Source organism: Vipera berus (assembly GCF_964194415.1).
Source record: "Vipera berus genome assembly, chromosome: 1".
NCBI classification, from domain to species: Eukaryota; Metazoa; Chordata; class Lepidosauria; order Squamata; family Viperidae; genus Vipera; species Vipera berus.
Window position 1 is genome coordinate 68788654 of NC_138202.1, and position 55352 is coordinate 68844005.

Below are 55352 nucleotides of genomic sequence, written 5' to 3' on the forward strand. Positions count from 1 at the left end.
CTACGGAAGCCCAGAAGCATTAGAGAATGCCTTATTCAAAAGACTACAAAACTTTCCAAAGATAGGCAACAATGACAATTACAAGCTTCAGAAACTAAGTGATCTCCTCATGGAAATAGAATTGGCAAAAAAGACCCACATCTACTTGGTCTAAGCCACCTGGATTCCTCCCATGGTGTCAATCCAGTGTTGTCCAAACTGCCATACGGCCTGCAGAATGGATGCAACCTGTCCAGTTGAGTAATCAAACGTCTCCCCCAATGTATTTCTGGGGACTTTTGCCTGTAGTAGTGCAGGGCGTAGAATGCTGGCAGAGTAAAAAAAATCTGCCAATCTGTGATGCCAGTCACCTGTGACAATGCGCTTGAGTGATTCCTTTCTTGTCCTCACCATGCGTTCAGCTTGACCATTAGAAGATGGATGAAAAGGCGCAGATGTTGCATGTCTGATGAGATTAGCTCTAAGGAAGGCCTGAAATTCAGAAGCAGTGAATTGGGCCCCATTGTCTGAAACTAAGACATCTGGCAACCCATGTGTGGCAAAGAGTTTTCTCAGCACCTGGATGGTCCTAGCAGTAGTCATGTTAGGAACTGGAATTACTTCCAGCCATTTTGAGTGGCTATCCACTACTATAAGGAAGAGCTGTCCCTGAAAGAGCCCAGTGTAGTCTATGTGAACCCTAGATCAGGAAGTGTGCGTTTCCTCCCACCTATGAATTGGATCCTGTGGCATTTCAGGCCTAGATTGCTGGCATGTATAACAACCATGGACTTGAGCCTCAATGGCCTTATCAAGGCCAGGCCACCAGAGGTACCTTCTAGCTAAAGCTTTTATTCTGACAATGCCTGGATGGCCTTCATGTAATGATTGTAAAACCCTGTCTGTTAGGGAAGTGGGAATTATGACTCTTTTCCCCCATAAAATGCACCCTTTGTGGGCAGATAATTCATGCCTCCTGACAAAATAGCTCTGAAATTCTGAGCCAGGACTTTTATCCAACCAGCCTGTTTATACCCATAACAACACTCTACTAAGTATTTTATCTGTGGCAGTTTCAGCAGCAATGTCCCCTGCATTGAGGGGAAATTCAGGTATGTCCTGTATGGACAATATTCTAGCAGCTGGAGCCAGATCTGGATCCATTAGTGGCAGTGGTAGTCTGCTGAGGCCATCAGCATGGTTCATTTCCTTGGCCGGTTTGTAAATTAATTTAAAATTGTATGCAGATAGGAAAATAGACCATCTCAGCATTGTTGGAGATAGTATGTGGGGGGGGGGTTGTTTGTCTGTTGTGAAAAGTCCCAACAGAGTTTTGTGGTCAGTGTATACAGTGAAATCCCTGTCATATAAATAGTCTTGGAATTTTTTTATTCCAGCTACGATGGCCAGGGCCTCTTTGTCAATCTGAGCATAGTTGTGCTCAGCAGAGGACAATGTCCTTGAGTAAAATGCTATAGGAACCTGTTTCCCATTTTTTCCTATGTGACTTAAAACTACCCCACCACATAGGGAGATGTATCACATGCAAGACATACAGATTTAGACTCTTTGTAGTGAGTTACAGTGGGCTTTACTGACAATAGTGCTTTTAAGTCCTGGAAACTTTTTTCATTAAGTTAGTCCATTTCCATGGAGCTTTCTTATCTAGAAGCCTGTGGAGGGGCTCTGCTATTGCTGCCTTATGAGGTAGAAATGTGTGATAGAAGTTTAGGAGGCCGAAGAATGCTTGTATCTCTCCTTTTGAGTTGGGCCTAGGAGCCATTTTAATGGCCTTCACTTTAGAATCAGCGGGGTGAATGCCGTTAGCATCAATTCGGAAACCCAGGAATTCTGTTGAAGAAACCCCAATACTACACTTGTTCTTTTTTAATTTGAGGCCTGCTTTGCGAAGTCTCTGCAAGACAGCCCTGAGCCTATTGGCCAACACTTCTGGGGATTCCCCTGCAATAAGAACATCATCAAAATAAGGGCAGACACCCTGAATGCCCTTGAGTGTACGCTCCATGATTCCCTGAAAAATACCCGGTGCAACACTGACTCCAAACTGTAAGTGTTTAACGTTGAAAGCCCCCCTGTGAGTCACGATTGTTTGAGCCGTGGCTGTGGCCTCATCAACCAGCAATTGCTGATAGGCGTGTGCTAAATCAAGTTTAGCAAAAATAGTACCCCCTTTCAGGGAGGCTAAAATATGGTTGGCCACTGGAACCAGGTAAGCGTGTTGCTTCAGGGCTTTATTTAGAGTGCATTTATAGTCAGCACAAATGCTAACTTCCTCGTTGGCTTTAAGTGGGGTGACTATAGGAGTTTCCCACTCCCCACCATCAACAGGCTGTAACACGCCCTGTTCTACAAGCTTATCGATTTTGGAATCAATTTTATGTTTTAAGGCAAAGGGGACCCTACGAGGCTTAACCCTGATTGGAACTACGTTGGGATCTAACTTAAATAAGATAGGTGGGCCTGTGTATGTGCCTAGGGTTGAATCAAAAACATCTGCATATTCCTCGCATACTGACGCAAGGTCTGCAGTTTGTGTCTGGTTTATGCCAGTAATCTGAATACCTAAGGCATCAAACCAATTGAGTCCAATAAGACTCGTTCACTGGCCCCCTACTACTATTACATCCAGGTGCCCCAAAAACCCTTTAAACTTTGCCCGCCAGGTTTCCAGGTGCTGCACCAGCCTCGGGCCCATGGGAGGGGCGGAGGAGTGGCAGTAATCATCAGGGAGTCCCTTAGCCCGCGAGAGACCACCGTCCCTCAGATAGTCGGGTGTGAGTCTCTCCTTCTGAGATACGGCCCGGGGGCGCAGTTGGGCCTGCTGCTGGTGTACCTACCACCTAATCGTGCAGCGGCAGCCCTGCCCAAGCTACTCGATGTCCTCTCAGGGTTGGTGGTTGAATTCCCAAAACTCATGGTCTTGGGCGACTTTAACCTACCGTCCCTGGGAGGATCGTCCGAACTAGCTCGGGAGTTCATGGCTTCCATGGCGGCCATGGACCTGTCGCAAATAATTTCTGGACCGACTCATGAGGGAGGCCACACCCCCGACTTGGTGTTCTTGTCTGGACGGTGGCGTGATGATATCGGTGGGGGCGCCACGACCGTTACGCCCCTGTCATGGACCGATCATCACCTCCTACGGCTAGACTTCCCCTTTGCCACCCCCCGCCGTGGGTGCACGGTGCCAACCAGATGGTACCGCCCTAGGCGCCTAATGGACCCTGATAGGTTCCAGGCAGCGCTTGGGGACCCACATGCACTCCCTGCTCACAGCTCGGCGGATGCCTTAGTGGAAGCCTGGGAAAAGGCAGCCACGGAGGCTCTGGACCGAGTTGTACCCCTGCGGCCTCTGACCCGGCGCAGATCCCAGTGAGCCCCATGGTTCACCGTGGAGCTCCGGAAGATGAAGCATCGGAGACGGGGACTAGAGAGCCGTTGGAGATCCAGTCGATCCGAATCCGACCGATTGCGACTAAGAATCCTCACCAGGTCTTATCTTGCAGCGATAAGGGTGGCAAAATCCAACTACTTTTCCACCCTCATCGCGTCCGCAGATAATCGCCCGGCTGCCTTGTTCAGAGTGACTCGCTCCCTACTGAACCAAGAGGTGAGGGAGGAACCCTTGCAGGGTCGAGCCGAGGAATTCGGTCAATATCTGTTGGATAAAATCTCTTGGATTCGAACCGGCCTGGACTCCAACTGGGCAGAGTTGGAGGAACAGGACATGGACAGTCTTGTCGACGTCATCTGGGAGGAATTTGATCCTGTGACTCCAAAGGAAGTGGACAGGATTATGAGGAGGTTGAGCTCCTCCACATGCTTACTGGACCCGTGCCCTTCCTGGCTGGCTTATGCGGCTCGAGAGGGGACACGAGGCTGGTTTCTGGCGGTCATCTCTGCTTCTCTGAGTGAGGGTCACTTCCCCACCGCCTTGAAGGAGGCGGTGGTGAGACCTCTCCTCAAGAAGCCCACCTTGGACCCAACCTCATTGAATAACTTTCGTCCAGTCTCCAATCTTCGCTTCCTTGCGAAGGTTGTTGAGAGCGTGGTGGCGCATCAACTTCCTCAGGTCCTGGATGAAGCGGTTTATCTAGACCCGTGCCAATCGGGCTTCAGGCCGGGCTACAGCACGGAGACGGCATTGGTCGCTCTGATGAATGATCTCTGGAGAGCCCGGGACAGGGGCCATTCCTCTGTCCTAGTCTTATTAGACCTTTCGGCGGCTTTCGATACCATCGACCATGGTATCTTGCTGCGGCGCCTCAGGGGCCTGGGAGTGGGAGGCACGGTTCTGCGGTGGTTCTCCTCCTTTCTCCAGGGTCGCTCGCAGTCGGTGCTGGCAGGGGGACAGAGGTCGACCCCGAGGCCTCTCGTTTGCGGAGTCCCTCAGGGGTCGGTCCTCTCGCCTCTCCTGTTCAACATCTACATGAAACCGCTGGGTGAGATCATTCGTAGCTTTGGAGTAGGGTACCATCAGTATGCTGATGACACCCAGCTTTTCATCTCAACTCCAAACAGCATCAGTGATGCCCTTGACGTGATGTCCCGCTGCCTGAAAGCGGTCCGGGAATGGATGGGGAGGAACAGGCTTCAACTCAACCCGGACAAGACTGAATGGCTGTACGTACCGGCAAGCCAGGATACTCAGATCATTCCACCCCTTAACATCGGGGATGAGTTATTACCCCCTGTTGATAGGGCCCGCAACCTGGGTGTCCTCCTAGACTCGCAGCTATCCCTGGAAGATCACATAGGAGCTGTGACCAAGGGGGCCTTCTCCCGGGTTCGACTGGTGCGCCAACTACGACCTTATCTGGACCTGGATGCCTTACGTACAGTCACCTCTCGCCTAGACTACTGTAACGCTCTCTACATGGGGCTGCCCTTGAGATCCACTCGGAAGCTTCAACTGGTGCAAAGTGCAGTGGCACGGACACTTTTGGGGGCCTCCCGATACTCCCATATCACACTTCTCCTCTGTGAGCTGCACTGGCTTCCGGTTGCCTTCCGAGTGAAATTCAAGGTGCTAACAATGACATACAAAGCCCTACATGGCATGGGTCCGGACTACCTACGGGAGCACCTTCTGCCAACGTCAACACCCCTCCGTCCTGTGCGCTCCCACAGAGAGGGCCTCCTCAAGGTGCCACCGCTCAAGGAATGTTGGCTGGTGGCCCCCAGGGGGAGGGCATTCTCAGTGGGTGCGCCAGCCCTCTGGAACTGCTTGCCAACCGAAATCCGGATGGCCCCCGACCTCCGCACCTTCCGGCACGATTTAAAAACTTACCTGTTCCAGCAGTCCGGCCTGGCCTGATAGCTCTTGGGGTCTCAGTTGTTTTTACTATTGTTTTTCACTATTGTTCAATCTGTATGCCTACCTTACTCTGTACACCGCCCCGAGTCCCTTGGGAGAAGGGCGCTTTATAAAAATAAATAAATAAATAAATAAATAAATAAACAAAGTGGCTTCTCCCATGACTTTAACGTGAGCATTTTGAAAATCTGTTAGGATTATATCTGAGGGTCTTAGTTTGGCCCAATTGTTATTGCACCTACACACGAAGTTAACAGTGTCTTGAGAAATAATTGAAACTGCAGAGCCAGAGTCCAATTCCATCTTACATGGAACTCCTTGTAGCTCTATCATGAGCTTAAGTTTGGGTTTAAGGGGGCGTCAAGCCCCAGTGCGGCATACGCTTCTATGGCATCTGAAAAGAACCACACTAACTGGACCCTGGGCCCCAGTACCTCTGCTAGTCGGTTCTTCCGACTGGTGTTTGGGTGACCGGTCTCTCTGGCAGGCTCTGCAAACCACTGCTATGTGGCCTGTCCTTCCGCAAGCTCTGCACGTGGCTGATTGAAATCTGCAGTTGGCGTGAAAATGGTTGCTGCTGCACCCCTTACATCTCGGTAAGAGAACTGCCTTGTAATTGTCCTCTCACTGCTGTCTGTTTCAGTGTTGCGTGTTGGGCTGCTTTCTTTGGTGCATTTTGCATCGTCACGGTGGACCGTTTCTTCAAATTTTGTCAATTTGGCGGGCTGCACTGTTTGACCGGTGCCCCCGGCAGCTTCGTCAGCCATCACCTCATCTTGTGCTTCAGAAAACATTAAATTTGGCCTAGCAAAGAGTCTCTGCTAAAGCGTTCTGTCCCATAGGCTGCAGATGAGCCGGTCTTGTACTCTCTCTTCTAAATTTGAAAATTTGCAAAGGCGTGCAGCCTGCCTCAGGCCCGCTATGAGCTCGGAAGCTGATTCACCTGGTTGCTGCAATCTTTGGTCAAACTTGAACCGCTAAGCCATTTCAGACATCTTGGGCTGGAAATGCCCGGTTAGCTTCTTTTTGAGGTCTGCGTAGGAGACTGCTTCAATCGGTGTCGGCACGAAAAGGTTCTCAGCCAAATGAAAGGTTGCTGGGCTTCACACGCAGAGTAGCGTTGCAGCCTTCAGTCCTTCTTCCGCGATCTGATTGGCCCTGAGGTAGTTTTCTACTTGTGATAGATATGATGGCCATTCCTCTGGGTGTTTCACATCAAATTCTCTCAGTTTCCCGACCTTCGGCATTCTTTTGCTGGTTTCTGCATTCTTCCAGATCCTGCTTCTAGGCTCAGGGAATGAGTCCAGTGAGCATGAGGTCGCTAGCAAGAGGGGGGGAATGCTTTGAGAGGGGGGGAATGCCTTTTCCCTCCGGCGTGTGCTGCTTTTCCCTCGTAGACTTCAACTCTTAATTAGTGAAGCAGGATCCCACTCTCGTTGCCACTGTTAAATAGTGGGTTCTTTGGTGCAGGAATGAAGACGCAAAGCTGAGTACAAGGTAACTCATAGTTTATTTCGTGCAGGAACTGTACTGGGGAAAAAGGCTGCAACTATCTGCAATATATAGTCTAGCCCCTAGGTGGCAGCCAATAGGTTTGAATCAACCATTGCTGCCTGGAGATAGCCAATTGCAGCACAGGAGACTTGTAGTCTGGGTTGCTGGAGAGCCGTTAGCTGCTCCAGCAACCCACGTGGTATACTTTAAGAGCCCAGTACATAACACGGAAGACTCAATGATCAGTGCCATTACTCTTTCCTGTCTAACACTAGTTCAACTTCCCCTGCTCCCATCCATAATAGAGTCACTACAAATAGAAGAGGCCATTTTTCTTTCTTGAGGGCAACTGAGATAAAGAATTCATTAAATAGTTTGTTGCTTTCTTGAAGAAGTGAGACACATTGTGAGGTATATGAAAGGCTCTGATTATTTTATTCTGTCTTCCCTGTGAAACAGCTCAAAGAAACCACATCTGACTGGAAACAGCTGCTTTGCTTCTGTAGTAATCATGGGGAAATATATTTGGTGCATGTTCATGTATCCTCAGATGATGGGGGGGGGACCCTGGAAGTGGCCTGCTGAGCATTAAACCTGCTGGGTAATGAAACATCTGCAAGAAAACAACCAAGCTCAGAGAGTGCCCTTCAACTGTGCTGGAAATGGAATTAAAACACCAACAAAATTGAATTGGTAAGAAAAGAGTTTTATTCTGCAGAAAATAGAAAAGCAGTTTGCAAAGCGTGTTGGATCCTGGTGAGAGACTTCACCAGGAATTTCTAAACCAGAGACCACATGCAAGCATTCAAATGCATAATATTATATACAGTTCTATCACGATGCCCTGTTCCCTCCCCTTCTGTCCCATTTGATAGTTTACAATCTGTCCGAGATGCCTAGTCAGAATACATTATCCCTCCCTTTGTTTGATTACATCAATTCAAATTTCTCCCCATCCTTTTGTCCTGTTTACTGTTCCCCCTTTAAGGATCAATCGTTAAGCTTAAGTGTTTCCTATAGCCAAGCTTCCTGGAATTCAGTGCCTATGTCAGTGATGTCGAACCTTTTAGAGACCCAAAACCTTTTAGAGACCTTTTACTGCCCAAACCGCAACCCAAACCCCACTTATTTATTGCAAAGTGCTAGGGGCACATCAGCATTATGGTGACCGCAGGGGAGGGCAGGGAGGTGCCTCTGAGTGCCACCTCTGGCACACAAAAATCAGGGGCACAAAAATGGGCCACCGTGCTGCAAGGTGCTGATACAAGGCACTGCACTACGCAAGAACAGGGCAGGTCTAGGGAGTATCATGCAGGCACTAGCCCTGCCCCATTTGCAGTGTGTGCATGCTCGCAGCCCCATGCATGCACACATGCATGTAAAATGCTTCCCCCTCCCTTTTCTTCCAGTCCACCAATCAGCAATGGTTGGTGACCTCTGCTCTACCATCTCTACTTGAGCTTGTTAGTCAGCTGCTTCGCCTCCTTTGTGCTGGGTGCGGCTCCTGCTCTGGGCGGCGGTGGCGGCCTGATGGATCTGCTGCTGCCAGCAGTGGCATGCGTGCCAACAGAAAGGGCTCTGAGTGCTGCCTCTGACACGTGTGCCATAGGTTCGCCACCACTGGCCTATAAGCTTTGCGCAATGTTGGAAGAATGAACGAATACCTTCAGAAGAAGAACTAATAAAAAAAAATACTGGAATGCGCGGAGATGGACAGATTAACTATGAGGCTGAAAGACAAAGAAGAAACAGAATACTACCAAAGCTGGAATCTATTCTACAAATGGCTAGAAGAGAGAGCCAAAGAGTAGGATTTGATTATGTATTAGCGTTTTATGAACCCAGGTCACACACTGTTTGAAAAACTAACATATGTATGTAAGAGGGGGAAAAACAATAAAAAGCTTATTATAAGAAAGAGCACAGTAGTGTAATAATGATATTTCAAAATAAGGAAATTGATCAGATGGATTCTTGTTTGTAGAAGTCTGAGACATTGACTTGCAGCACCAGCTATTCCCGAAAAAACATTAGGAAAGGAGGACCTCAGGCAGTTTCTTGTTGGGGTCAAAATGGGATTGGCTTAGATTCCTGAATTCTCATCATATGCGCATCTATACTCCATCTCACATTCTTTATACACAGTCACACAGAGAAGTTGATTATTTCTTAAGGATTTTTTTTCCGTTTCACTGCCCTATCCAGTGCCTGCAGGATCAGATGTTGGTTATTTAGAATATTGTATTCACTCAGTTCTATCAGCTGATCATATTCTTCCTCAGTGAATGTCATTGAGTATGTTGAGTATGGACTGCTCTTACTGGAGATGTCAACATTACCGTATTTCATTTCTGACTCAGAGCGTTTGACACCTAAAAAGGGGGAGGAATTGAAATGTTAATGTCCAAACCAAAACTTACTATATATATATACTTACTACAAATAATTCTTTTCTATAGGTATCAAATGGACATATAAGGAAAGTCTAAGTTGTCTTCAACTTAGACTTTCCTTATATGTCCATTTGATACCTATAGAAAAGAATTACCGTATATACTTGAGTATAAGCCGACTTGAGTATAAGCCGAGACCCCTAATTTTACCCCAAAAAACTGGAAAAAGTTATTGACTCGAGTATAAGCCGGAGTATAAGTATAAGCTTGGCCCCTTCTTAGCAACATATCTATATTCTGTGCCACGACGAGCTGCTCGTTGACTCCGCCGGCGACTGTTTCTTGCCGCCTCTCAGCTGATGGAGCTGCGCAACCACCGGCAGCCGTCTCCAGCCTTCTCCCAGCCATCCCTGCCGGCACGTATGCTCTGTGGCCGTTCATGGCCCCCCCATTCACCCCCGACCGTGGGTGCAGCCGCGGGTCCGGCGTTCGCCCGCCGACCAGCTGATGGGCGCGGGCGTGGCCGGGCTGTCCCCAGAGCCAGGCGGGTTCCACCGGCGTTGGCCCGCCGAACAGCTAATGGGCGCGGGCGTGGCCAGGCTGTCTCCGGAGCCGGGCGGGTTCCACCGGCTGGGCTCCCCACGGCTGCCTCAGCAGTTGGCGCAGCCGCAGGTCCGGCGTTTGCCCACCAAACAGCTGATGGGCGCGGGCGTGGCCGGGCTGTCCCCAGAGCCAGGCGGGTTCCACCGGCGTTGGGCGTTCGCCCGCCGAACAGCTGATGGGCGCGGGTGTGGCTGGGCTGTCTCCGGAGCCGGGCGGGTTCCACCGGCGTTGTTCGCCTGCCGAACAGCTGACGGGCGCGGGCGTGGCCGGGCTGTCCCCAGAGCCGGGCGGGATCCACCGGCATTGGGCGTTCGCCCGCCAAACAGCTGATGGGCGTGGGCGTGGCCGGGCTGTCTCCGGAGCCGGGCGGGTTCCACCGGCGTTCAGCGTTCGCCCGCCGAACAGCTGATGGGCGCGGGCGTGGCCGGGCTGTCCCCAGAGCCGGGCGGGATCCACCGGCATTGGGTGTTCGCCTGCCGAACAGCTGACGGGCGCGGGCGTGGCCGGGCTGTCCCCAGAGCCGGGCGGGATCCACCGGCATTGGGTGTTTGCCCGCCGAACAGCTGACGGGCGCGGGCGTGGCCGGGCTGTCCCCAGAGCCGGGCGGGATCCACCGGCGTTGGGTGTTCGCCCGCCGAACAGCTGATGGGTGCGGGCGTGGCCGGGCTGTCTCCGGAGCCGGGCGGGTTCCACCAGCGTTGTTCGCCCGCCGAACAGCTGACGGGCGCGGGCGTGGCCGGGCTGTCCCCAGAGCCGGGCGGGTTCCACCGGCTGGGCTTCCCACAGCTGCCTCAGCAGTTGGTGCGGCCGCCGGCGTTTGCCCGCCAAACAGCTGATGGGCGCGGGCGTGGCCGGGCTGTCTCCTGAGCTGGGCGGGTTCCACCGGCGTTCAGCATTCGCCCGCCGAACAGCTGATGGGCGCGGGCGTGGCCGGGCTGTCCCCGGAGCTGGGCGGGATCCACCGGCATTGGGTGTTCGCCCGCCGAACAGCTGACAGGCGCGGGCGTGGCCGGGCTGTCCCCGAAGCCGGGCGGGATCCACCGGCATTGGGTGTTCGCCCGCCGAACAGCTGATGGGCGCGGGCGTGGCCGGGCTGTCCCCAGAGCCGGGCAGGATCCACCGGCGTTCGGTGTTCGCCCGCCGAACAGCTGATGGGCGCGGGCGTGGCCGGGCTGTCCCCAGAGCCGGGTGGGTTCCACCGGCTGGGCTCCCCACGGCTGCCTTAGCAGTTGGCGCAGCCGCGGGTCCAGCGTTTGCCCACCAAACAGCTGATGGGCGCGGGCGTGGCTGGGCTGTCCCCAGAGCCGGGCGGGATCCACCGGCATTGGGTGTTTGCCCGCCGAACAGCTGACGGGCGTGGGCGTGGCCGGGCTGTCCCCAGAGCCGGGCGGGATCCACCGGCGTTCGGTGTTCGCCCGCCGAACAGCTGATGTGCGCGGGCGTGGCCGGGCTGTCCCCAGAGGTAAACTTCGTGACCCACCCAGCCCATGCATAAAACAGAAATGAAAAGTCTTAAAAAAGTTTTGCGCGGTTAAATAAACAGCATTTGCATATTGTTTCTCCACGGAGCACCGACAAAATTCGCTCGAATTAAGGAACGTGGGGAGCTAAAGAATCGGGCTATAGGGAATGTCTGGCATGACGGGCAACCCTGGGAAACACGAGGACTGTAGTGCAGTGGCGTAGCGTGGGGGGTGCAGGGGGGGGCCGGCCGCACCGGGCGCAACATCTGGGGGGGCGCGACCGGCGGGCTAGGGCAAGGCTGCGCCGACACAGAAACGCTTCTCTCTCCGGGTGGGGGAAGGCTCAGTGGCTCCCTGGGTCTATATACGCCTCTGTATGCGCACGCCGCCTCGCGCTCCCGCAAACGAGAAAGAAAGAACGGCAGCGTCTGCGAGCCTCGCCAGCGGCGGCGTTCCTCGGTGTGGGCGTGCCTGCGTCTTTGGGTGTGAGGCTTTCGGAGAGGCTGCCTTTGGCTCCTGGTACTTGCACCCGGTGTAAAACAACAAGTCTGTGAAAGCGGGCGAGAATTTATTTCTTTTAAACCGGCTGCAAGTACCAGGAGCCAAAGGCAGCCTCTCCGAAAGCCTCACACCCAAAGATGCAGGCACGCCCACACCGAGGAACGCCGCCGCTGCCGTTCTTTCTTTCTCGTTCGCGGGAGCGCGAGGCGGCGTGCGCATACAGAGGCGTATATAGACCCAGGGAGCCGCCGAGCCTTCCCCCACCCGGAGAGAGAAGCGTTTCTGTGTCGGCGCAGGCACAGATACCCCTCGCTCGCGAGCAGTCTTGCCCTAGCCCGCCGGTCGCGCCCCCCCCAGATGTTGCGCCCGGTGCGGCCGGCCCCCCCCTGCACCCCCCCCGCTACGCCACTGCACTACAGTCCTCGTGTTTCCCAGGGTTGCCCGTCATGCCAGACATTCCCTATAGCCCGATTCTTTAGCTCCCCAAGTTCCTTAATTCGAGCGAATTTTGTCGGTGCTCCGTGGAGAAACAATATGCAAATGCTGTTTATTTAACCGCGCAAAACTTTTTTAAGAGTTTTCATTTCTGTTTTATGTATGGGCTGGGTGGGTCACGAAGTTTACCTCTGGGGACAGCCCGGCCACGCCCGCGCCCATCAGCTGTTCGGCGGGCGAACGCCGAACGCCGGTGGAAGGCGCCCGGCTCTGGGGACAGCCCGGCCACGCCCACGGCCGTCAGCTGTTCGGCGGGCGAACAACGCCGGTGGAACCCGCCCGGCTCCGGAGACAGCCCGGCCATGCCCGCGCCCATCAGCTGTTCGGCGGGCGAATGCCGGACCCGCGGGCGCGCCAACTGCTGAGGCAGCCGTGGGGAGCCCAGCCGGTGGAACCCGCCCGGCTCTGGGGACAGCCCGGCCACGCCTGCGCCCATCAGCTGTTCGGCGGGCGAATGGCGAACGCCGGAGGATCCCGCCCGGCTCTGGGGACAGCCCGGCCACGCCCGTGCCCATCAGCTGTTCGGCGGGCGAACGCCGGACCCGCGGCCGCGCCAACTGCTGAGGCAGCCGTGGGGAGCCCAGCCGGTGGAACCCGCCCGGCTCCGGAGACAGCCCGGCCACGCCCACGCCCATCAGCTGTTTGGCGGGCGAACGCCCAACGCCGGTGGATCCCGCCCGGCTCTGGGGACAGCCCGGCCACGCCCGCGCCCGTCAGCTGTTCGGCGGGCGAACAACGCCGGTGGAACCCGCCCGGCTCCGGAGACAGCCCGGCCACGCCCGCGCCCATCAGCTGTTTGGCAGGCAAACGCCGGCGGCCGCACCAACTGCTGAGGCAGCCGTGGGAAGCCCAGCCGGTGGAACCCGCCCGGCTCTGGAGACAGCCCGGCCACGCCCGCGCCCATCAGCTGTTCGGCGGGCGAACGCCGAACGCCGGTGGAAGGCACCCGGCTCTGGGGACAGCCCGGCCACGCCCGCGCCCATCAGCTGTTTGGCGGGCAAACGCCGGACCCGCGGCCGTGCCAACTGCTGAGGCAGCCGTGGGAAGCCCAGCCGGTGGAACCCGCTCGGCTCCGGAGACAGCCCAGCCACGCCCGCGCCCATCAGCTGTTTGGCGGGCGAACGCTGAACGCCGGTGGAACCCGCCGGCTCCGGAGACAGCCCGGCCACGCCCGCGCCCATCAGCTGTTCGGCGGGCAAACGCCGAACGCCGGTGGAAGGTGCCCGGCTCTGGAGACAGCCCGGCCACGCCCGCGCCCATCAGCTGTTCGGCGGGCGAACGCCGGACCCGCGGCCCGTGCGGAGCCCAGCCCTCCCTTCTCTCAGCAGCCTGTTCCGAACGAAGGGACAGTTCTTTTTTTTTGTTGACTGGAGTATAAGCCAAAGTGGAGTTTTCAGCCCAAAAAAGTGGGCTGAAGAATTCGGCTTATACTCAAGTATATACGGTATTTGTAGTTAAGGTTGAACTGTGGAGTCCTTGGTGCTTTCTGAGCTTGGTTGCTTTCTTGCAGACATTTCAATACTAAACCTGGTAATATCATCAGTGTTTGTAGGGAATGGGTAGCTACTAGCACTGATGTTACCTAGTTTGGTAATGAAACATCTACAAAAACAAACAAAATAAACTATCTCAGAAAGAACCAAGGGCCGAAAGTTCACTTGAGTATGCAAGCACTCTTGAAACTGAGAAGAGGCAGGTCTGTATACAATGACAATACTGCCTGTGTTTTCTGATAAAAAATTGTTTTAATGGATTTCATTTAAATGAGATTATCATCAGTGTCTATTAGGGATGTAGATCAAAGTACTGCATTCACTTGTAACAGCAATTTGAAGCTGTTCTATTTTAGACCTTTACTGATTATTATGAATATACATGAGAATTGTTTTTTTTTTCAAAATAGTGTTTTGAAAACATGATGTATGTATGTATTTTGTTAGATAGATAGATAGATAGATAGATAGATAGATAGATAGATAGATAGATGATAGATAGATAGACAGACAGACAGATAGACAGAGAGACAGACAGATAAATGATAGAGATGTCTTCCAGTGTGCAGTTACATTTGGATATTTCAGAAGGATTTAGGATTTTGGTTTTTAGAAGACTTTTTGGAAAAGAAAAGAACGTGATCTAAAATAGAGGTTCTGCGTACCTTTCTCCACCCCATTTCTCTTTGTGTTACCTTTGATCTCATTCATATTCCAACTAGTCTCAAGGTGCTGGGGTTAGAATGTTGAATTATGGGTCTAAGTCACGGGTCGGCAACCCGCAGCTCCAGAGCCGAATGCGGCTCTTTCAGCCGTCTCCTGCGGCTTCCAGTGCAGTCCAAAAGAAAAAAAAAAGTGGGACTAAAAAAGTTCAACCAATCAATTCAAACTTCTCATGGGGAAAAAAACTTGCGAAGCTTGAATTGATTGGTTGTTCTTTGGTTTGTGGGACTTCCCACAAGCTGTTTGTGGGACTGCCCACAAACCTCTTTTCTTCCTTGGACTGCACATGGCGGCAGCGGAGGAAGAGACAGGAGGACTGCTGAAAGGTGAGTGGTTCGGTCAGATGGGGCGTGCCGGGGAGGGGGAGTTCTCTCTCTCTCTCTCTCTCTCTCTCTCTCTCTGTGTGCGCACGCACATGCACACACCTTCAAATCAGTTCATTTCCAAGGTTTCTTCCCAGTGAGGAGGGTCCGCTAGAAAGAGGGGATTTAGCAGCTTAGTTGGTCAGCCCACAAGCTTTCTCTTACCAGTTTTGCTGGATGAGGAAAGACGCAATCCCCTTTCCCGATCTGTACCCTCCCTAATACCCATTGGGCACCACTCTGTCCATTATTTATTTATTTATTTATTTATTTATTTATTTATTTATTTATTTATTTATTTATTTATATTCCATTTATATCCCGCCCTTCTCCGAAGACTCAGGGCGGCTTACAAGCTTAGCAGTAGCCTTCATTCTATGTATAAAGGTAAAGGTAAAGGTTCCCCCGCACATGCGTGCTAGTCGTTTCCGACTCTAGGGGCCGGTGCTCATCTCCGTTTCAAAGCCGAAGAGCCAGCGCTTGTCCGAGGACGTCTCCGTGGTCATGTGGCCGGCATGACTAGACGCCAAAGGCGCACGGAACGCTGTTACCTTCCCACCGTAGTGGTCCCTATTTTTCTACTTGCATTTTTACGTGCTTTCGAACTGCTAGGTTGGCAGAAGCTGGGACGAGTAACAGGCGCTCACTCTGTTACGCGGCACTCGGGATTCGACCCGCCAAACTGCCGACCTTCCGATCGACAAGCTCAGCGTCCTAACCCACTGAGCCACCGCGTCCCTCATTCTATGTATATGCCTGCTTATTAGGGCTTTCACACACACCCCAAGCGGCATTATTACAAAGTCAGCTTAATTGCCCCCAACAATCTGGGTCCTCATTTTACCTACCTCGGAAGGATGGAAGGCTGAGTCAACCTTGAGCCTGGTGGGATGCGAACCTGCACTAATTGCAGGCAGCTGGTGTTACTTAAGGAGGCATTAGCCCACAGAAGGAAAGAAACCAAAAGCCACCCCTTTCACGTTCCTCCTTCCAAGCAGGGAACCTTTTGGGGGAGGAAAGGGTGAAGCAAACGCACCCCTCCCCCAACCATTCCTTGCAGAAGAAACTAAGATTGATCAGCCACATTTATTAGGAAGTGGCTCCTCTATTCTGGAGAGCCAGCAGGGTCCCTGCTTCGCTTTTCCTACATCAGCAGGGCTGGCACTCCCTTAGCCTGGAAAAAGAAGAGTAAAAAACTCAAAAAGATGGTTGGTGACTTGGGGGGAAGGTGGTGTCGGAAGAAAGGGATAAAAGGAAAGCTTTTATTTCGCTCTCTCATTCACTCACATGTTCCTCGCAAAACTTCTCTTGCTCTCATTCACTCACATTTTGCTCTAAAAAGCCTCTTTCACACTCTCATTCACTCACACTTTGCTCGAAAATGCTTCAGTCTCGCTCTCATTCACTTGAAAGGCCAGCCGTGCTGCCTCCATTGACTTCCACGGAGACGCTTGGCAATGAAGGGGCCGATTGAAATTGCTCCCACTAGTGCTGCTACTGCTAACTTTTTCACTTGCTGCTTGGTTCCGATGAAACCGGAGAATCCCCGGATGCCACTGCTAGGAGTGGAGAAGGCTGCCTGGGTTCGGCCGTAGCGGAAGCCAACAACAGTAGTGGTGGAGGCGGCGGCAAGAGAGACGCTGGAGGTCGGCCACATCTCCATCAGCCTCCGCCTCCCCCGCAGAAACAAATCCCCATGCAGGCCCCCATGGCAGCAGTGAGCCCCAAGGACCGGGCAATCGCTCTGCCACTGGCTGCTGCTGTTGGGGCAACCTAGTGCACTCGCCAAGACGCTGGAGCCGAGTACTGCCTGCCAGGTGCCCTGCTGACGCCGCCTTCCTGTTTCTTCTGCCCAGCAGGCAGGCATAGCTACTCCTCCACCAAAGCCGTGCAGCGCGGGGTCTCTGCCGGGCCTGGAGCACCTCCAGGATCTCTGCAAGGGCACTAAGCTGCCTCAACAGCAGCCACCACTGCTGCCGCCAACCTTCCTGTTTCTTCCACTCCTGCCGCCAAAGACACCAAAATGTGAGTGAATGAGAGAGCGAGAGAGAAGCTTTTGCAAACAAAACGTGAGTGAATGAGAGCGAGAGAGAAGCTTTTTGAAGCAAAGGCGAGTGAATGAGAGTGGAGGCGGCAGGGCGGCTGCATGTCTCGCCTTAGGCTCCACTCTTCTGTCAAGCCTATTGTTCTGCGCATGCGTTCGCATGGGCGTGCATTTTTTGCGGCTCCCAGTTTTTCCTTTTGTGAGGGAACCGATTCCGAGTGGCTCTTTCACTGTTTCAGGTTGCCGACCCCTGGTCTAAGTCAACATCAGTAACACATCTGGGGACACTATATTGCAAAATATGGTATTTTATGTAGCATTTTTTTTACATCACTCTGTAAACCATTGTGTACTACATTACGCAATGTAGTGTGTACATTAATAATCTTGCTTTGCTACATTAATGATAAAAAATAATTATATATTGAAATACCTGGGGCTTTGTAGTATCGAAAAGTATCATTCACTTGTGGAAAGAACAATAATATTGGTGCTGCTGGATTCTCAGCATCTTCAAATAAATAGCATTCCTTCAGATGTTTGTCATCATCCTTCAGGACAACTTTGGGAAATGGGATTCCTTGATCTGCATAGTACTTGCATGATTGCTCCAGGGGCTAGATTAAATAAATAAATAAATAAATAAATAAATAAATAAATAAATAAATAAATAAATAAATAAATAAATAAATAAATAAATAAATGAATAAATAAATAAATAAATAAATAAATAATAAACAAACAAACAAACAAGCAAACAAACAAATAAAATAGTGCATGCATGAGATACTAAATCTGACTTTAGAAAAGCCTGAGGAACATGAGACATTATTGTTGATGGATGCTGGACAATTGAGAAAGTCAAAGAATACTTAAAGGCATCAGTATGCTTTATTGATTTTAGAAATGCCTTTGATTGTATCAATCATGTCAAGCTGTGGAAAGTGCTCAAAAGAATAGGAATCCAAGAGTATCTCATTGTTTTCATGGGAAACTTATATAGAAGCCAGGAAGCCGCAGTATTGACAAGACATGGTGAAGGATTGGCTCCAAGTTTGGGAAGGAAGTATGACAAAGCTGTATAGTCTCCCCTTTTTATTCAACCTATATGCTGAATATATATTAAGGGAAGATGGATTAGAAGAAGATGAGTGTGGTATAAAATTGGAGGAAGAAACATCAATAACCTGTGTTATGGTGAGGATTATTATAAGTGAAAATCTGCAAGCTCCAATAATAAATGTCAAGAAGCTCAGTGAAAAAAAGTGGAACTAAAATTAGATATAAAGAATACCAGCTAATGACAATAGGTTGAACAACATGCCCTGAAACTGATAATGAAGATATCAAAGTGTTAGATAGCTTCTGCCTTTTAGGATCAACCATCAACAGTAAAGGAACAAGGAGGCAATAAATATGCAGTCAGGAACGCTTTGGAAAATATATTCAAATGCCATGTGGGGTCTATATCTACAAAGATTAGAATTGTGCAAGCAATCCCTCTATGGAAGCAAATTTGGGCTTTGAAGAAGCAGGATAGAAAGAGTATTGATACTTTTGAAATTTAGTGTTGGAAAAGACTCCTGAGAATCCCGTGGACAACCAAGAAAACAAACACATGGATCATCAAACAAATCAACCCAGAGTTCTCACTCATGGCATTAATTAGCAGGCTCAAATCCTACTTAGGACCGTTTAAAGACTTTCAGTGGAAGGGTCTAATACTGGGGAAGATAGAAGGAAACAAAAGAAAAAGTTTGACCAGCAGCAAGGTGGATAGATTCAGTTCCATGGATGCTCTGTTGAAAGATGCGGAACGCCTGAAAGATCAGGCTAGGGACAGATTGTCATTGAGAACATTTGCCTTTGTGGTCACTATGAGTTGACAATGACAAGACATTAACATTAAGATTGAAATGAAGTAGTTTGTCCACAACAGAACAGAACCTCTGGGAAAGATATTAAAACAAAATAAGGTAAATTACCAAACTTTTTTCCCCTGATGAACAATCTAGATGGTGAACCTTTTAGAGACCGAGTGCCCAAACTGCAACCCAAAACCCATTTATGTATCATTGGGTGCTGGGTGGGCATGGCCCTTTGGGTGGGCATGGCCAGCTGGGCGAGCGTGGCTGCAGTGGTGGCTGCAGTGGTGGCTGCAGACTGGGTGGGACTGAAAAGTTCAATCAATCAATTACAACTTAACGACTTAAATAAAGCAAATGTTTTAGATACTTAAATGTGACTGAATCTAAGAAAAGTATAAAAAAATGTTTTGAATCAAAGTTAAGGGATTAGATGACTAGACCTATTGAATGGAATGTTTAAAGATTAAAGATTAAATATATTCTTAACTATGATTAAAAAGAATAAGAAATTGAGGAAATAAATATATATTAACCTAGGAGGGATATATATTTTAAACAGTATGTTATTTCTTATGTTTTTTTGCTCTTTCTTTCTTTTCTTCTTTTCTTCTTTTTCTTTTTTTCCTTCTCCCTTTTCATTGTTTAATCTACTTCTTAAGAAATGTAAAAGTGTGAGATGGCTTACATGGAAAAAATAGAATTAAATCTGTCAATGTAACTGTAATTAATCGTTGAGAAAATTTTCACTAGTAAGAATATCTAGAATTTGGTGAGAGAAATAAACTAAAATAAGGATTGTAACAGGATATATGACAAGGCAACCAAAATGACTGAAAAGAAAAGAAATATTATACTAATATGATTATTTTGTTAGGAATATATTGGAAAAAATGATACACTCAATTATTATTTATCAAAACAATAAGAATTGTATTGACTCAATGTCTGCAAAAAAGATATTTTGGGGAAAGAGGAAATCAAGTAAAAGTAATATATGGAATATAGATTAAGAAATTAATTTTTAAGGATTGTTTTACAAATGTAACCCAGACAATACACTGTTTACCAATTATTGAGTGATTTATGTTTTGTTAAAAACATCAATAAAATATATTACAAATAAAGAGAATGTTTATGAAATGTTGTACCATTGGTGCATGACTCAAGAAAAATTGTGTAGAATATGTAAAGATTCTTCAAATTTATGCTGAAAATATGAACAAAAGGGGCTTTGTGTCATATTTGGTGGACTTGTAAAATAGGCCAGAAATGTTTATATTCAAGTACATATAATGGCACAATTTTTTTTAGCTATCAACATTCAGTTGAAACTTGAACTTTTGTTGCTGGGATTAATGGACAGTCAATTAGAAAAGAACCATGAAAGATTATTTTTATATGGGATTAATTTCTGAATGGGATTAATTTGTGATTTATGGGTTTGAAGATTAGAAAGGGCAGTTTATGGAAAGAAGGAAATTATAATGTCACTTTAGACAGAGGATAAGATATAAATGCATGACCCCTGTCGAACAGATCCTAAACTGCTTTTTCCTAATCTTTTTTTTTCTTTTTCTATTTTATTTCTTACATTCACCATTCTTCCCTATTTTCTGTTTCTTTTCTAGTATTTCTATTGTTTATAGCTTGTTGAAAAAAATCTTCAATAAAAGTTATGTTGAAATAAGTCAATGAAAACAGAGAATCCATATTAAAAAAAAATAGGATGAAAAACAACAGCATAAAAGCAATTCTCACCAAAGACTGTGATCCTGCACTGTAATTTAAATGTAGGATAACATCCACCTTTCTTTCTGGTCTCAGCAGAGGAGCAGAGCTAGAATTGACGAAGAATCCAGTATCTTCCAGAGACAAATATTCTTCTGTTTGGGTTAACTGATTGGGTGAAGAGTCCAGTACAGTGTCTTAAAAAAATAAGAGGAAGCCCAAATTCTTGTAATGTGGGATGGTTTGAAATTGCCCAAAGAAATCTCTGCCCCCAGCCCCAAAAATGCATGCAACCAACTTGCCACAAATGAAAAGTTGGTTTTGATTAGATTTTCAAGCAGCCTTTATGTGCTGAATTGCTGAAATTGGCTGCTTGAAATTGAAAAGGCATGCAGTTGTTTAAATAACAATTTGGATTTTATGCTCTGTGGTTCATGAGCCTCACGGTGTTTGTGCGTTTGGGGGATAACTAAACCCAAAATACTTTAAAGTTGGAAAAACAGGTAGAGTGAACTGAAAATATATATGTTGATCATGATGAAAAGCACAGTCATGCTATGGCCTATTTAATCTATGCAGGTACCGTATTTTCTGGCGTATAAGACGACTGGGCGTATAAGACGACCCCCGACTTTTGAGAAGATTTTCAAGATTTTTCGTCTTATACGCCGGAAAATACTTACATGCCAGTTGCCAACTGTCCGACACAAGCCTGATTCAGACCCGTCTGATGCAGATGATGCAAAGCCCTGCCGGCTCCCGCCCGACACCGGGCGGCTCCACCGGTGCCGCCTCGAGAGCGAAGGGCATGAAGCGCCTGCCACGGCTCCCCGAGCACTCCTTAGCAGCCGGGGAGCGCGCGCGTGTGCAGGACTGCCCTGCCGGCTCCTGCCCGACGCCGGACGGCTCCGCAGATGCCAGCTCAAGAGGGAAGAGCGTGAGGCACCTGCCACGGCTCCCCGAGGACTCCTTAGGAGCCGGGGAGCGTGCGCGTGCGCAGGACTGCCCTGCCGGCTCCCGCCAGATGCCAGCCTGCCCTGCTTCCTCCACAGTGAGAGGGGAGGGTGTGCCTTCCCGGGCTCGCTGACTTGCAGTCAAGCCGGAGCCGAAAGGGGCTTTTCCTTTCACCCACCCTTTGGAATAGACACAAGAGCTCCCGGGGTCTGGCATTTGCAAGGGGGAGGGGAAGGGGCTGAGAGGCTCTTGGGGGTGGGAAGGGAGAGTCACGTTGGAGGGGGGACTGGACTAAGGAGGCTTGAAGTTGCTTTGCAAGAACGGGAGCGCTCGATTGATTTATGCACTATTTTCCAGCGTATAAGACGACCCCCCAACTTTTGAGATGATTTTCATGGGTTAAAAAGTCATCTTATATGCCGGAAAATGCGGTAGTCCTTGACTTACGACCACAATTGAAAGCTTCACCTACACAAAAATTGTGATTTCTTGTCAACAGTGCAGAAGTGCTGTGCTATTGCCTTCTTTCTGAACATTTATTTTCATCTTCCCAATTAGCCAGTGGCTTTTTTTTTTTAGAAAAAGTACTAACTGGGCCCAGCCCTGCTTAATTTTTAGACATCGTGGAAGTTCAGCTAATTTACTGAATCTATTCTTGTATTAAAATACTCATTTAAAAAAACCAATGAAATTACCTTGCCATCTAGAGAAGTTTTCATTCTCAAGGTATTTATTGTCTAGCTGGAGACTTTTGATGAAATTGTGGTATCGGGCAACTGATAAGCGATCTGTTAGGAGATCTCTAAAAGCATTGGATAGTGGTCCAGCTGAGGTGTAGAGTTCTGTCTTCCGCTCACGTGGTTCAATAGGTAAATGAGGCTCTTCATCTATAGATGAGAAATTATAATCAATGAAACACGTTATTTGTCTATATTTGGCTTAGATTTTTAATCCTTTGCAAAAGTAAAGAAAGTCTTTGACCTACAAAGATTTATTTAGTGAATGTTCAAAGTTACAATGGCACAAAAAAAGTGATTTATGATCCACCTTTCACACTTACAATACTTGCAGCATCCCCGTGGGATGATCAAAATTCAGATGCTTGGCAATTGGTTCATATTTATGACGGTTGCAATGATGTGATCGTCTTTAGTGCCCTTCTGACAAGCAAAGTCAATGGGGAAGCCAGATTCACTCAACAACCATGTTACTAACTTAACAACTGCAGTGATTCACTTAACCACTGTGGCAAGAAAATGGGACAAAACTCACTTAACAATTGTCTTTCTTAGCAACAGAAATGTTGGGCTCAATTGTGGCCATAAATCGAGGACTACTGTATTTTGTGTAAACAATTTAACCATCAAAAAGAAAAAAAAAACAATGTTATGGTAGCACCAATTCTAAAAAGAGCCTTGTTCAACTATTTGATTTATCTAAATATGCAGTAAATTATAAAAAAAAAACCAATCATAAACATCCATATGCTAACAACCATAAACTCTGAAATCTGTCACTCTCTAGCTCATATAGGGTAACTACAAACACTATTACTATTAAGTATACGAAAAAAAGAAAAAAAGAAAAAGAAAGGAAGACTTATTCAAATGCTACATGAAAATTTTTAGTCCCGTATTTGTTCTGGATATACTCAATCCATTTTCTCCATTCCATGATATAACGTTCTTGCGAGTGATCTTTCAAATAAGCCGAGATCTTTGCCATCTCTGCTAAGTCAGAAACCTTTAAAGTCCATTCTTCTATAGTCGGCAATTCCTCCTTCTTCCAATATTGACCTATTAAGAGTCTTGCTGCCGTAATTAAATTCAACATCAGCTTAATGTCCACAATTGTCTTTCTTAGCAACAGAAATGTTGGGCTCAATTGTGGCCATAAATCGAGGACTACTGTATTTTGTGTAAACAATTTAACTATCAAAAAGAAAAAAAACAATGTTATGGTAGCACCAATTCTAAAAAGAGCCTTGTTCAACTATTTGATTTATCTAAATATGCAGTAAATTATATTTCATAGGAACTGAAAATTCCTTTATAGATGCAATATTTTATCATTTCTGAGTTTTTTTCCTGCATTGTTTACATACAGTTTAAAAACATTAGTAACATGCTTATTGTGTTCAATCAATCAGCAATTGATAAGAGATGGTATTAAGAAACAAATGTGGGTATTTGATCCAGGATCAGTTAGGGTTAATATCTGGGATGATTTGGAATTGAAGCCATGGTAAATCTTCTATGAGTTGATTACAATAACAGTTTGTTAACAGAGGACTTTGGAATTTCAAGTTTGTCTTTATTTTATTATTATTAATAATTTGTAATTATTTCTATACTTTTATATATGATGCTTATTGTTTTTCTTGTTAACTATTTTGTTATTAATATAGTATATAGATGACAGGCTAAGAATTTGGAAACAAATTTAGTAGTTTCAAATCTTTTTGGTTTGTTTCGCAAGAGATGAGAAATTAACACTATTGTATTACATTAATCAGCATTCAACTGGGGAGGATATTATGGGTATGTGTGTTAGTCTTTTGTTTTCTTGTTTTAAAACTCTTTTCCTTTTTAATGTCTTGTTTGTTGTGTTTTTGATTCTTTTCTTTTAAAAAAAAGCATTTTGGCATTTTGTATTTTAACTTTGAATAAACCAAATATTATACCAAAAAACAACAACCCATGTGCTATTAGGTAAAGGTAAAGGTTCCCCCGCACATGCGTGCTAGTCGTTTCCGACTCTAGGGGCCGGTGCTCATCTCCGTTTCAAAGCCGAAGAGCCAGCGCTTGTCCGAGGACGTCTCCGTGGTCATGTGGCCGGCATGACTAGACGCCAAAGGCGCACGGAACGCTGTTACCTTCCCACCGGAGTGGTCCCTATTTTTCTACTTGCATTTTTACGTGCTTTCGAACTGCTAGGTTGGCAGAAGCTGGGACGAGTAACAGGCGCTCACTCTGTTACGCGGCACTCGGGATTCGACCCGCCAAACTGCCGACCTTCTGATCGACAAGCTCAGCGTCCTAACCCACTGAGCCACCGCGTCCCTCATGTGCTATTACATCAGCTATAAAAGTATTATGCAGTGCATAGTTGGTTAATTTTATGTTATAGTGAGTTAGATTTACATGTTTAATTTTCCTCTAGGGAGTATCATACTGTGCTGCCATCAAGTGGTCATTTTGGGAACTACAACATATTAATCTGTTCAGTCAATCCCTTCCATTTTGTGATGTATTTCCTCCTTCTTGTTAATCTTGAATATTGTATCACTTTCTGGACACCATTACATGTGGTCTGCTCTCATGGTAGGACCATTACTGTCTTCGACCTTGAAATACTGTCCATTTCATCATCTGCCACATCCTGTTGTCTGCTGTAAACCTCCTGCATGCAATAAGATCTTCGTGGATGAGAAAAGGTATTTTGTGAGTTCAGCTATCTGATAAAGACTGTCAGCGGTGATTATATCTACTTATACAGGCCAGGCACAGGGGTCTCAGCAAGGGGATATATCACTATGCAGCAGTTGGAGTCAGACTAACCCAACTGTTGTGTACTGGGTTTCTTGCAAGTAGGAGGCGAGATGAGAGAGTTCAAACAGGAACATTGTTTTATTGGATAACAGGAACTGAACTAGAAATCAAGGCTTCTACGCAGCTACTTATACTGCTGGCTACTAGGTGGCAGCCACTAGGTTTGAAGGAACCTATTGCTGCCCTAGAGCCAACCAATGATCATCCTGGAGACTGCATGTCTGGGAAGCCAGCAACCCTTACCAGACTCCCTGATTAAGCAATCTCAAGCAGCATTCAAAGACACATGGAAACAGTTCAAGTAAATAGGCCCGATACATTACACCAACCATTAGTAACAAGAGATAAGAGTGGTATGAGAACAACGTACCAATGTTCACTATTTGGTCTTGAGTCCATTTGTGCCAAAAGTCTTCAGAACTGTGACTTATATTCCAGAAATACAGCAGATTACAGGAAAATATGCTGCTCCACATGCCTAGCCAGAAGAATTAACATAAATGATTTTTGTCTCCTTCCCCATCTCAGTAATCATTAAGTAAATCTAGGAGGCAGAATCAGTAGAATCCAATTATTTTCTCTCCTTAATTCTGTATGTGGTTTACTGATATTTTCTTAATCTACAGTACCACTACATATTTCTTCCAGCTACCGCTACGATCATCGTTGTTGTTGATGGTGGTGTTTTATCTTGGTTCTTTAGAACGGTTCTTTAGAACTCAAAAACTCACACTCTATTTTGTGGCTTTGAACCACTCATTAATATGAACGTGAAAAATTCCTGAGACCAACTTGCTTTATTTTAAGACTCAGTTAAGCAGTTGTATAATGATTATTATTAACTTTACAATCAACAATCTACTTTTTTGTATTAAGAGAACAAGTACACTATTTGAATAGAGTGCACTTGGATGGAATTATAGTACATTCAGATTTTTTTAAAAAAAATAAATTTGTTAGTTTACTATAAAGTACAAACCTGTCATTTATTACCTTGCAAATAACAGATCCGAGTCTCTGGTAGCTTTTTCATTAGATGCCCCATAAAGAATTCACTACCAAAATCTTCAGTCCGAACAAAAGCTCCATATTTTAGTATTCCCACTTCATAAGGTGTGAATTCCAACCATTCTGTAAAAAGAATTATAGCCACACAAATGAAAGCAAGATCCCTCAGTGCATTCTCTCCAGCATTAGGCAAGATCAGGCACATAACAACAGGAGGTTTTTCTCTTTACTTTTCTGTATTCTTCCTTCCCTTCTTTGTTAGTATTGTTTATTCTCTTTTAATTATAGGGTGTTTTTTTTAAAAAAAATAAGTGTTTAAATGATATGGCATGCACCAGCTTTGTTCTTAATTGATGTTATTTGTATTGGTTCAAAAATTCAATCTAAAAAGTAAGAAAAACTCAGAGCCATAGGTTGGATGTGGAGTTTGAAAAAAAACACCTGACATCAGTGACAAACCTGTTTTATTGTTTGCCAACAGTATGGGTGTGTACACACAGTCATCAGGATAGAGACATGACAGATTTCAATGTAATAACACAAATAATTGTGTGGTCTTGCATATCCATTTGGGCATATGGAAGGGACATGGCCCAGCTGCTATTTATTCAGTTAAAAATGTAAAGATTAATAACATGATGACATATTTCATTTGGTTCTAAAAATGGGATGCCCCAAATGCAAAAACAGTCTCATCACTGAGAATTTACTGAGCAATTTTGCACCAGCTGCTGTTTCTTAGCCTGGAGTTTCTTCTGGAATTTGAAATTAAATGGATTAAACTAGTACAGTTGGCTCCAGCTGAAGATTTCAGACTAGTAGACTACTGTAATCTTGTGTATTATTATAAAATTATAATATCTATGTCTAATTATCAGTATATGAATATTTATCCTACTTGTCATTGATTATTTGTTGGATTTATATATCACCAGAGCCATGGTGGCTTGTAAACAAAAATTAAAAGGTCCACAGTGTAACAGTAAAACCATAAACAAGCAATAAAATATTAAATTGAATCATTAAAATGCCCATTACCACACTGTCTTTGGATTTGATATACTATATGACATTTGCATCCAAGGGCCACGAGGTGGCTTTCAATCTGAGATTACTAATGTGCATTTCATTTTCCCTCCCTGTTTCATAAATTATCAAGAAATCTATATCTAGCTAATCAAAGATCTCTTGGCATTGCCTCTTTGAATTTGGTATTACCTTTGAAATCCATAGTGCTGTACTTCTCCTTTACATTGATGGCAGTGTAAATAGGGAAAGGATTCTGTCCCTCGTTCACTGCTTTCTGTTGATCAGAAAGTTTATGGTTGTCTTTCTGTATTTTAAAAGGAAATATAAATCCAGTTAATGAAAGAAAATAAGATATTTTTTGTAATAAAAGTATATATAACCTGTTCTGAAATTGTGTTATGTTGCAAATGTTGACATCCACATACAGTAGTGCCCAAAATTTGGGAAAAGTGTACAGTAGAAATGCCACCTTTGGTTAAGTTTCCACTAATTTTTCTTGTAATTTCTTTATAACTGTAGCCTTGTTCACTTAATAATACTAGTTTACATCGCTTTCTGGGCGACCAGTCAACTCTTTGCACCATTACTTTAATTTTATTACGTTTTACAAGCTCACTAAATGAAAGAACACAAAAAACCCAACCAACTTGATAGCGGTCACATAACACACTGACAAATGTCCTCCTCTCAGCTTCAATACATGACATCAATAACTGAATCCTACTGTGATCTGATTGGCTCATTGACAAAACAAGATGACACCTGATTGGCTCTCTAAACACTCATGCTCATTGGCTACAATCAGATGAAGGAAAGCTACCTGATATCAACCTAAGCAAGTTTTGCTTCCTTTTTCTGGTTATTTAGCTATAAATTTTCATACAATACAGTACAGATAATTGAACAAACTATGTCGCATTACATTCTTGATTAAATTATCTTTCCATTGATATATATTTTTACGGTACTACTCCTAAAAAAAGTGGTGTTATTAGCCATCAAACCTCGAAAATACACTTTTCCCAAAAGGTTTCCACAATTTTGGCCATTACTGTATCAGTTAGGTTTCCAAGAGAAGTGCCACGGGAATACCCTGCAATCTTATTCTTCAAAGCATAGGATGGGACTTCCAGGTGAGAGAAAGGTGAACCAGATGTCACTGGAGAAGGGGAGATGACAATTTGGGCTTGTGCTTCAGACAGGAGCTCTTTCAAGGAGACATCAGGACAGCAGTGAACCCATGGGTCTGAATGCTGGGAAACGGAGGAAGCTATCAAGCTCTCAACCCTGGTGGAGCAATTAAGCAATGAAGGATACTAGATTAATCTGATTCTTCTTTCTATCTATTTCTGGATTTCTAATTATGTTAAAGTTACAAGAGGTCTTTCAAGCAACAAGTTTAGAAAATTACCTGGTGTAGTTTAGAAATCTTCACTGCAATATAGAGGGGGGAAAAAGTAATTACCCACTTAAAGAATATACAACAAATAGCAAAAAGCTAAATAATAATTTAATTCAAGAAAGATATAAATGCATTAAGAGACCAGATTATTTTTGGAATATTAGGATTTTTGCTAAATTTTGAAATAAACAAATTAGTATCTTCATGGGAACGTAACTTATTTAATCTATCGGGAAAGAGATGATTGGTTTGAAATTTGAATAAATAAATAAATAATAAATAAATGGTTAAAATTATAATGAAGTAGATTTCGTTTGTACATCAGAAAATCTTCCCTAATGGTAAGAACTGTTTAGCGATGGATCAGACTGTCTGGTGGACCTTCTGTGCCTGGAAGTATTTAAAAAGAAACTGGATATCCACCTGTCAAATACTGTAATAAATCAATTCTGCACCGAACAAGGTCTGGATTTTATGTTCTCCAAGGTACTCTGCAATCCTTATAGTCTACTCTATGATTCTAGGAAAAGCAAATATTATTTATACCAGCGGTGTCAAACTCAATTTCATTGAGGGCCACATCAGCATTGCAGTTGTCCTCAGGGGGCAAGGTGGGCATGGCCTGGGTGGGCGTGGCCTACTGGGTGGGCGTGGCTAGAGTGCGTGTGGCCTACTAGGTGGGCGTGGCCAGCTCTACATTGTTCACATCAAGGGTGCCTATGGGGGCCTGGGCAGGAGTGGGACAGATCTGAGGGTCTCTAGCAGAAGGAGGGTCTCTGGGCCAGGGCCAAGGCAGTGGGGGCCGCTCCCTCACTGTTTCCAGGATGGCTTCGTGGGCCACATGAAACCACTTCGCGGGCTGGATCTGGCCCCTGGGCCTTGTGTTTGACATGTCTGATCTATACCATCCAGCTGAACATTGATCTGCTTGCAGGAGAAAAAAACATGGGCAAAGCTCCTTAGGATTCAGAGTCATACAGAATCTGCCCAAGAACCAATAGTTTAAAATCATAATATTAAAAAGGTACTCTACCTCATCATTTAACATATATTCAATAAGGAGACTCCACAGATCTATGCAGGAAGTTTTTTGTCCTTCTTGTTTCCGATCTTGCAATTGTCTTTTGTAATATTCCAAACGCTCCATGGAGAAACCATTCAGTTTGCTCTTAATTACGTGACTTTTAGCTTCATGAATTTGCTCATCTAGATTCTTTCTTGACCAGTGTGCATCTTTGTACAACTTTGCCATGGTCCTAGGAAAAAGAATACAAGAATATAAACAAAATCTGGTTGGATTAAATATCACATATCCTTCCTTTAAGTTACCCACTAAAGCAATAGCTCCCCTGTTATACTATAATTATATTACAAAGAAAGAAATCCATGTTAGATTCAGCCAGCAGAGCCAGTGTAGTCAGGAATTATTGGAATTGTAGTCCAACATATACTGTAGGTGGTCCTTCACTAATAATAATAATAATAATAATAATAATAATAATAATAATAATAATAATAATAACAACAACAACAACAACAACAACATAATCATCATCATCATCATCATCATCATCATCATCATCATTATGTTTAATGATTTTTCAAAGTCATGACAGTCCTGAAAAAAGTTACTTATATGACCAATCCACACATGACCATTGCAGCATTCCCCGTTCCCCCCCCCTTCAGGTCACTTGATCAGAATTTGAATGCTTGGCACTCAATACTGGCATGTATTTATGATGGTGGCAACATCCCAGAGTCACTTGATCACTATTTGCAACTTTCCCAGGGTGCTTTTGGCAAGCAAACTCAATGGGGACGCCAAATTCACTTAATAACAGCATCAAAAAGGTCAAAAAATTGGGTGAGGCTCACTTAACAAACATATCACTTAGCGATGGAAGTTCTGTTGTAAGTTCAGGACTACCTGAGGTATTTATCAACATGGAACTTCTATTTAATTCTTACAATTAATTGCAGGCAGTAATTAAATCAAAAAAGGATTTTTCTCAATATACATTTCAATCTCCCCAAATCCCCTTGCCACATTATACCTTTTAGACCTCAAGTGGATTTCTCTTTTTAATGCAAATAAAATTAAACCAAAAGCAGGTTCTTTAAAAATAAAAGCAGCAAGTCACAGACTTATTTCTCAAGTAGGTCAGTAATTTCATGCCCTATCCAAGTAATTAAAGAGCACAGACACTGAGCAAATTGTATTTTTCTAGCATCAAATATGCCTTAATGCCCTTACCAGGTTGTGCCAGACAATCCAGTCAGGTATGTAGCACAGTCTAGGAGATTGAGCTTCTGAAGACCTCTAAGACTTCCAAAGCATGCAGTCAGTGACCGCATACTGCCCCCTGTTGTCATGATGGCAACTACCGGGACCTCAAAAAATAAACAAGCAAGTAACTCTCAGTTTTGAAAAGAGACAACGAAATTCAGGATTTAGAATAGGGCTTCTTCTGTACCTTCCCATGTTTCCCTTTACAAATACTCTTTGCTGCTGCTACTGTCTGGAGGTGGGAGGAGAGGATGTTGTGTCCATTAAATAAGACACTCCAGGGGACTCCATATGGGCATCATTTTACCATTTATGCAATGATGTGTGTGTGTGTGTGTGTGTGTGTGTGTGTGTGTGTGTACACACACATACATATACACAAAATATGAAACATTATGGCAACAACGGTGCTTTTTTCATGAGGCAGCTGGACTTTCTTGTTTTTCTTTGAAGATGTTTTGCTTCTCATCCAAGAAGCTTCTTCAGCTCTGACTGGATGATGGGGAATGGCATGATTTATACTCCTTGCAGATATCTTGAAGAAATGTCTTCAAAGAAAAACAAGAAAGTCCAGTTGCCTAGTGAAAAAAAGGACCTTTGGGACAATCATGACCTGGATGACTGAGAATCTCCATAGACATTCTAGCAGCAGTATTTATAGTATTCTAAATCAGTTTATTAATTGATTTTCCTTGTTTATTTTTGGCATTCTTATTGACCCAGAAAAAGAGCTGATTAAATCAAGCGATGATTGAATCTTTTCCTTTAAGCTATAAGTGTTATAATTAAGTTTGCATAGTGCAGATTAGTTTTTGTGTGTTTGCTGATTTGTTTGTATAATTTAAAACAAGTACAGTATTTCATTCTTATGTTTGCTTGTGAGTTTAAAGCAGGGGTGTCAAACTCACAATGTCATGTGATGTGTCGCGATGTATCGCGGCTTTTTTTCCATTGCCGGCCATGGGGTGGGCACAGTTTTGGCATGACGCATCCGGCCCACGGGCCGGCAGTTTGACACCCCTGGTTTAAAGGATTTCCTTTCTATTATTGCTTGTCGGTTTTTCCCCCTCCCCTCTCCTGAGTTTCTGTCAGCTATTAGCAACTCAATATGTGATTTTTTACACTATATTTGTAATACAATTTGTACAAATTTATAGATCCTTCCCATAATATGTATACATATAGATACTTATGTAGGCCTTGGCGTATTCGGGTCTTTTCCCATGTAAGCCAACCACCCAGGATGTTGCAACACAGAACTCAGGATATCACTACACTAGAGCTCAGGATGTCATCACACAGCCCATTATCCAGGTCGTTACAACACAAGACTAATGGGTACACAGCCAACACCTCAGCCACACAGGATGTTACAAAACAGCCGACTAATCCACAAACAATAACCCCATCGACCAATCAACATGTAACAACACAGCCAACCAACCCACTTACAGCAACAAAGCCAGCACCCCATACCCACCCACCAATATTTATAGAGAGACGGCAGCTCTGATCACGCTTTGCTCACACAAGCACGAAGCCGAAGACACAAGCCTGAAGATGATGAGTGGGACCTCGTCGAAACATTGCCAAGACACCCTCAATCTTACATGGGAAAAGACCCGAATATGCCAAGACCTACATACCTGTACCTGTGAAAATTTATGAAAACATAGATACATATACATATAGATATGTATACATATATACAGACATTTGTTTAAATTACTAACAAAGAATTTAGGGAGGCTGATATGCATTTCGGACTCATTAGTCCTCATCAGTCAGTCATACCCTTCTGAGATTCGAACATATACAGACATATATGTACATACATACATAAATACCAACAGACAAACATACTGTATATCTTTATGAAGGCAGTTGTCTTAAATTCAGACTCCTCTTCCTTTTGGGAAAACATGATAGCACCCAACAATTTCTTAATAACTTATTGGATCCATTCCTTTACTGGTTTATTGAAATAGTAGCTGCATAAGCAATCTCAGAGTTTTCCCAGCTCACCCCAAAGACTTGACAGGCAATTTCTGTGAGGGGTGACATGATAGCAGTGTTCCAATATCTCAGGGGCTGCCACAAAGAAGAGGGAGTCAAGCTATTCTCCAAAGTACCTGAAAGCAGGACAAGAAGCAATGGATGGAAACTAGTCAAGGAGAGAAGCAACCTAGAACTAAGGAGAAACTTCCTGACAGTTAGAACAATTAACCAGTGGAACAACCTGCCTCCAGAGGTGGTGAATGCTCCAACACTGGAGGTTTTTAAGAAGAGACTGGACAGCCATTTGCCTGAAATGGTATAGGGTTTCCTGCCTGAGCAGTGGGTTGGACTAGAAGACCTCCAAGGTCCCTTCCAACATTATTATTAATGTTATTATTATTATTATTATTATTATTATTATTATTATTATTATTATTATTATTATTATTATTATTATTATTATTATTATCCAGTTATTTGATTATATTACAAAAAATATCTCTCTTCTGCAATGTCTTATCTACAGTGTTTGTGACATATTCATATAAATACTATTCTATACTACTGTATTCTATACTACTGTAGTATAATGTAATTTATAGTTTGTTATGCAAACATATATAATTATATGTTTATTATATCTTTACAAATTATAAAATTATTTACATTATATATGATTTATATTACATTATATAGTATACACTACACTATAGCAATATAATGCACTAAAGTTTATTTCTTTATTTATATATCACATTTATATTCTGCCATTTCAGGATGACTCGTCAGCTGTAGTAAAATGTAATTCTATTCTTTTAACTACTGGATGGGAAGATGTGTGAAAAGGGCACATGGTATTAACTCATGACTTATATTATGTTAAGATGTGTCCTACTGAATTATATTTGCATATCAGAAATGTTTGCATTATTAATATATCAAAAACAGAGAAGCTAATATACAATAGTGGGACAAGTCAACACTATTACGTAGGGCATATACAACCAAAATGAAGCTATTAAAACTTTGGCTAGCAGCCATCTAAAAGGTTTGTAGAATTACCTGGCTGATTAATATCTTTAGTATAAAATATTTGCTTATGATAAATAGGTTAGGAATGTGAACTATTCAGAGGTGCTAAACGTGTCTGTAATTTACAGTTTAAATATGTAAAAGTATCTCATTTTAAGAAAGAAGCAGCAGGTTCAGCATATAATAATGCAGCATAAATAACATTCATAATTCAGCATAACTAACACAATTCAGCATAACTAACATATCCAAACAAAAATAGCCTTGCAACCAAAAAAGTATGCCTTTAAATTTAGTCCTAGTTATTAAAAATGGATCTTTCCACATAGACTAACTATTTATGAAAAATTTATGTAACTATGGAATTAAACTTTTGGCATCCATCATTTTTAATAAGTCTCTTTGAGTTCTACAGGGAAGTTTCCTTAAACAATGATGGCAAATGAGAAACACAAGCCTATTGAAAAATTACCCACACTAACTAAATGCTCCACTACCAAAGTAACTACGAAATACTTCATCAAAATGTATCTGACACTCAATCCTCTACAGCACAACCAACACAAGCTATGAAAAAGAATAACACTGCCATATATCAAAACATCTCAGAAACAACTAACAGATGCATCACTGTAGCATACAAATTAACTAAATCCCTCCAAAGGATCTTAAGTAAACCAAGAGTCTGAGCACCAGCTAGCAGTGAGAAGACATGATGAAAATTCCTTATTTCACAACATATGGACAGACCTAACCATAGATTCAACTAGGAAACTGTGAGCATCCTAGATCAAGCTAAATCCAGAAAAAGCTAGGGAAGTCCTGGCAGCTTGGCATTCATCAACAGATAAGCAGGTAAACAACATTTACACACCGGCTCCATGGGGTCGCGATGGGTCGGACATGACTTCACAACTAACAACAACAACAACAAAAGTAACTATAAAACAGTTAAAAAGGAAACAAAAAGAATGGAACACTCCTCACTAGCAATCAACAATTGCATAAGCAGGGATTGGTACTAGGATTAACTCCAGATGATCAGTCAAGTAGTAAACAACGGTCTAATCAAGGAACTACCAAAATGGAAACAACAACCCCACCAATCTACAAATGCTTCTTATCTGGGTAATGAAACATCTTCAAGAAAAGAAGCAAGCTTAGAGAGTTCCAAGGACTCCACAGTTAATCTCTGAGTTACACATATTCTCTTCTATTGGTATCTAATTACATTGTAATTCTAATAGTACTGACTTTTCAACACTGGATTGTTTCCAGGGCACAAGGTGGCAGTAAGCTGTGGACAGAGAGTTAAGGATGTACTCTGTGTCTCCTCTTTGTCTATCACTGTGCCTGCTGTTTGTGTATAAGAATGCTATTTGTGGTCATTTCCATCTGTCTTCTTTCTCATATGCATATAGAGCATATGGTCCTTTGACTCACTTCCTAGTAGGATCATGGGTGTCAAACTCGCCGAGTCACGTGACGTGTCGCAATGTATCATGATTTTTTTCGCATTGCCAGAGCTGGGGTGGGCACAGCCTCCGCATGATGCAACCGGCCTGCAGGCCAGCAGTTCGACACCCCTGGGCTAGATAGTAATCTTTGCTTATCCATATTATATATTTGCTGTAAATAAATCTTTCTATTACAGTTATAAAGCCTGCTTCGTTAATCCTTGTACAGACAGGATTTCCATTCATAGGAACCCTCGCCTGTAAATACGCAGCCCTTTAACCTCAACTAGGATATTTGGTTTAAATATCTGATGTGGTATGGCATTATTACAATTATAATTATAATATAATTGTTAGAGATACCAGATTTGAAATTAGAATTAAGACAGACTAAAAGAGGTAGGAAAAGAAATTGGGAGCTTTCGCTTCCCATTCAGCTAAGCTAATTTTCAAGTTATTCTCAAACCTTAAATTATTGTCAATCTTAACTTTAGTTTGTTAAAAATGTTTTCTTTATAAGCCACAATGTGGTTTATTTAGTTAAATTAACTGCAGGCAAGATTCATTGTGCTTTGCTTAATAAATTAACTACAACAAGTTTCAAAATGAACCTCAGTTTCGATTAATCCAACATGGTGACATCAGCTAGAATTGGCTGCCTTCAATTCTAACATCATAGAATTCAAGGCAGCCACTTCTGCCATCAGGTTTGATCTCTTATACAGTGTAGAAATCCAGATTAATGTTTTCCCCACAAATGGCTGTGTAATCTCCAGTTAAGCATCCAATGAGAGGGAATTCACCATCTCAACCAACTAGTTCTTTCATTTAATTTATTTGGTTGACCATTTCCTAACGGTCAGTCAAATGTTTCACCTTCTAGAATTAAGGAATATTGTTTCTAACTTCCTTTCAGATATTTGGTGAGTGCTTGCCCACAAGTGGCAATTCTTATTACTGCATGAGCAGCTGAAGAAATGGAGACACACAAGACAATGAGAGATTAGATTAATCCTCATCATGATGTCTGTATGTGGTCAATTGGAATCCTTCAGGAATAACTGACATTCTGAATCATACACACCTCATGGTCCTGCAAGTCCTTTTCTAGCCTGAGAACCTTCTTCAAGGCACCAGTGACAATGTTCTTTCTTTTGTGTAAGAAATCTTGCTCTTGTGAACAAAGGTCATATCCCAAGCGGAGGTCAGGATTGGTCTTACTGAATTAAATACAGAAATAAATAAATGTCGGCAGACCTGTTCCATCTTCATATTTGGAACCTTCTTCATTACTTGAAAATGCTAATGATCAAGGAAATCTTGAGTGACAGCTTGTTTTTTTCAATAATCCTATAGTGACTACTTAATAAATATGACATGAGAAGAACAAGTTATAAAGTAATTTGTTTTTAAATGGCAAATGACAATATTTATACAATGTTTTTCCATAGTATTTATTTTGTTTATCATGTGTACAAAACAGAATGCCACTACCTACATCATCTCTTTTGCTATTAAAAGTGACTTTGGAATTCATGCCACAACCCTACATACATATCACATGTACATGTAATTACAACAAAAAAAAATAATTGGCCTTAAATAATGCAAACACTGCTAATTCTTTTAGGAACAAGTCCCCAAACAAAGGTTGGGGAAATTAAACAGAATAGAACAGAAATAAACAGAATTGTTAAAATTGTAGCCATTACCATCCAAGAGAGGATGGATGTCTTACCAGTCTTCTGTCTTCACATGCAAAGCAAATTTCTTATTCTGAAAATTCAGAATACAAATATAGGTTTCTTTACATTATTAACATCTAGCTCTAATAGATAGCTCTAATTGGGGTCCCAGTTTGTTTTGCTTTGATTATTGTTTTTCAATACTGTTTCATTTTGTTGCCTGTCTTACTCTGTACACCGCCCCGAGTCCCTCGGGAGAGGGGCGGTTTATAAAAACAAATAAATAAATAAATAAATAAATAAATCTTTCATTCCAGGAATCATCTGTAATTTATGGCACACATATAAAAAAAGTAGCTGTATACAATTCACTTGCTGGGCCAGAACCCTAGACATAAATTGGTTACCGGATAGTTGATATTATTCTGAACGGTATATATAATCACAAGTACTTAAGCTTGTGAATTAAGAATTCATTTTTGAGACCATGTGAATATTTCATGGATATTTTAAGTAGTTCGTCAACACGTTTTTCAGCAGGATATAGGCTGTCAACCAAATACAATTTGTAGTCAACTTAAAACAAGTTTGATGTGTTGATTAAGGCATCAAGCTAGAAACCAGGAGACTGTGACTTCTAGTCCAGTGTTAGGCATAAAGCCAGCTGGGTGACCTTGGGATAATCACTCTCCATCATCCCTTAGAAAAAGACAATGGTAAAACCACTTTCTAAGAAACCATGCCAAGAAAACTACAAAACTTGACCAGGCAGTCACTAGGAGTCCAGACTGACATGAAGATATACAGACACAGACACATACCACAATCAAAACAACGATGCAGTTTTTAATGAAAAATGAATTGCATTTACATCCATCTGCATATTACAACATTTCTCAAAATCTTGAAGAAGAATTTTTAGTTTAAGAGTTTTTAAGTTTAATTTTACATTTGAAGCATAGGTTGGTGAGAGCAATTGCTGTTTATTACTTTTATCATAATTGGTAATTAACGCAATGATGGTTCTAACTTGAGTGTTGTTTTCTGAGACAAATCAATAAAATTTGTTGGATGCAAAGAACCTGGAATTCAAGTTCAGAATGCAATTGATTATATTAAGATGGTATGTTGATCTTTCCACTGCTATGTCTGAGGTCTGTAGGATTCAACAGAAGAAACAGAGAAGTACAGAGGACTGCAGTCAAAAGAGCAAAATATTTCCTCTGCATGAATAGAAACACAGTCCATTCATCAAAGCAGCAACATCTTCTGTTTAAATCCTATGGTTCTGCATTCTGTTGCTTTACTTAACTAATATATTATTACATGATTCTAAGCATGCAATTCATTGAACATATCAAGAACCTTTGGTAAAAATGCATACCTACAGTACATTGTTCTTTTTGGAACCTTTATATTGCAAAAATAGATTTTAAAATACAAATGATAGAAATTGGTGCAGACCTTCTATTCCAGACTATTTTCATAAATATTTGAGATTTTTTCCCCATGCAGATCATACCCCAGATTGTGGGAGAAGTCAGTTTAAAACATGGAAGCAGTTTAAACCAATATTCAGCAAAATTCTACTCTTACCTCAGCTAATACTATTTTCTTGGTCTGAGGAATTGCATTTACTTCCACTTTTATAGATTTTTCTTCTTTATTATAAGAACATGGCTCCTGGAAAGATAATTACACTTGTGTACCCAAAAGAGTAGAAAGTAGGACGATATGCAATCAATCAATACCCAGATAGGCAGAGATTAACACCAAGATTACTATTAGACCACCAATCAAGCATTATAGCCCAGTCAAAGAACTACCAACTCAGTCAAATAAATAGTAAACTATAGTCTAATCAAGTAACCATCAAGACCACTCTCATCATCACTGACAGGGCAAGTCACAAGGATATAAACCAAGAACAAAATCCCACTCCCTTCTAACACTGGTTAATGTTACCTAGCTGAGTAATGAATTGTCTGCAAGAAAACAATCAAGCTCAGAGATCCAATCTGGGTTGGTCACCAGGACCAGAGGTTTTTGTCTTCTGAGCTTTTGGACTTGTGGTGGAGCCCCCATCCTCAGGGAACGTCTCTGTAGCAGGGAGATGGGCTCCGACACAAGTCTGAAAGCTTGGAAGACAAAAACCTCTGGTTCCAGTGATTGACACAGATTGGATCCCGCAACATTATCCTGGGACATGTATATTCACCCTCATTCACCATCTCAGAGAGTCCTAAAGATCCCCTGGTTGAACCTTGAGCTACAAATATTCTCTTCTATCTCTGTGCAATTTGTGCCATTCTTCAGTATAAATTTGTTCAAAACTGATACAATAAGAACAGAGCCTTCAATAAGAAAATAACATTTGATAATAAACTCACAAATAAATAATCTAGATCCTTCTTTGGTAATCTAATATCCAATGTTGGGTGTTTATATTTAATATAGTGAAATGTAGATTTCATACAGAAGTCAAAACCCAAACTAAATTCCTTATGTTCTTCATGAGATCCTTTTGCAATAAGATATAGTCTTTTTTCTATAAAAGAAAAGGAAAAGAGTGTTTACAAAAGCAATTGCATATGTTTTTAATGCCACTTTTTAAAAAACAAAATGGGTCTACAATGAAAGAATCCATCTAGAATGCATTTCAGTAATCCAGGCAGAAGATGCCACAATGGAGCAGTAGATGCTGATAAAATGACTAATTTAAGACTATCACGTGGTAGGCAAGATTATGCCACATTAAAGGAAGATTATCCTTAATTTAAAAGTAAGTAAGTGAGAGGGAGAGGGAGAGGGAGAGGGAGAGGGAGAGGGAGAGGGAGAGAGAGAGAGAGAGAAAGAAAGAAAGAAAGAAAGAAAGAAAGAAAGAAAGAAAGAAAGAAAGAAAGAAAGAAAGAAAGAAAGAAAGAAAGAAAGAAAGAAAGAAAGAAAGAATATTTAAAGTGCAAATTTCCCCATGTGGCTAATATAAACTGCCAACTCTAGCTAAAACTAATGCTGGAAATTTACTGTCCATCCAAAGTGTATGAATGAGGCCCACTTGTATAGCTATTGTATGTGCATATAGATAGCTATACGTGTCAGAAACCACAACCCAACAAATTAGTTGAATGAACAAAATAAAACATCCAGTTTATAAAATCAGCTTATCTCCATATTTATATACCAACCAATCTCTCACATGGAAAAACTGAAATACACTTATGTCAACACCTACCCTTCCATATTCCCTGTGGAAAGAGGAAACAAAAAGAAGAAACAAAAGTGTTAGCAGTGCTGGACAGGAAAGGCCAAAGAAGGGAGAGAAGAAAGCTCAAGGCTCAAGATATGCCAGTGGGAGTTGCTAATTAACTAAGAGTGCAGGAAATATACAAGTTCTGTTTAGACCTTACCCAAAAACATAGGATGCACCAAGTTTTTGAGTTAGGTCTAAACAGAACTTCTATATTTCCAAGGAAGGAAGCAAGCAACCTTTCCAAACTAAGCTATCCATACTTTTCAGCAGACAGCTGTACAGTTCTTGGGACTTCCTGCTCATCCATTTATTCTCAACCTGGTCTTTTATTCTTCTCAGCAGAACTAAGAGCACCACCAGTCCCAATTCACAAGTAGTAGGAAGGGAAAATAGAAGGGAAAATCCAGCTCCATGTTCTCATAGAATAACTACAGTATACAATGTTGCCTGGTACTTCACTGATTTCAAATGACAATATTCCTTTATTAGAAATATCTTTTTCACACAGCTTGAGTAGAACTGAAATAGGTTAAAGAGATAATTCCTGATGAATCTCATTTATCTGTTAGATTTACTGGCCACCCAACTCCAGAGCAATTCAGTTTACATTTTAAAAGAGCAGATCAGTGTTTCTTAAACTTTTTTCCTCTCAAGAATCCTTCCCACTTAAAAAAAACAACAATAGAGGACCCCAAGAGACCTTTTGTTTGTATGAGTTATATTTATTCTTAAGTACCATATCAAAAATTAAAACTGACACATTTGATGATGCTGCCACTTCCCACTTGCTTAGGGATTTTAATATTGTGTAGGCTGACAAAATTTTGAGGATCTCCGAGGGTCCTGGAGCATATTTTAAGAGACATTGGAGTAGATAAATAATGACAAACAGAATACATCAAATAGCTGCTTAGTGTCGCCTTAGTGAGATGGGCGACATAGAAGTTTAATAAAATAAATAAATAAATAAATGTCTGTATAGGAGAAACTCCACATAGTACCAGAAATGTCAGGGACTTGGCAGCCACCCTACCCCAAGAACTGGAAGAACAGCCAGTTGTTTTTTTAAATTTCTGGAATACCATCAGGGTGGGAGCCACACCCTGCATGATTACAGATGTTACACCTTCTGTGAGTTTACAGAAAAAGTAATATTACTTGAGTTTAGCGCCTTTTTCTTCTCCACCTCAACCTCCAAGCAGGAAACTTGTCGAGACTAAAAAAACACAAGAAAATATTAGAGGACTCTTAAGTTTGAAATTAAAGTGTAAAATTCCTGCTATTGTTTTTCCATCTGAATGACAGGATGGTATGCCAACCAGTATGGTTTATGGGGTGGATGAATTGCTATAATCAGTGGTGGGATTCAGCCGGTTCGCACCACTTCAGCAGAACTAGTAGCTAATTTTTTGTTGCCCAGACCCAGAATGGACTTCTGGAAGCGGCATCCACACAGAGAACCGGTCATTCACATATTTGAATCCCACCATTGGCTATAATCCTATAGCAATTCCTACAAGTGTTGAAAACAATAGTGAAAACAGTGGCTTTATCATTCCTATAACATGATATGGCTGAGAGCAACTACTGAAATGTAAATATTTTGTCAATATATTTAAAGACAAGTGACAAACATTATGTATGTATGTATGTATGTATGTATGTATGTATGTATGTATTTAACATATCATATATAAAATATATAAAATCTGTACAAGGAATATAACTATTAAATCAGTGGGATAGTTTAATAAATATAAAAATATTTTATTTTTAATGTTTTATTTATTACTATTACTATATATTCATAATATATGATATATAAAATATAAGTATATTGACACATGTAAAATATTCTTATTTTATATATTGCTTGCACTATAGAAAATAGCCCTAGAAATAGTAAAAAAGCAGTTTTTACAACATATTTATTATAATAAAGAGACGGAATATCTATATATTGATAACTTTATAGTAAAAAAACAAATAGGATACAATTGGAAAAAAAGTATCAGTTTTTTTTCTTTTTGTATGGAAAGCAAATAGTGCTGGAATTTCAAACACTTCAAATTCTACCGATAGCTTGACTAAAAAGATCAGGAAAAATGGAATAAATTGGTAAATAAATGTTTACAAGCCTGAGACAATAAGCTAGAACAGAAGCAATTTTTTTTTTGCAAAGCCACAATCAAATTTACACAAAAAGTGGTTTGGGGTTTGGTTATGAAAATGATGTCTCAATTATTCTTAGTGAAGAAGACAGTATCATGGGCAAATAGATAAAATACTTACCAGAAGAACTCCATTTGTAATGATTATTTCAGAAATTCCTAATCTAAAAAAAAATCATATTATAATTACTTTATTTTGCTATACATAAGCAAAGGTGATACAGCAAGGCAGGAGTTTTATAGGTTTTTTTTAAAGTCCTATGGCAATTCCTAGAAATGTTGAAAATAACAGGGAAAACCACTAGTAGCTCAGAATGTTTAAAATACAAAGTTTCTTATGAGGTTTTGCAAAGCCGGACTGCTAAACAGTACAGTATCGTTAGATCTTACTATCAGTGAAAGAAAATATTCCCCAGTATTTCATACAGATGACAAGCAGGGATATTGTAGATTCTGTAGAGATTATTTAGATTCTGATTTTACCCACCTGTGTAGTAACTCAAATTCTAATTCCAGCTCCTCGTGTTCCTGAAATTAGAGGAAAATAATTGCACATTTTCCTACCAAAATAAGTTCTAAACGTTTTTTTTTAAAAAAGAATTCTAAGAGCTGTAATCTCACTACAGCAGGCACAAAGATGCCTATTCTTTATATTACTGTTATGTTCAAGCATAATACTAGCTGGATTTTAACCATAATTGCTGAATAAATTTATAACAGTAAATCATAACGGTTGAACAGGCACACCAAATGGAACTAAGAGTAGAACAGTAAAAAAAAAAGATATTATTCCAAATCTCTTACAAACAGCTCACACTTAATATCACCAGCATGTAAAATGATAGGCTGGGTAGTATATGCAAGTTTGCATGGTTGCATAGTTCACATTTGTTTATCATTTCCAGTGCTCTGAGAATGAGATACAAGACCCTAACTTAGTTGTCTACTAACTCCATTCCGCTCTCATTATATCTGTAAAAGATGGACTAGTCTCAAGAAAGGGAAAACTCAAGCTCATCTCTCTCTAGCTCTCTGGTCTATAATTGATTGTTAACAAACACTATAATTCTTTTTTTTAAATTCCCATTTATATCCCGCCCTTCTCCGAAGACTCAGGGCAGCTTACAATCTAAGAAGCACAAATCAATGTGCTTAGCAATAGCCTTCATTCTATGTATATGCCTGCTTATTAGGGCTTTTGCCCCCCCCCCCCAAGCGGCATTTTTACAAAGTCAGCTTATTGCCCCCAACAATCTGGGTCCTCATTTTATCTACCTCGGAAAGATGGAAGGCTGAGTCAACCTTGAGCCTGGTGGGACTTGAACCTAATTGCAGGCAGCTGGTGTTACTTAAGGAGGCATTAGCCCACTGCTCCACCAAGGCTCTTTTTAGAGGATTTTTATTTTAGAGGTTATCATACTGAGCTGCTATGCTTCAAAATGTATTTATATTTATTTTTAAAAGTACATGTATAGAAACATTACAAAATGGTTTTCAATGATGGAAAAATGATGCTAGAATAAAACACAGTAAAAACAAATGAAAAATAAGATAGAAACAGATTTCTGCAAGCAAATGTTCTCTCCAGTTACTACATAATTTTGGATTCTAAAAATAAATGCCTTCCAACCAAAACACTTTTTTCCATATGCTCAAAAACCCAGGTATAGTTTTGCACCAATTTTCCCTAACATATTTTTTGCAAGGCATTTTTCATAATATAAACCTATCCATAATATATTTTTACATGTGCATTTTTTTTACTAAGGCTTCACTATACTGTTTAGTAAAGTGTGAAAATAAAAGGATAATTGCATTCTAGTTTGTATATTAGTTCAGGGTGGGAAAAGATTACATCAGTTTGATGTGTACATGTTCATGCAAAATAATTGATTACTTTTCAGTAAACACCCAAAATTGCTCTGTTAAAATGTTAATTAAGGTTACACAGACCTTTTGGTTACAGTTAAAACGCATGAGCACTTTTTCATTCAACGGGAGTCTTGCTATATCAAAGCGTACAGTGAAAAGATGGTCATCCTGACAGACATCATCATCATGAACATTCAGCTCCAATACATTCTGGTAAAAGAAATGAAAGGTTGTTAAATAGACATACCATAAAGGGTGGAATGTACATTTGGATGGGGATAGCACTGGGCAAGGAGAGGTTGAAGGAATGAAGGTTTTTTTTAGTTTAGGTTAAAAGGAAGTGTATGATGAGATGTGCTGTATATTTCATTCTCTGCTGTTATTAAAAATAGGAATCTGATAAGAAAGCACTTCTGTAGGATTGTGGAAGTAGATACTCCTTGCATGGTAGGTCTAACAGCTGCTCAAAATGTCAAGTTTTGGAAATGGAGGCTACAAATACATTGATTATGGGCATCTACAGAAGTCCCAAAGGTGCTTTTCCAAGAGGCAAGTGGACTTTCTAGTTTTACTTTGAAGACATTTTCTTTGAAGATATTTCACTTCTCATCCAAGAAGCTTCTTCAGCTCTGACTGGATGGTGGGGAATGGAAGGATTTATATTCCTTGCAGACAGCTGGTTATAGGAATATAAATCCTTCCATTCCCCACCATCCAGTCAGAGCTGAAGAAGCTTCTTGGAAGAGAAGAGAAACATCTTCAAAGAATAACAAGAAGTCCACTTGCCTCTTGAAAAAAGAACTTTTGGGACAACCATGACCTGGATGACTGAGAATCTCCATAGACATCTACAGAAGGTTGGTGTTTTTATCAGAAAAATTAAGATTGCATTTGGCTTCATGCTGCAAGTTCTGCCCCTTTTGTGCATGAGTGAGGTTTGTTGGTGAATATTGAAATGGAATGAGGCTTGTATTGCCCTGTTACAACTTCTCTTGCCATCCCCTTTTGTGCCCCCGAAGATCCACTTTGTCAATATTTGGATCCAATACACCAGCTACATAGAATTCACCAACTTAAGACACAGCATTTGAAATATAAATGAACATTGGCATCCTTCAGTCTCAAGATACTATGGTATCGTGCTCTGGAAAGAGGTCCTAAAGCAGCATCTGGTGTGGCTAAAAAGGCCAATTCGAGAGTGGCAGTCCCTTCCACACTGAGGGCTGACCAATCAGAGATCAGGTTTTCCCAGCTGTTAATGTCCATTCCCAAGGCCTTTAGATCCCTCTTGCAGATATCATTATATCGCAACTCTGGTCTCCGACTGGGGTGCTTTCCCTGCACTAGTTCTCCATATATCTTTCGGAATCCGACCATCAGCCATTCTCACGACATGCCCAAGCCAGCATAGACATAATTGTTTCAATAGTGTATACATGCTAGAAATTCCAGCACATTCAAGGACTGCCCTATTTGGAACTTTAAGATGCCAGGTGATACCAAGAATACATCGGAGACAGCGCTTATTTATTTATTTATTTATTTATTTATTTATTTATTTATTTATTTATTTATTTATTTATTTATTTAATTCAATTTATATACCGCCCTTTTCCCGAAGGACTGAGGGCGGTTTATAGGGCAAAATTAAAACAATACCATATAAAAATTAAAATAAAATTAAATCAATAGCCCCAAAATTTAAAATTAGAATTTAAAAACCGTAAAACCCCTCAGTCCAGGCCAGCTAACTCAAAAAGCCATGTGTTTAACTTTCTCTCCTGCCATGCGTAAAGGGTCCAAGACTCACTGCAGTACAAGAGCGTGCTCAGGATGCAGGCTCTATAGACCTGGATCTTTGTATGTTCTGTCAGCTTCTTATTAAGCCATACTCTCTTTATAAGTCTGGAAAATGTGGTGGCCACTTTACCAATACTGGCCATAGTTTTCCTAATTACGTATTCACGTCTTCTGCCCTGCCATGATCACACAACCACTGAAATAAAATAAACATTGAGTTTATTACCTTTACTTTGGGCTGCACTATGAAATGAAAAGTTTCATTCCAGACGGGGTCTTTGCAGTTGTGAATGGTCTTTGTTTGGAACTGTGCAGATGAAGCAGTTGGCAGCTGTAGCTTTGAGTAGCAGTCAGGATGGCTTACTGTTGTAAAAGATCAAAGTATAAATAATTATGTGGCCGATGATATTACTCTGTAGCATACATTTACAGAGAAGATTAAGGCAACATTGGTACACTTGAAGAAGAAGAGAATGTACACTTTCACTGTATACATAATATCTCTCAATCCTCCCTCCTTTGACCTGGGCTAAATTTGCAATCTAATATTAGAGGGCATAACAGAATGATTTACAGGTTGCCCTTGACTTACAACAGTTCATTTAGTGACTGTTCAAAGCTACAATGGCACTGGCTTCTGGTTTGTGCACGTGGCGCTGGCGGATGTGCCGGGAGAAGCTCTTCCACTGCCGTCCGGTCTTACTTCATTGGAGGACCCTGCAAAGGGTTAAAAGTTGCCCTGGAGGGGTGACCACCATGAGAAGGCTATCTCTCTGCGATCGCGGAAGGGCAGCAGCCCTCCATTTGATCTGGAGTTACTCCTCTGGCCTGAAGAAGAAGAGATCAGCCATTAACATGGCTGATCACTAAGCCGTTCCCTGCTGAAAGCCAAAATCACTATCAAGCACAATGAAGCATTCTGGGGAATTTGGGTGAGACCTTACCCTTCTTATTTCCCTAATTACTTTCCTGTGGGACTTTCTTGAAAATCTTTTTTCCCCTTCTTGAAAATTTGGCAACTCTTACTTGGGGATTTACAGCCTTAAAGCCTCAAAAGAAATTAAATGACTAAGCTAAATAACTAAGCAACTCCATCTGTACTTCTGAAATTTTTGGGCCACTAAAATGTTTTTATTGTCTATTTTTAAGGGGACCTACTACCCTATTTATTACTAAAAATGAATTAATTGGATAAAAGACTTATATTATATTACTCTGCAAAAGGATTGTACATGCTATTGAGTACATCTTGTGGCAAAACCTGGTATAGCAAGTAAACCTTTTTTTTTTACTCTGAGACCTGACTAACAGATTTGTCCTTGACACTATCTTTAAAGATAAAAATTGGGAACACCTGGCACTGAAAACAACCTTTAGGAATAGTGGAGGTGGACATTTATTGACTTTTATTAAAATAGCCTCCACTGAAGGCCTATCTGTAAAATATTAAAGAAATGGAAGAATATATCCCACCACTTGACTATAAACTCATACTTGATACAATTCTGGCAATGACTGCAGAAATAAAAGCCAGACTTAAACACAAATTTGATAGCACAAACGCACCAAATGAGACTCTTACTTCAATTGATGAATTGACAATCCAAAAATGAACAGAGGATGTGGAATTTAACAACAAAACAGGGGACTTTAAAGTACAACAAGTACAATCTGAGAGCCCTGAAGCCCAAACTTTGATTTCAACTATAAAAGCTACATTCCAACAAGCAACAGAAGCTGAAGAAAGCAATACTAAGATGGAGGATGCCAAAGGCCTTCAAATACAGTACACCAACACTTCAATCAACCAAACAATAATTACAATACCAGATATGACCTCTTACATAAGCCAGATGTATTGGAAAGAAGAAGAAGACCAGAGTGAACTAAGAACAACTGCACTACGCCAAACATGGAGATTGGATTTACTGGAACAAAAATTTAATGACTACAAAGGGGTCAGTCTCTATGATAAATTGATAACTGGATGGTCTTCCTGGATTCAAACAATCTGCATAGGAAGAAAGGGCGACACATTTGAGAAGCTAAAGGCAATGATATTGAAGCCTGCCTGGCACAAAAAGAAAGCTAGAATTAGACTTAAATGAATTTTTCTTCTTTTTCTGTTGCAAGTGTTAGGACTTGCAATAATAAAGCTTAAATTTTTCTCTCAGTTGTTAAAAGATATAAACTGAGTCTATATTTAGGATCTAGATTTTTAAGGGTTAGGACGCTGAGCTTGTCGATCAGAAGGTCGGCAGTTTGGCGGGTCGAATCCCGAGTGCCGCGTAACAGAGTGAGCGCCTGTTACTCGTCCCAGCTTCTGCCAACCTAGCAGTTCAAAAGCACGTAAAAATGCAAGTAGAAAAATAGGGACCACTACGGTGGGAAGGTAACAGCGTTCCGTGCGCCTTTGGCGTCTAGTCATGCCGGCCACATGACCACGGAGTCGTCCTCGGACAAGCGCTGGCTCTTCGGCTTTGAAACGGAGATGAGCACCGGCCCCTAGAGTCGGAAACGACTAGCACGCATGTGCGGGGGAACCTTTACCTTTACCTTTTAATAAAACATACTTTCTTAACTATAGATGAATTGTAAGAATGACAAATAGCATATGTATGTATTTCAGATATCATAATTACTATATAATGAAATAGATTAGCTATTAGAACATAAATTTGAATTATATTATAGAATTTGCAATGGTATAATAAAAGATATTATTTTTAAAAATGGATGAACTACTAAGATGTTAAATAGAATATATTTGTTGTAATGATAGAGCTAAAAAATTTTCTTAATGGGCTAAGGGGAATCTTTAAAAGATACAGATTGACTTTATACTTAACTTTTAGACCTTTAAAGGAAAGGAAAGTTAGCTATTAGAATTGACTTATTTTACAGAATTTGGAAGGATGCAACAAAAGATATTTTCTCAATAATTAGTGAACTATTAAGATGTTAAATAGAATAAATTTGTATAACATAAGAATGCACTGAAATGAACAATATATGTATTTTAGAGAGGATAATTACTATATAATGAAATGGGGAAATGTGGGCTACCCGAAAATTAAGTTTTCTTTTATATATTATAGGCTAGTTCAGATTATCCTATTCCAATTAGATAAAATGTAAAAACAGGACATGGATATGTATATGTGAAAATATAATGAAAATTGTTCTAATTGATTGTGTTATAATTAGAAATGTATTAATTTGATTAATTTGACTATGCTATCATAACTAAGGGAATTGGAGAGGGAATTCTCGTTGATGTAACTTGACCTATCTACAAATGACTTTGTTATTTACTATTGTTTACTTTTAACTACCCAACCACCGTATTGCTTCATAAATACCTGGATGTAAAACTAAAAAATCAATAAAACTTGTATTTTAAAAAAAAGCTACAATGGCACGGAAAAAAGGTGACATGACTGTTTTTCACACTTACAACTGTTGCAGCATCCACACAGTCATGTGATCAAAATCCAGATGCTTGGAAACTGACTCATATTTATGACAGTTGCAGGAGTAATATGAACCTTTTGTGAACTTCTGACAAGCAAAGTCAATGGGGAAGCCAGATTCACTAAACAAGCATGCTACTAACTTAACAACTGCAGTGATTCACTTAACAACTGTGGCAAGGAAGGTCATAAAATGGGGCAAAATCAGTGGGAAAAGGAGCAGGGGCCCTTCCTGGTACTTGCTGGCTGGACACTATAAAGGATGACACTGAGATGACCATGGCAGTGTGAGCGTAGAGAGTGCTGATCCATAGAATGGCCAAGGATCGGACATGACTGAATGGCTGACAATGAGGATGACGGCTTGCCCTTCCAGTGTTGGTGGGAGTGGTCTTGGAGTTTCTTTGGTTGGGCTGTTTACTGTTAGCTTGTTTGGCAGTTCCTTGTTTAGGGTATTGTTTACTTCTTGATTCTTGGTCTGATGTTAATCTATGTTGGTGGGGAGGTGTTTTGGTTGTTTTGCTTCCTTTTTTGGCTTGTTCATTGTCTCTTTTGCACAGTATGTAGTTGTTGTTTACGTCTACATAAATTAATTGAGAGCAAACCCCACCCCTTTCTAACACTGATGATGTTATCTAGTTTGGGTAATGAAATGTCTGCAAGAAAATAAGCAAACTCAGAGAGCACCAGGGACCCCTTATTTCAACCCTGAGCTACAAATATTTTCCTTTATCGACAATTGATCTTGTTAGCTGGAGCTTCCGAAAGTTGTACAGTACTTCAACAACCACTGCTGGCTACAGGTTCTACGTTTGCTTTAAATTGTAAGCTAGAGTGCCACTCCTTGCGGTGTAAAAGTCTATTAAGAAAAAAAAATGAAAGAGTCAGAGAAACATGCCAGAATTTTAAAATGCAAGGAACTTAAGAGTTTATCCTGCAGGAAGAATATATTTAATGACTAAGCTTCAATACCTTAGTTTGCTTTGGTAAGTCAGAAGTGGTGAAGAGTGATTCTTAGTGAATCTCTTTAAGCAATCTAGTCCCAACACCAGTTTACTACTGTTTACTAAGGGGGGGGGGAATATACAAAGGGTACTCACGTAGATCTGCTTTCCGGAGATTCCTTGCTCTGATCACTCTTATGGTAAGGAAACAACAAGGTGATACCTCTCCCTGCATAATAATAATGTATTGAAAACAACATTAAGGTTGTGAATTGCAGGTCAGAAATTGGAATGGTTGGAAGAGAGTAGTGCTGAGCAGAAAAATGTCATACGGATCCCAGAAACTCAAAATGAACTTGAATCTTTATTCTAGCAAATATTAAAAGGCTTAGGCCTTTAAGAGGAGGTACAAATTGTCTTGTAAGCATCTGAGAATCATTTAGACTTATTCTCCATTGCAAGATTGAATCCCCCATTAGATGGGATCCAGCATCTGCTAAAGTATTTTTAATGGGGGAAAAAACCCCTCATCTTTGCTGTTAAACAGTTCTGATCATCAGAAAAGTTTTTCTCATAGTTAATATACACAACTTTTGTGTAATTGCCATTCATTTATTCTAGTCTGTAGCAATACACATTGGGGTGCTACAAGCATATATCCATTCTTTGCATTAATTAATTAAAGAAAAGAAATAGAATATTATCAGAATATTCCTTATGCAACATTCTACACAATTAGAGTTTAGCCCCAGAGGAAATAATGATCATATTTAAATAATTCATCAATTGCATAAGCTGTGCATATTTACAAAAGGTATGAATGAAATAAACTGTCTTGTGGCACATTATATTTGTAGATTTTTCTGAGTTGCTGTTGACGGTATGCAGGTAATTTTCATACCTTCACACTGCTTATTTAGTAAAACCAGAACTATCATTGCAGAATGACAAGGTGGCAATGTCATTCTGGAGAAATGATTAAAATCAAGACATTAATTCTTACACACTCAAGAAAGAGGAATACCAAGGCTGCACAAATCATTTCCAAAGATACTTTGTGAAACAAGCAAAGGTACTTTCCAAACTATTGCTTGAAGCGCTTTGACAGCCTTGGCTTTTGAAGGCACATCAGAGCTCCTGGCGATCTTTTCTAATCTTGTAGTTATGTATGTGTATGCACAGAAAATCCCTTCACCTGCACTACTGCTGAAACACAGCTATAGCTATCCAGAAAATAAGCCTGAAGTAACCATGCCAACTCTTAGAGAGAACTACCCTCTTGATACTTGGATCTGTTTGCACAACCCTAACAAATGTTTCAGTTAAGAGATAGATCCAAATTGTGGCTATTCCTAGGTTACCAGGTAGGCTTGCATTCTGGAATAGCAATAGCAGTAACACTTAGATTTATATACTGGTCCATATTGCTTTACAGCACTTTGTAAGCAGTTTACGGAGTCAGCATTTTCCCCCCAACAATCTGGGTCCTCATTTTACCAACCTCAGAAAAATGGAAGGTTTAGTCAACCTTGATCCCGCCAGGATTGAACTCCTGATATGTAGGCAGAGTTAGCCTACAATACTGCATTCTAACCACTGTGCCACCAGGACTCATTACATAATCATTACAAACTGACTATAAAATTTCTTGATTCTCACAGGGATATCAATTGTGTGAATATAAACAGAGAATGGAGAAGCCATTGCTAGCCTTATGGGATAATACCAATGATCTACTTAATACAGTATCTGATTTTCCATAGTGACCTATCACAGTCAGTTTTATTATTTAAATTACTAAGGTCAATCAACTCAATAGTACTGTTCTGAACCCAGTAACTGGAGTCTACTGGAGTTTATTTATTTAAATAGACAAATAAATCTAATATTCACAGGCATGATCCATCCTGACATTTGATAACTTTGCTCACATTTGATGAATACCATTTTGAATAGTTCCCACATTCTGTAATAATTTCCACAAGAGATGGGTGGGAAGGAGAAAGCTACAATTGCTAAGATACATTCAACATGCTGGTATATAGAACATAAAAAGGACACCTAGCATTGTTTTAACTCCACATAAGAGGATACAAATAGAAATAAAGCTTACCAAAACAGGTAAATTTCTAGACACTTCCATGTTATGATCTGGCAAAACTGTGTAGGCTGAATGTTCTTGAGGGCAGGTGAGAGCAATACTGTGAATGTTCAGAGAGATGTACAGCTTTTGAATCAGCATACAGTATTTCAAAAATGATTCAGCGCCACACCTTCTCTTCTTCTGGAACAACAACAAAAAAATAATTCCCGCTTACATCAGTATTACAGCAAATGCCAAAGCATGACATACCTTTGAAGAAACCATTGCTAATAGCATGAACAAACCAATCCTTTCTTCCCAACTTGATTGATATTGACTCTAAAATTGTTTGTCTTCATTGAAAAACATTAGTTGAAAAGATAACAATGGTTACCCATGTGGATATTAAATATGTTTCTCTTCTATAGTGCTAGACTGGGGTCAGGTTTTTTGGGGGGGGGAAGAACAGTAATAAGCAATTGATTCTCAAAATTCTGCCCAATGGTTTCTCTACTGGAGCACTTATTATTATTTACAGTACACAACAATGGGAAATCATAGGTGCCAGTTCTTTAACTACCATAGTGTTGGCTTTATGAATTCATATCTATATCCACAAACTAGGATATCATGATGTATTAGTGTAGTAGATATGTGGATCCCAATAATGTGACCTTTTGCAATTGACTGATAAGAAAATTTATCGATGCACAGATTTCCTAAGTGCTGCACAAGATTTTTTTGAGTATGGTACCCAGAGTGCTAATGACCAATGGGAGGACTACCACAACTGGTTTATGGCAGAATTTTCAACTTCAGATTTTCAGATCGGGATACTTTTTTGATCTTCTCCAATTCTTTGTCTTCTATTCTACTATTTCCTGATATTGCCCACATCAATTATTCACAATTTCTTTTTAAGCACAGTTGTGTCTGGTGTGATACAAGCCAAGACTCTATTTGGAAATTCCACAATATTTTAACCTGCTAATTTTTATGACTTCTTCAACTATATATTCCCACTAATTATTCATTACCGGTACATGTAAATTTCTAAAGATATTCCAGTGAATTGTTTTGGCAATTGTGTTGTGTTTTTTATAATCAATTTGTGTAATTTTCTTGAATGACCTGAGTATATGATCTACCATTTCTTCTGTTTCTTTGCACAATCTACTGTTTAATGACTTTTCAATTTTGGCCTTAATCACATTAGTTCCAATAGCTTGTTCTTGTACATCCAAAATCAAGCCTTCACTTTCTTTTCTTTTTCTTTTTTTTAAATATTCCAGTCGTATGCCATTACCAGAGGTTATCTTTATCCTCTTTTTCCTTGATCCTTGAAGCAATTGACCATGCTTTTCTGTGGCAGCATTCTGTTTTTGTTTTTTATTACATTATTTCAATGTGCTGTTTCCTGCAAGTACAGTAAGTTCCAATTTTTAACTGGCACCAATGCTTGTTTTCTTGGCTATCTTTTATGCATCAGCCAATGTATGCTATTCTTCTTTGACAATTTGTTTGACCTGAAGTAAACTTCTGCCTCCAGGTATAATCTATTAATATTCCTATGGGGATGTAATGCACAGTGAGAATTAACCTTTTTGTTTATCCAGTTCAGCTTATGTCCATTTAATAATTCCAGCAGTATATGATGATGCAGGTCAATATAAAAGGGAGAAAAAATGACATTGCCATAGGTGTATACTATAGGCCACCCAACCAAACAGAGGTAATAGATGAATTTTTTGCTAGTCAGTTAACTAAGGTATGTAGGAAGCACATCACAATAGTAATGGGGGACTTTAACTACTCTGACATCAACTGGGAGACAAACTCTACTCCAAGTGGAAGATCAAACAGATTCCTTACCAACCTAGCAGACAACTTTGTCTCCCCAAAAATAGAGAAGGGAACTAGGGGATCAGCCATATTGGACTTAATTCTCACTAACAGAGATGAAATGATAGAAGATGTTGAAACCACAGGAACCTTGGAGGGGAGTGACCGTACAATATTGGAATTCAACATTATGCAAGCACAAGCAACAGAACACAGTCAAACTAGAGTCCTGGATTTTAAGAGAGCTAATTTCAATAAACCTAGAAAGAGCTTGGCAAGGATTCAATGGATGAGAATCCTAAAGGGGAAAACAACTCAAGAAGCTTGGGAAATTTTGAAAAGTGAGATTATAAAAGCCCAGTCTAGCACAACACCAATGAAGAAGAAAAATGACAGCTCTCAAAAGAAACCAGCATGAACTCTCTGATAAATTGAAAGACAAAACGGGCAAGTATAAAAAGTGGAAAGAGGGGCACATAACTAAAGCAGGTATAGCCCAGGTATTGATGGCTTTAATGGTGTTTCCATCATTTTATTTTGTCTTTTATATCTGGGCTAAAAATTCTTATGATATTTATCAATAACTGAATTTTGATTCCTGATTTTCCATACAGCTTCAAGATCAGGACTCACCGCCCTGAGTCCTTCGGGAGAAGGGCGGTATAAAAATTTAATAAAACCTAAACCTAAACCTAAAGTCATTAGGTAGCATAATTTGTTGTTTGTTAGCCAAAATTTGTTTTCTTCAAGACCACCAAAATAGAATGATAGTAATGACAAATAACAAAAATAATTATTTCCAACCACTAATCATGTCTTCTACTGTCCCATTATTTTTTCTGTAGGCATTCTAATGTTTTTACTGATACCAGTTGTTTCCAAATGTTTGATGATCCAGCTATGTGGGAATGAATCAAAAACCTTTTGATTAAAAAATCCAAACAATATGTAAATTGGTTTTTCAGCTATTGTAATTCTCCAGAACCATTTTATGAATCAAAAGTTAATTTTTGTACCACTGCTTTTC

General features: G+C 41.5%; 1 protein-coding gene across 1 annotated transcript; it reads right to left on the reverse strand.

Moving 5' to 3' along the window:
* Positions 1–8980: 8980 nt before the first annotated feature.
* Positions 8981–50635, reverse strand: LOC308666700 (cytosolic phospholipase A2 epsilon-like; the record flags this gene model as incomplete). Its single annotated transcript, XM_081325596.1, has 19 exons — positions 8981–9183; positions 17322–17505; positions 20515–20681; positions 22134–22325; positions 25360–25467; positions 25983–26120; positions 27216–27330; positions 29462–29684; positions 30686–30822; positions 36290–36425; positions 36944–36981; positions 38487–38573; positions 39281–39438; positions 41299–41356; positions 42433–42475; positions 42799–42839; positions 44265–44393; positions 46210–46346; positions 50557–50635. 19 exons carry the CDS (start codon positions 50633–50635, stop codon positions 8981–8983), a joined length of 2373 nt encoding a protein of 790 aa, XP_081181722.1.
* Between the last annotated feature and the right edge of the window lie 4717 nt (positions 50636–55352).